General features: G+C 43.3%; 7 protein-coding genes and 2 pseudogenes across 12 annotated transcripts; 7 read left to right on the top strand and 2 right to left on the bottom strand.

Moving 5' to 3' along the window:
* The first annotated feature begins 2,612 nt into the window (after positions 1-2,612).
* LOC112349102 (RING-H2 finger protein ATL16-like) lies at positions 2,613-4,529 on the top strand. The gene has a single exon (XM_024682866.1). The coding sequence runs from the start codon at positions 3,059-3,061 to the stop codon at positions 4,202-4,204; it is 1,146 nt and encodes a 381-aa protein (XP_024538634.1). The 5' UTR covers positions 2,613-3,058; the 3' UTR covers positions 4,205-4,529.
* A 9,930-nt stretch (positions 4,530-14,459) lies between these two features.
* LOC9657521 (copper methylamine oxidase) lies at positions 14,460-18,102 on the top strand. 5 transcript variants are annotated; one of them, XM_024682753.1, is made up of 13 exons: positions 14,460-14,537; positions 14,618-14,836; positions 14,899-15,261; positions 15,335-15,447; positions 15,505-15,816; positions 15,869-15,981; positions 16,034-16,361; positions 16,426-16,641; positions 16,697-16,933; positions 16,983-17,168; positions 17,225-17,365; positions 17,425-17,832; positions 17,905-18,099. In XM_024682753.1, the coding sequence occupies exons 3-13, from the start codon at positions 15,057-15,059 to the stop codon at positions 18,037-18,039; spliced, it is 2,394 nt and encodes a 797-aa protein (XP_024538521.1). In that variant the 5' UTR covers positions 14,460-14,537; positions 14,618-14,836; positions 14,899-15,056; the 3' UTR covers positions 18,040-18,099. The 5 variants fall into 5 exon arrangements, with proteins under 5 accessions (XP_024538521.1, XP_024538520.1, XP_002977869.1 ...); XM_024682752.1 differs by having other exon boundaries at positions 14,618-14,840; XM_024682754.1 differs by having other exon boundaries at positions 14,461-14,537; positions 14,618-15,261; positions 17,425-17,693; positions 17,751-17,832; positions 17,905-18,102.
* Positions 18,037-19,363, bottom strand: LOC112349071 (annotated as a pseudogene).
* Positions 19,364-19,545: 182 nt separating this feature from the next.
* LOC9657520 (probable plastidic glucose transporter 2) lies at positions 19,546-22,056 on the top strand. Of its 2 annotated transcripts, none has more exons than XM_024682581.1 (14): positions 19,546-19,654; positions 19,712-19,839; positions 19,906-20,002; positions 20,069-20,136; positions 20,248-20,380; positions 20,433-20,532; positions 20,585-20,697; positions 20,753-20,846; positions 20,900-21,056; positions 21,113-21,259; positions 21,314-21,387; positions 21,445-21,533; positions 21,595-21,709; positions 21,770-22,056. In XM_024682581.1, the coding sequence occupies exons 1-14, from the start codon at positions 19,641-19,643 to the stop codon at positions 21,950-21,952; spliced, it is 1,512 nt and encodes a 503-aa protein (XP_024538349.1). In that variant the 5' UTR covers positions 19,546-19,640; the 3' UTR covers positions 21,953-22,056. The 2 variants fall into 2 exon arrangements, with proteins under 2 accessions (XP_024538349.1, XP_024538350.1); XM_024682582.1 differs by having other exon boundaries at positions 19,549-19,688; positions 19,756-19,839; positions 21,770-22,054.
* Positions 22,057-22,066: 10 nt separating this feature from the next.
* LOC9657519 (non-specific lipid-transfer protein) lies at positions 22,067-22,756 on the top strand. The gene is made up of 4 exons (XM_002977821.2): positions 22,067-22,258; positions 22,329-22,389; positions 22,461-22,560; positions 22,622-22,756. Exons 1-4 carry the CDS (start codon positions 22,124-22,126, stop codon positions 22,701-22,703), a joined length of 378 nt encoding a protein of 125 aa, XP_002977867.1. The 5' UTR covers positions 22,067-22,123; the 3' UTR covers positions 22,704-22,756.
* A 175-nt stretch (positions 22,757-22,931) lies between these two features.
* LOC9657209 lies at positions 22,932-26,229 on the top strand (annotated as a pseudogene).
* A 124-nt stretch (positions 26,230-26,353) lies between these two features.
* Positions 26,354-28,125, top strand: LOC9656474 (3-ketoacyl-CoA synthase 4). Its single transcript, XM_002977819.2, has one exon. The coding sequence runs from the start codon at positions 26,470-26,472 to the stop codon at positions 28,000-28,002; it is 1,533 nt and encodes a 510-aa protein (XP_002977865.1). The 5' UTR covers positions 26,354-26,469; the 3' UTR covers positions 28,003-28,125.
* A 212-nt stretch (positions 28,126-28,337) lies between these two features.
* Positions 28,338-31,432, bottom strand: LOC9657208 (NAD-dependent malic enzyme 59 kDa isoform, mitochondrial). Its single transcript, XM_002977664.2, has 19 exons — positions 31,210-31,432; positions 31,029-31,125; positions 30,850-30,968; positions 30,612-30,779; positions 30,426-30,554; positions 30,308-30,368; positions 30,153-30,256; positions 30,011-30,094; positions 29,852-29,958; positions 29,685-29,784; positions 29,523-29,630; positions 29,404-29,469; positions 29,283-29,355; positions 29,140-29,226; positions 29,039-29,093; positions 28,911-28,982; positions 28,792-28,854; positions 28,619-28,733; positions 28,338-28,563 (listed from the first exon to the last, which is right to left on the bottom strand). Exons 1-19 carry the CDS (start codon positions 31,381-31,383, stop codon positions 28,489-28,491), a joined length of 1,857 nt encoding a protein of 618 aa, XP_002977710.1. The 5' UTR covers positions 31,384-31,432; the 3' UTR covers positions 28,338-28,488.
* Positions 31,433-31,595: 163 nt separating this feature from the next.
* On the top strand, positions 31,596-33,498 carry LOC9656473 (probable envelope ADP,ATP carrier protein, chloroplastic). The gene is made up of 10 exons (XM_002977818.2): positions 31,596-31,991; positions 32,059-32,115; positions 32,174-32,236; positions 32,299-32,355; positions 32,409-32,492; positions 32,587-32,655; positions 32,707-32,819; positions 32,875-33,044; positions 33,103-33,181; positions 33,236-33,498. Exons 1-10 carry the CDS (start codon positions 31,620-31,622, stop codon positions 33,336-33,338), a joined length of 1,167 nt encoding a protein of 388 aa, XP_002977864.2. The 5' UTR covers positions 31,596-31,619; the 3' UTR covers positions 33,339-33,498.
* The last annotated feature ends 25,977 nt before the right edge of the window (positions 33,499-59,475 follow it).

The raw sequence follows: 59,475 nt of genomic DNA, 5'->3' as shown, positions 1-59,475 counted from the left end.
TTCACGCCTTTGCCTTGTCTGATACGAAGCTCTAAAGTCTTTATATCAAATTTTACAAACAGAAACACCGGTTTTTTTTTTATTTATGTATAAAAGATATGTATATATGACCAAATCTTTTAGCTTGTTATACATCTCTCATTTTAGGATCGCTGCCCGCCACCAGTATCAAAACAACGCTCCACCGAGCCCCTTGCACCTGCCATGCAAATATGTGGAGATTCTATGTGATTATTCTAATGTTTTCCCTGGGCTGCCAATAGTGGACAAAAAACCATTAAAACAGCCACAACAAACCATCATATTCTAGCAATTTTTAGCTATACAAAATAATAAATATTTCTTTAGCCTTTTTTGCGAATTAAGAATTCCAAATGTTGATGCAGCGGCCATCATGGCGTGGCTTGTGCCGCTGGGTTCAGACGCGTGCCTATAATATATAATGTTTTGGGCCCAAAGCTTATCCATCCCATCCATTTCGTTTGTTGCAACCCACGACCATGTGAAAGGGTAATAGACGCTCCATTTGCATTTGCATGCTGGGGATTTGGACAAACTGGGGAAAAGGTGGTAAAGGTGGTGCGCATAAGGGCATTAAGTTTATATAGAACCCGATATGGTGATCCATTGAGGAAGAAAAGCCCTCGCACAAACTCCGTGGAGATACAACTTGAGCAAAGGAGCGACGGTCTCTTTCGGGATTCTCTCAGAGATCAGTCAGCTTCAAAACCTCTGTGCATTTTCCATTAAGGATTTCTGCTAGCGATGAACACGTGTTCTTCAACTCAGGGTTAAACAACTTACAAGAAAAGCCATAATATTTTCACTTGGGTTTTCTATCGACAATCACATACTTAGTTCTGGCTACAGAAACTCGATGTTAAGTGTGCAATGAAGGCGTTTTTTGCTCCAGCTGGAGAGCAAGACCACTGACGTGAAACTTTGAGAGAGGGTCAGCTCGATCGTTCAAGGGCTATTGATCATAGCATTTGTATAGAACAAAAGCATGGTGAACCGTACAGAATTGTCAACGTTTGAGAGTTTCCAAACAATGCCCCTGATGGTTGAGCCAGAGAGAGGACGACTTTCTCCTAGCTATGCTAGGAGAAAGCTCCGCAATAAACAAATGGGCAAAAGTAAAGCTCGATGTCAAGCACAAGAAACTTTGAGAGGAGCGTGGCCTGATCTGAAAATATAATTCTTCTTCTTCTTCGCCTTTCTCTTTTCCTCTCAGCAGCATCAGCAGCAGCATGCAGCAGTGACTTTAGCCTCGCTTTGGCGTGCACTTGGTTTCTCCTTCCTTCACATGAGCAGCAGGAAGGATCTAGAGCCCAAAGCCCAAAGCGATAAAGAAAAGAGAAAAGAGGAAGACAATATTAGAGCGCTGAAGACCATTGCCATAGGAAACACAACTCAAATAATATAAATACTATCTCTCAAATAAGTTCTTCTCGATATGTCTGCGTAGAGCTTCCATGAAAATTTGTACATGGTAAACGCGCATAATTGAAAACTCAACAAAGCCTGCATTCTTGCATCCACAAGTCTCATGCTTCACATTGGCCACCACAAGACTATCAAATAATTCTTGCAGCGCGCAACTGGGACGCATGGGATCAAAGTAGCATATAGATAAACAGATAAATAAGAGAGAATATTATAACTAGCTTACAAGACTAATAGCATCACCGTACCAATATACTATGGAAGTATTTATTTGACAAGTTCCTCCACAGGGAACTTTGTCACTCTCAAAGAAAACATTTGCATCGACCTCTCTTCTTTCTCGCTTTGGAGGGTCCACTTGTTTGTGTTTATACTAGTCTGTCACATGGGACAAGGAGATGGCCTAGAGAGCAAGCACATGGAATCGTTGCCATGGTTTAGTACTCGTCGCTGGAGACTTTGGCCTCAAATGAAGCACATGGAATTGTTTGGGAGCTCTCAGTTCCAGCATACTCCATCCAGATTCAACACCCAAGACAAAACAAATGTAGTGGAATGTCTCGATGATCTTGCGATGAGGTTTAGCATTTGTACTTAGCCAAATAAATATAAAATATAAATTTCTATGTGTTTTTTGTTGAATATACTCGGACTTGGCTCTTAGTTCTCTTTGAAAACAATACAAAAAGGAATTAATTTAAAATTAAAACTAAACTCAAAGTTCACAATTAAATATAATATTTTATAATAATAACAATAACTATTATTATGATTTGCTGCCTTCTTTCTGTACATGCATTCCCAACTTAACATACATGACCGGACTGTAAGCTCTACCTTCCAGAAATACGTAATCTTTTGTAGGAGCACTTTAGCTTTGGACATATCAAAGATTAATAGTTGCTGATAGTGGAGGTGTCAGCTCCGCACCGTATTGGTTGGAGCGGTAGAGAGTGGGTTGTATAAATACGGGCCGTGATACACGTCGAAAGAATCAGCATAAAGTCAAACGCAGGCAAGGCAGCAGCTGGTATATACCCAGGCATCAGTATCAAGTCAATGTTTTTTAATGTTTTGATGTGTGCTTTTGCTCAGGAAAGAGCAGCAGAATCAAAGTGGGTGTAATTGTTGTTGTTTCAGGCCTGGGAATTCTAACAATTATCAGGTTTGATTAGTTTTGAGGGATAATCTTGGAGAGTTAAAATAGAAAGAGAGGAGCTCAAGGCTCAAAAGAGAGTCTTGAGGAGGGTTCTTGTTGTAAGAAACAAGAAGAGAGGAAGAAAGTGTGGGAATCCATGCACCAATTTTCCATTCTTTTCCATGGCCACACTCACATTGACTTGATGCTCCATTCAATCCTCCACACTCCCAATGATGGAGTGATTTCATTCTAGGCCTCACTCCAATCTCCTCATGATTTTGTGTAGCTCCATAGGACCAGGAGAAAGATCTTCAAGAACTTTGGTGGTAGACTCACTGGGTAGCTCCATAGAAGCAGGAGACAGATCTTCAAGAGCCTTGGTAGATTCACTGGGGAGGAAGAAAGAGAGGAGAGCTCTGTGAGGAAGGAAGAACTCTTTGGAGCAAAGAAAAGGAGAGAAGAGAGGAATCGATGAGCACTTGGATGGATACACCCTCTACATCCTCCCCGGAGAACTCTTCCCCTTCTTCTTCTTCTCCTTCTTCTTCCTCTCTCCGGGGATGGGCATCCAATGCCACCGTCGCAGTGGCGATGGCGATGAACCACAGCATCCCCGCGGGATCGTCTGGCAGCCCTGCAGGATCCAGCGTGGAGATGAGCGCGCGCTTCAATCCCTCCATGGCGATCATCATCGTGGTGCTGCTGGGCACATTCTTCTTCATGGGGATCCTCTCCATCTACGTGAAGAAATGCGTCACCACCGAGGCCGACCTGGAGCGCCACCAGATTCCAATCGCGAGCTGGACGATCGATCACAACCCGCGCTGGGTATCGCAGCGATCGTCCTCGGCCGGCGGCCTCTCGTCGCTGCTCCAGATCCAGCAGCAGCAGATCCACATCCAGAGCCAGCTGGGGCTGGACAAGGCGTCGATTCAAGCGCTGCCCATCGTCGTCGCCAAGCCCACCGCCAAGAACCCTAATCACGAGTGCTGTGTGTGCTTGGGGGAATTCCAGGAGCAAGAATTCGTGCGCCTCCTCCCGGGATGCGGCCATTTCTTCCATGTCGAGTGCATCGATCTATGGCTGCTCGCGCACACCACTTGCCCTCTCTGCCGATTCAAGCTCACCCCGGACAACGTCCACGCCGCCGGCGCCGTGGTCCTCGATGTCCCGCAGGAATCGCTGGAAAATCTGCCGCAGCAGCGGCATCGAGCGCCGGAATCCAGCCGCATTCGCTCGATCATCGCTAGGGTTTGGGGTTTCCAGGGGGAGCGCGCGCGCCGGGGGCAAGAATCCGCGAATTCGGCGCAAGACGATCACCAAAATCCACGCCAGGACGATCATCATCATCATCAGCAGCAGCAGCAGCAGCAAGATCACGAGCAGCAGCCGCAAGCCCACCAGGAAATCTCCGTTTCTCCCAGCGATGCATTGGAGCAGGGGAGCGTGGTGGATCAAGCACAGCTCCAAGAATGTGGGGACCAAGAACAGCAAGAACACCACCACAGCTTGGCACCCCTTTTGCTACTCAAGAAGGTATGGAATGTTTTTCGGTGCTGGAAAATGGGGAGATTGGTTGCAAGTGGGGGAATCTTTGGCAGCAGCAGCGGCAGCTAGAGAGGGATCCAATGCGATCCTCGCAAGATTCCTCGCAAGAGCAAGAACTATACATACTCCAAGAACAAAACCAAAAAAAAGAAGAAAAATTCGATCTTCGCCTTTCTTGGGCTCTTTGGCACAAAGGAAAGGAAGTACTCTCTCTCCTCTAGACATCCTTCCTGTGTATACGAGACGACTGTGATGAATTGGGCCGTATAGCAAGGGGGGGAGGAATTCGATCGATTGATCGTAGCTGGCCGTCTTTGCTTGTATAAAAGCCGACCATTTCTATCGTCCTGGCTTTGGTGCTTCTTTGAATTCGCCTGTGCCTTCTCTTTACTTCCACCTACATTTCGCTCTACGTAGCTCTAGAGCGACAAACGTACCGATTGGAACCCAGGATGGATCGAAAATTTCTCGTGCTCCGGTTCTAACACGCGAATTAGTGGTCAATCCAGGGGGTCAACCAGGTCCAAGTTTCTAGTCATCGGCTGCGGGTCTTTTGGATTTTGATTGTTTTTGTGCTCTGGTCGTGTCAGTCTCGCCATCCAGGGGAATTCAAGTGAAGAGCTCCAAAGTCTCTGTGAGAGTTTACAGCCAGCAAACAACAAAGGAAATCAAGGAAGTTTGGTGGCAAGTTGTTGATCCGAAGACAATTGACTCCCAAGTTTCTTGAGAAAGGTTGAAGTGATCTCAAGACCATGGTTATCTTATGATTCTGATTCTGCAGTTGTTTGAACTGAAAACATCAAAACAGCTCACTATAATCCGTCGGTCTCATGCTTTTTGGTGGGCGCTGCGAAACCTTGTAAACAGTTAATGAATGAATGAATGAACTTACATTTTAGATCTTAATGTGGGAGGATCCAAGATGAACACTCGAAGAAAAAGAGAAGAAAAAAAATTGTCCCAGCCATGATGCACCCGCTGTTGTGTACTTTGTCATCATGAAAATGGTACCAAGTACAAGGCAAGGTACAATTATGACATGGTTTGCTAGTTTTTTTTTTTCTCTCTATTTTTTTGTTTTTCTCCCTTGGACATCTTTGAGTTGTTTCTATCCCCTTGCATCTTTCGTTCATTGTCTTGTTTTCCTTGCCTCTCTTCGTTTTGAGGTACTCAAAAGAGAAAAGCATCTCTCCGGTTGAGTTTCCGAGAGAGCTTTGCATCGACAATTCATGTCAAATGAAATACCATTAGGAGTTCTAACATCTCAAGGCTTTGTCCTTTATAGCAAATCCTTGGATGTTTGTGTTGGCATTTCCCCGTTCTAGTACGAGTGAAATCAAGTAAGAACATGGTCTGTTAGGAGCTCATATGCAATGAAAACACGGTCTCAAGCTTTTAAGTTCGACTGGCAGATCATATAAACAGTGTAAAGTTTTGGATGTTATATTCAGAAACTTGTGTTGGCAATTGAAAGCAAGTTGACGGCTTTGCGAGGAGAGGCGCTGGGTGCTGGGCTGGGCATTGGGCCAGGCTAAGCTCTTTTACGAGCTGTTTTCTGTGATGTTGCAGCCACAAGATCGAGACCTCACAAGCTACGAAGATCTTGCAAGGCAAAAGCTTGACAGGGTCCACAGACGTGTCCGGCCCCAAACATCTTCAGCAGCAGCCTTGTGAAGCGTCTCTCGACCGTCCAAGCTCTACATCAACAGCACGTCCTCAAGCTCAGCCGCGATACATCCTCAACCTCAGTCGTGATGCCATAGCTCCAGCCACAATTTCAAATGTGACTGTCACCTCGTCATGCCACTTTAAAGTGCCAAAAAATGCACCACACACTCATCGTTTGACACAGTCCACCGGTCCATTCTCAATAGTCCGAGTGCGAGACCGGCTCAACCTCGCCCCCGGGACCCCAAGACGCCTAGGCCGGTTTCAACAAAACGAGCACCGTCCCCTGGCACGGACCGACACATCCGCGTCGGGCTCGCCCCCCCAGGAATCGAGTCAAACTCATGCTGAAGTCCTGACCTCTTATGCCTGCACCAAATTTGGCTACATAATAACTCGGATGGCACACTGACTGCCTGCTCTCTTGCCACGCTCAGCTACAACCTCGCGCCAAGATCGTCCTGTGTCGCTACTGTGTCTGGTTTGTTCTGCATGCCATTGGGCTCAATAGACATTCCGTCAGACAGTGCACTCACAGACTCCCCCATCCCCAAGACACAAGAGTGTGCCCATACACGCCGTCACACAACCTTTGGCCAACTCCAAGGCCACATGCCTCACGCCCTGGGCTGCACACGACAAGGTGACCCCCTTCCTAAGACAAAAGCGCATCAAAAGCTCTTGGCTCTTCAAAGCGACATCTCCTACCACCACCCCAGGGTGGCAGATCACCCCCGCGGCGACTTCCTCACCATCTTACCGATATCATGACACCAAAACTCGTCACAACACCAACAGGTGAGATCCACAAGAGCTCTTGCCCAATGTGTTCATTGCCAACTCTCACCGATCATGATTCAAGAATGGTGTCCCTGGCTGGTTGCAGAAATTCATTGCTGCGGCCGGCTTCCTCCCGGGCATTGCTGGCCCGTTCATACTTAGTATTTTTCTTCAGCCATCAAGCTCGTGTAATAAAAAATACCTGCAATTTAAAATTAAATTGGTTCAAAATGCATCTTATTTTCTTTTGAGTTCTATGTTCCTCAATTTATTTCCAGGCATGCTGAAACTTCTTCAATGGAACTTGAAAGCCCGAATGAACCAGTTGCCTTGGCGAATGATCCAGCTGACCCAGCTGGTAGTTTTCACAACATACTGCACTCTACATGCCGCTGTTGTGTAAGACACCGAAGGTGCAGAGCTACACCAGAAAGAAATAGAATGTATAGCTTCCATAGTACAAAGCCTGCAAGCAGCCTGATCGTTGCAAGTGAGAGCTCCAAACAAGTCACCATGCTGGGTGGTGATATTGCTTGAGGTGCGGAGCATATCATTCAAGGCTGCTCCAATAGCCCTGGTTGATGGATCCCAGACAGATAATTTTCCACAAGAGCATAATAACGTGTTCGCTAGGTAGCTCTTCCAGCAAAGTCCAAGAGCTGCTGGAGCTGGAGCTGGAGCTACAATTGGAACTGGAGCTGGAGTTGGAGGTTGAACTGGAGAAATTCTGGGAAGAGGATATTTCTTGGCTCCAACAATTGTGATTACGAGGGAGAGCGCTAAGAAAACTTTACCTTGCTCCATTGTCTATGAACTATGAACTGCCTGTTTTGACCTTGGAAACCTGATATATATATATATATATAAAAGTCCTGAAGGAGGCCTCGATATTTCCCCACCGGCTGGCAAATGATTTGAAGTAGACAATTATTTGACCACAATTATATAGGCTGGCAATTGTTATCTAGAAGCATATGAATTAACTATTAAATTAAGAACATCAGACTCATTCATACCTATACTTGTTTGCTTATAATACAAAAGAAACTTTAGAGCAAACTTTAATAATTATGGTCAAATCATTTGTCCACTTCTGATCATTTGTGGAGCCTTTCTCCTGACTTTTATATAAATTACTATCAGGTTTCCAAGCCCAACAATATAATAGACAATGGACCAAGGTAAAGTTTTCTTAGCGCTCTCCTTTATAATCACAATTGCTGGAGCCAAGCGATCTCCTCCTTTTAAAATCTCTCAAGTTCCAACTCCAGTTTCAGCTCCAGCTCCAGCAGCTCCAGTTCGCTGGGAGAGCTACCTGGCCAACACTTTGGTATGCTCTTGCACAAAGTTATCTATCTTGGATCCATCAACAAGTGCTATCGGAGCAGCCTTCACTGATATGCTCCACACCTCGAGCAATATCACCACCCAGCATGGTGACTTGTTTGGAGCTCTCACTTGCAACGATCAGGCTGCTTGCCGTCTTTGTACTTTGGAAGCTGTGCATTATATTCCTCTCTGGTGTGGCTCAGCAGCTTCGGTATATTACACAGCAGCAGCATGCAGATTGCAGTATGTTGTTGTGAGAAGTTCCAGCTGGATGGACTGGATCATTCGCCATGGCAATTGGTTCATTCGGGCTTTCAAGTTCTAAAGGTCCATTCTTAGTTGGCGTTATGGAAACAAATTAAAGAATGTTGAAGTGAAAGGAAAATAAGATTCAAAGTAAATTTTTTTACAGTAAAACATAATTTCTAGTAGAATAAAAATATTTATATTTTTTATTTTAAAATTAAAAGTAAGAAATAATAAGATTTTAACCAAAATAATCTGATATTTATCAACATAACTCATAAAATGTTATCGTCTGGATGTAGATGGTGGCACAAGCTGCAAGGTTGGACAGTATCCCTGGGCATCAATTAGCTACTAATCACAATGTTCCAATGGCATGGATGGAGCACCTGGCCAAGCATTCCACCACCTTCACTCACTATTTGAACATGGTGAACCTCAATATTGGCCCCTTGAAACACCTATTGTATTGTACGGGTCGCGGCTGTCTCTACTCTCTGGTCGGCCAATGGTAATCCCATGGGTTGCCAGGTCTGTTGTGAGGAGGTGAACACACCACACACTGGTGCTATATCTTTCGAACACATTTGCCAACGATTTCATCTTCCACTGGATGGTGTGGGCTTGATGGCCATCCTAATCCCCAAGCCAAAGCTATCCCAATGCCCAACTTGAAACATGAAAAGTTTATTAGCCGCAATCAAACTCCCATGCTATGGCACATAGCTTCCAAATCTTGACTCCATACTTAGGCTAGAATATGTCCATTTTTTTCTTCGTCTCTTTGAGGAGCAGTGAAGCACAGCATCACAACGGGATCGTCTGGCAGCCCCGGAGGATCCAGCATGGATGTGAGCGGGTACCTAGAGTACTCCAAACTCTTTCATGGCAGAAGGAATGTAGCATAGTATCGTAATCCCTCCATAGCGACCATTCTTCACGGATTTCACCGTGAAGAAATGCGTTCGCCAACCACGAGTGCTGTGTGTGCTTGGGGGAATTTCATGAGCAAGAATTCGTGCGCCTCCCTCCCAGAATGTTTCTTCCACGACGACTGCATCGATCTATGGCTGCTCGCGCGCACCACTTGCGCTCTCTGCCGATTCACCCAGACAACGTCCGCCGTGGTTCTCGATGTCCAGCAGGAATCGCTGGAAAATCTCCCGCAACAGATGGGAATCCAGCCGCATTCGGTCGATCATCGTAGGGTTTCCAGGGCCGGGGGCAAGAATCCACGAATTCGGGGCAAGACGATCACCAAAATCCACGCCAGGACGATCAGCAGCAGCAAAATCACGAGCAGGAGCTGCAAGCCCACCAGGAAATCTCTCTACTTCTCCTCCTAGTGCCATTTGTCATTGGAGCAGGGGACCGTGGTCCGGATCAATCGACACCACCACAACTTGGCAGCTCTTTTGCTACTCATGAAGGTATGGAATGTTTTTAGGTGGGTGGCAAGTGGCACTAGCAGCAGCTAGAGAGGGATCCCATGCGATCCTCGCAAGATTCCTCTCAAGAACAAGAACAAGCAAACCATACATACTCCAAGAACAAAAAGAAAAGAAGAAAGCTCCCTCCTCCTTTCTTGGCTCTTTGGTACAAAGGAAAGGAAGTACTCTCTCCTGTATACATCATCGGTTGGTTCTTCCTGTGTATACGAGATGACTTTGATGATTGGTACCGATTGGAACCCAGGATGGATCGAAAATTTCTCATGCTCCGGTTCTAACACGCAGGGGTCAAACAGGTCAAGTTTCTGGTCAGCGAGTGTGGGTCTTTTGAATTTTGATTGTTTTTGTGCTCTGATCGTTTCAGTTTCGCCATCCAGAAAATTTGAAGTGAAATGCTCCAAAGTCTCCACAGCCAGCAAAACAACGAAGGAAATCAAGGAAGTTTTGCTGATATTGACTCCCATGTTTCATGAGAAAAGGTTGAGGTGATCTCGAGACCAAGTCTATGATTTTGCATTGCTGTTTGAACTTACAGCCTATGTTTTCCAGATCTTACTAATGTGGGAGAAGAACACTCGGAAGAGAAAAAGAGAAAGAAAAAAAAAAAAACTGTCCCAGCCATGATGCACAGTACTTTGTCATCATAAACATGGTACCTAAATTTTCACATGGTTTGCTTCATTGGGTGGTTTTATTTCTCTATTTTTTAATTTTTCTGCCTTGGACATCTTTGAGTTTTTTCTATCCCCTTGCATCTTTTGCTCATTGTCTTGTTTTCCTTGCCTCTCTTCCCCAGCTGAGTTTTGAGGACCGAGAGAGCTTCGCCATTTGCGTGGAACTTCATGTACAGGAAAGGAAACACCAAGAGTTTAAACACTTCAAGCTCTGCACGAACATAGTAAATCCTTGGATGTTGTTGATTTCTTGTGTTTTGATTGCATATGAGCCACTAGCAGACCATCTTCTTATTTGATTCACTGTACTAACAGGAAATGCTAACCCCATTTGCCTCATGCTTCTTAGAGGACAACTGGCAGATTATACCAGCTAATGTTGCTCCGCTCTTGTCGCTAAAAGACACGTTAAAAACCTTTAGATAATTTGTCTACTTCTGATCATTTGCCAGCCGGTAGGGAAATATCAAGGCCTTCCTCCTGACTTTATATAAATTTCAACCAGGTTTTCAATCTCAAAACAATTAAAACAGTTCACAGTTTCATAGACAATGGAGCAAGGTAAACTTTTCTTAGCACTCTCCCTTGTAATCACAATTGCTGGAGCCAAGAGATATCCTCCTTCCGAAAATTCTTTAGTTCCAGCTCCAGTTCCAGCTCCAATTGCAGCTCCAGCTCCAGTTCCAACTCCATTTCTAGCTCCATCTCCAGCTCCAACAACTCCATTTTGCTGGGAGAGCTACTTGGCGAACACTTTGATATGCTCTTGCACAAAGTTATTTATCTGGGATCCATCAACAAGTGCTATCGGAGCAGCCTTCACTGATATGCTCCACACCTCAAGCAATATCACCACCCAGCATGGTGACTTGTTTGGAGCTCTCACTTGCAACGATCAGGCTGCTTGCAGGCTTTGTACTTTGGAAGCTCTACGTGCTATTCGTTTTTGGTGTGGCCCTGCAGCTTCGGTATCTTACACAGCAGCGGCATGTAGAGTGCAGTATGGTGTTGTGAAAACTACCAGTTGGGCCAGCTGGATCATTCGCCAAGGCAACTGGTTCATTCGAGTTTTCAAGTTCCATTGAAGAGGTTTTAGCATTCTTACCCCCTTATGATATGCTTCAAAAAATCATTTAGTTTTTGGTAGAAGAAAACATAGGAAGTGTGTTGGAATAAAAAATAAACGTAATGGGTGCTAAATTGATTCCATTTTATTTTAACACAACCACTATATATAAGTAGAAATTTCATACCATTTTGATCTCTGAAATCTATCCATGCCACACGCAAAATAGTGATCTCTCACTTGCTTGTTTGTCCATGACGACCCAATTGGCCTGAGAATCCCATCGACCTATCCCCTCCTCCTTCGCTTTGACTATGAGAAAATAATGATCAACACTTGCTGTGATGCCTGTAAAGGAACACATACACAGTTGAGTTTTTCTAGCCTTTTGTATCTAAACTAATAAATTAACATGGGGCTGGCAGAAAAAAAGGCTAAATTTCTGATGATTAGATTTAATTTATTTGAGCACAGTTGGGTTATATCTGAACATGTATGATATCATAAGGCCCTTAGTTTACTTTTTTGGCCTTGAAGACATATAAAGATTTGGTTCTTGTTGAACTCGAAAGAAAAATGAGATTCATGGATTGTTGTTTTTACCACAACAAAATGCTAATAATCTTTTATTCCTTTCCTTAATTTGAACTTCAATTTTCTTTCATCAAAGATATCTAGAATATGCCTGGGTATTCTGGCATATTCTATCTGGTTTAGTCTTTCTTAAACACCTCCAGATATATTTTAGCTTATTCATGGTTGATTGAAACTAGATTAATATTTTTTTATAAGGAAGTTTTATAATTTAGTAAATTTTTTATAATCTAATCTTAAGATGGTTTTTTAAAAAATCTAGCTTTTTCCCAATCACAACATGGCTTTTTAATCTTGAGTGGTTTTTATGGTAAAAGCTACATAACATGGTATTTTACTGAGTGGTGTATATATCAAGTGGCTTTTGTAATTGAATTGTGGTTTTTTTATAGTGTTATTGTGGCTTTCAATAGTAGATTTATTTTTGCTTGTAGCTTTTGATAATGACAAATTGAATGACTAATGAAAGATGATATGAAAATTAAATGTGGCTTTTTTAATGGTTTTGCTGTCAAATTCTAAAATGGTTGTGTTGTCAAATTATTATGTTTTATAGTATATAAAACTATTTTAAATTGGATTAGAAATTATGAGAAACATATCTAAAGCAAACCAAATAAATTATTGATATTAGAAAAAGGGATTAAAATTAGAATATTTCTTTCTATAAAAAGAATAGAATGCAGAATATTCTTTATAATACTGATAGATTGTGCTATACCATAGAACGTAAACTAAAAATACAGATTTTAGTGAATAATGATTATTAACTTAATATTCATTTCATTAGGTATTTGAATAATTTATTGTGATGTGCATTAACACTTGCTTGCTTTGGATTTTGATTTTTACTATTATTCCATATAAGAAGCTGAAATACTTGTTAGGCATATTTCTACTACTAAATTAACTTTGTATAGATCAAATACCATAAGATATGACTTCTTGATTTCAACTATATAGCTTTTGCTGGATTGTTCAAATTGTGGCATGTCTAGCATAATGGTTAAAAAAGGCAAGGAGATGGAGCTTGTAATCCTATGTGGTCTGTTATGTAGCTTGTAATAGCCATGGTAGTTTTGAAGCTATGATGGGAGTTATTCATAGGGGAGCCTATCACTAATGAAATTGTGGAAGCATGGTGTTAATCTCCTTTGTAAGTATGGTATATCTTTAACACACCTCTATATACTTAGAAGTTTTAAAAGCTGCACTAATAAAAAAATAAATTCTTATTTGACTATAGATTTCTAACATACTTGTTTTCAAATGACATTGTGAAAAGTTTAAAATGTATATAGGTATGAATTTCTTTAGCCAATTGTTAAGAAATTACAAAGTTATCAATACATTTTATTTGAGTATTGACATTGTTAATTCAGATCATCCTAAAGAGTTTTCAATTGAATTCTTAAATTCAATCACTCCATCCAGATTACCACCATACAAATTGATTCTAAAAAACATAATGCCATTTTGATTCTTCTAAGGAACATATCTCTATAAATTGGTTTATGTAATGACACTTGTCTTATTCTTAGACAAACACTATAAAATGTATTAAAATTGTGAAATTATCACAGGACAATAAATGCCATAAAATTTTATCCCATGAAATGTGAAAAAGGCAATTTTTAATTCGTTTGGGGTATTACCTAACTTTTTCTAAAGATCAAGATTAAAAATTTAATTGTGTTGAAATTTAGCTTCTACAATCATGGCCAACTTTATGTTACTCCCTCAAGGTGCTCTTCACCTGAACAACTTTGTATTTAACCCCTTTTCAAGGTAATCTTATATTGCATAATCAACACTTCTATATAATGAACATAATCTACACTGAAATACTTCAATAGACTTGAATTTATAAGTTGCATCGATCCAGCCAAAAAGTACTATCAAGAATCTTATTTCTTAAATGTTAAATTTCTATACCTTCAACAAGGTATGTGATGCCTCTATTATACAGCTCCATCACATCACTTTAGAGTTTGGAATTAACAATACTATAGCATTACTCTGGTGAAGCTATTACAACCTCGCAAGATAAGCTCAAATTGCAATTTGAGCCAGAGGAATTAATCCTAGTGCAGCCTTTCCATAGCAACTTTGGAACGAGTTTAGAGCTTTAAAAAGCATAGAAATGGTGTTAATGGTTGAAAGTTTTGCCAATTGCCTAGCATTTGCTGAGCAATTACTAGTGTGTAAATAAAATGTGATTGTGTGCAATTGAAAACAAAAAACTATATCCACACATATGTAAATAACACATATTTCATGTTTTGTTAACTTAACTATCTTCAGTGTCGAGAAGCATTCTAAAAGGCTTTCAATGTGGCATCGAACAGCATCCATATGGATTATGAAAAGACCTGGCACCTCAGCCAAAGCTAGCACAGGATCAAAGAGAGAGAGCTCCAAACTTTTAGGGACGGATCGAATTAACAAAAGGATGGTACGGACGAGTGTGCCCCCAAAATATCGGTAAAATCTCTCATGCTGTAGGGTTTTTAGCTTATCCATGATATATGGAGCTTGAGGCCCCAAGGCGCTAGCGCGATCGTGGAGTTCAGGCATTTCGATCGATCGATCAGGTAATCCGCTGCATGATCGCGCACCAGATTCTGGAGTGTCGATCCTCATATTTCCTGAATCTCTTGCGCTTCCTGGCTAGGTCGATCAGCGGCGCCTCACATTTCGATCGATTCCCGATCGATTCCTCCATAATCTCTGGGATTTCCACGGGGTTTGGGAAGATTTGGGAGGAAATCGTACATGTCGTGTTAGTCGAGCTGTCGGTTTCTCTAGGAACTGTGTTGGACGCATTAGGCAAGGCATCTTAGTCGCAGGATCGACGACGCGAGAGTTTTCTTTCCTTTTCTTTAGCGCTCGCGTGTGTAAGATGCGTGAATACACTTCAGGCTGGTGCTAACATCTTGGAATTCTTTGGAACAGGGCAGAGATTCTCTGGGAGTGATTGGAGTGTAGAAAATTCGCTCCTGGTGGTTGGAAAAGCTTGGACCGCTCTATTTCTATCGCTGCTCCTCCCCGACGGGGTTAGCTACGGCGCCTTCCTGTATGCAGTTCGAGCTCCTCCGGGTGACTATAGTCGAATGGCGAACGTATCCAAGGCGAATGCTGGATCTACTTGTTGCCAATCAGCAGCCCCCAGGTTGGAGCAGGGATCATCTCTTCGGGGGGAAGTCGTGTCTGGGATTTCTTCCTGGGCTGCTGCCGAGGAAGCCAGCATCGCTTTGAGTGCTCCAGAGAGCTACGCTTCTGTCGAGACTGTCAGTGAGCCTGTGAGCACCATCAAAGGTACCAAGAACACTTCTCGTGAAAGTCATTCTAGATAATTCGAGCTCATAATTGTTGTGCCGTGTTGCTGCAGCTCCTGCGGTGGTGCTTCTCAAGGCACAGCAGAGCCATCCTCTGGATCCGCTCAGCCCGGCTGAAATTAAAGTCGCCACCGAGACTGTGAGAGGTGCTGGAAAATCTGCTGAAGTGAGTGGCTCCTTTGTTTGCTCTGCTAGTAGTAGTGATAAACTTTCTTCCTTGCAGATTCGTGATGCTATGAGATTTGTTGAGGTGGTTTTGAATGAACCCGAAAAAGATGTGGTCGCGCTGGCTGACGCACACTTTTTTCCTCCTTATCACCCGGCTCAAGGCTTGCGTACAACTGCGAAGGGATTGCCCCTGATTCCTTTCCAGCTTCCTCCTAGACAAGCAAAACTTACAGTCTACAATGTCGCCAGCAACGAGACGAGCATCTGGATTGTGGAGCTGACGGAAGTTCATGCTTTGACTCGAGGTGGACATCGCAAAGGGAAAGTTATCTCGTGTGAAACATTGACCGATGTTCAGCCGGCTTTTGTAAGAGTTTGCATTTTTGGAAATTTTTTTATCACTGGCTTTCTTTGCTCAGGATGCCGAAGAGTACGCTCTGTGCGAGGCAGCCATTAAGGCTTACAAGCCGTTTGTGGAAGCCGTGAAAAAGAGAGGTATAGAAAACATGGATCTGGTTATGGTTGACCCATGGTATGTATCTTTATGGAGAGTTTGACAATGTAATAAACGTGATTCATTGTAGGTGTGTCGGGTACTTTGGCGAACGGGATGCTCCAAGCAAAAGGCTTGCAAAGCCACTGATATTTTGCAGAACCGAGAGCGACTGTCCGATAGAGAATGGGTATGCGCGACCGCTCGAAGGCATACACATTCTTGTGGACCTCCAACACATGAGAATTCTCGAGTTTGAGGACCTCGAGTTCGTTCCTTTGCCTCCGCCGGATCCGCTGAGGAACTACACGCCGTCACATATTCGAGGGGGGCTCAGAAGTGACTTGAAGCCGCTAAAGATCATGCAACCAGATGGTCCGAGCTTTCGTGTTGATGGATACCACGTTGAGTGGCAGAAGGTATGTGTGAAACTTATCTTATTCCACTGTGACAGTCTTTGTTTATTGTGCTTTTGGCGTGCAGTGGAACTTTCGCATTGGATTTACTCCGCGAGAAGGACTTGTGATTCATACAGTTGCTTATGATGATGGAAGCAGAGGAAGGAGGTCCGTCGCGTATCGGCTGAGCTTTGTGGAGATGGTTGTTCCGTATGGAGATCCATTAGAGCCGCACTACAGAAAAAACGCATTTGACGCAGGAGAAGACGGACTTGGAAAGAACGCGCACTCACTCAAGCTGGTAAACTTATTATTTGTTTTCTCAGAACCGTATCAAGTTTGATGTTACGTAAAAGGGCTGCGATTGCTTGGGACATATCAAGTACTTCGATGCGTTTTTGACAAACTACCGGGGCAGCGTGGAGAAGATTGAGAATGCGATCTGTATGCACGAAGAAGACTATGGGATTCTTTGGAAGCATCAGGACTGGCGCTCGGGACTCTCTGAAGTTCGACGATCGAGAAGGCTAACTGTGTCTTTCCTTTGCACAGTTGCAAACTACGAATATGGCTTCTACTGGCATTTCTACCAGGTAAGAACTTGTTAATGGAGTGACGGCTTGTTACTCCGTGCTAGTACAGGATGGAAAAATAGAGGCTGAGGTGAAGCTCACGGGGATTCTCAGCCTGGGAGCACTTCGTGCTGGAGAAATCAGGAAATACGGGACTGTTATAGCTCCTGGTTTATATGCTCCAGTTCACCAGCACTTTTTCGTGGCCAGAATGAATATGGCTGTCGACTGCGTCCCTGGAGAACAAGCAAACCAGGTACTTACTTCATTCGATTCATCGCTTGTTGGTTTCTCCCCCGCGATTGTTTTCAGGTTGTGGAAGTTAACGTTCTCTCGGAGAAAGCAGGCTCGGACAATCCTCACAATAACTCGTTCTACCCGACCGAGACTGTGCTAAAGTCTGAGTTACAGGCTCAGCGAGACTGCAACTCTCTCTCCGCTCGCCATTGGATTGTAAGTTCTTCCTGCTGCATCTGGAGAACTAAGTGCTAGTTTGATTCTCATTTTCCAAGGTCCGGAACACCCGAAGTTTCAATAGAATGGGCCAGCTGACGGGCTACAAGCTTGTTCCAGGCTCGAATTGCCTACCCCTCGTAGGCGAGAACGCTATGATGCTCCGACGAGCAAAGTTTCTCCACCACAACCTGTGGGTGACCAGCTACAGCCCCGACGAGCGATATCCCGGCGGAGACTTCCCAAACCAGAATCCTCGAGTTGGAGAGGGGCTGCCTACATGGACGAAGCGCGATAAGAACCTGGAACAGGCCGATATAGTGCTATGGTCAGTGGCTCACTTTGGTTTGATACGATCTTTCATGGTTTTCTCGTGGATTTCCAGGTACACTTTCGGCGTGATCCACGTACCAAGGCTGGAAGACTGGCCTGTGATGCCTGTGGAACATCTTGGATTCTCGCTCGCGGTAAGAAAACCAACTTCTTTGATTAAAACATTCCATTGACAATGTGCTTTGCTTGTTTATTTTTTCATCTAGCCTGTGGGATTCTTCAATTGTAGTCCAGCAATCGATGTTCCTCCAAGTGAGCATCAAGCCAATGCTGCCAAAGAGGATGTTGCTGCTGTTGTGAAACCCGCTGCTGCAACAAGTATGGTAATCTCGAAGCTGTGAATGAAAGTAGCTGTGTTCTATAAGCTTTTAAATCAAAAGATTGCACGAAGGTTAGTTTTACAACAGAGGCAAAAAGAAAATTTCTCACTACACTTGGAGCTCAACCTTTCTGGAAATCTGAAACTTTCTCACTGCTCTAGGAGCTCACCCTTGCTGGAAATCTGGAAACAAACCACAGAGAAAAGTGTTAGAAAACTTCTAAAACAAAATGAGACAACGCACCTGGATCGCCTTGCCAAGATCTCTCACGGCTCAATCTCGCCAAGATAGATTTGCTTGTCACTGCTACACGAGCCGATGATCGGCTGCGTCGGGTGGAACACGGACTCGTTCACAGACCCCGTGTGTCCCGGAAGCTTGTACAAGATCCGGCGGCTGGACGTATCCCAGATGTAGACCATACGGTCCCCGCTCCCGGACGTCACCCTGTTCCCATCCGGCGACCAGCTACACTTGAGCAGATTCTGCTCCACCGTGTGGACGTGCCCAGTGAAAGTCTTCACGCACCGGTTCTGTGGAGCGTAGGGACGAAGATCCCAGATCTTCAGCGTCGAGTCCATCGAGTTCGTGAGCAAGAACGATCCATCCGGGCTGAGCTCCATCCCTGTGATCGTATCAAGGTGTCCCTGGAGATGCATCACCACCTCGTTCTTGCGAAGATCCCAGACTTTCACTTCGTTGTCGATCCCTCCGGAGAAAACCTTGTCCGCCGCCTCGGAGAAGCCCACTGCCGTGACTTGGTACTTGTCTGGGAGCGTCTGGATGCAGCCCCGGCGGCGGAGGTCCCAGAGCTTGGCGGTGCCATCGTCGGAGCCGCTGACGAGCAAAGGCGGGCCTTTCTTCACCGGGCAACACGCATTGACGAAGGAGGAGTGCTCGGCCATCTTCTTGATCTGGCGCCCGGTGTCCGCGTCCCAGGCCCTCACCGTCTTGTCCGGGCTCGCGGACACGATCTGGCCGCCGTCGAGCATCCAATGCACGTCTAGCACGCCGTTCCGGTGGCCCTTGAGCACCATGAAATTCTCGCAGGGGCCGGTGACGCGCCAGAGGAAAATATCCTTGTCGAAGCTCCCCGACGCGATCACGTCGCCGCGCGGGTGGAATTTCATGGTGTAAATCGCCCCGGCGTGGCCGCTGAGCAGCATCGTCGGCGATTCGAGGCTGGAAGTGCGGCGGACGCCATTGAAGTGCCGGATCTGCTTGCCGTCGCTGCCGCTTACCTCCTCTAGCTCTGTTCTAGCGCGCTTGGCGGGGACAATGGCGCCATCTTCCTCCGGGCGCTTCATCGCCGAGCTGCCCAAAATCCCTAGCGCGAAGAGCCCTAAAAAATAACGAAAAACCCTAAAATCTTTACCGGTTTGATAATAGCTTTAAAAACGGTTCCACTTTTTCCCATTTCACTGCGAAGTCTGTACGTGTTGACACGTGGCGACGCCTGGCCGTCGGATGTGGCATCACATCGTATGTCTGACACGTAGACGCATCCAACGGAGGAGATTTGTTCGTTTGATTGGAGCTTCTTAAGCTCCAATGCCATCGGTTTTCTTGTGTGATCGAGGCGGCAATCCCTTGGGGCGCGCGGCATCGATGCGGGTGGAGCGATGGCGGCATCGCGGTGAGGAATTTGGCGCCGCGATCGAGATCTCATGGTATAGGTTTTGTCGGTTCCCAGCTCTAATCTTCTCACGAGCGGAATTCCATGCGTCGGCGATCCAGACAAGATGATGAGATCCTTCTCGCTGTACAAGCGGCCGTCGCGAGAGCTTCCTTCGATGGATGGAATCGTTGCAACGAATGCAGGTCAGAGAATTTGCTTTCCCAAGATTTGCGCGCGCTTGAGAGATTATCGGCATGGTTTTGATCCAGATCAAGAGCAGGCAAACCAGCCAGTTCCATGGCATTTGTCGCTGCCACACATCTGCGTTGCGCTCATCATCTCGGCCTTGTTTGGCTATCACATTGGGTAGGGAAAGCTTTCTTCTTTCTTGACTCTCTTTTCATTTATCTTCTTCGTGGCTTCTCATCCCAGGGTCGTGAACATCCCTCTACCTTACATTTCCAGAGATCTTGGCTTTGGTGAAAACTCTCTCGCTCAAGGTGTGTAGTAGTGGTTCTTTCTTCTTTGTATTGTAGCTAGCTAGAATTTTTTATGTTGGAACGAGTACTTGTGTGCAAAGTTGTCTCAGTTGGAATGCCTGGAGCTCGCAGGCTTTGTTGTGAGTGTATGCTTGATAGGCGCTTTTGCTGGATGTGCAATCAGCGGCACTGTGGCGGATCGTCTCGGGCGCCGGAGAGCTTTTCAACTGTGCGCTATTCCCATGGTGCTCGGTCCAATTCTCAGGTACGTGAAAGAAAGCTCGCGAATTTTTCATATAGCTTTGTGAACTTTACAGTGCAAAGGCATGGAATCTCGCGTCTATGCTTGTTGGTCGGCTGCTCGTTGGATGCGGTCTAGGCATTGGTGCTCCAGTTCTCGCGCTCTATGTCTCGGAGGTAAGCTTGTTTGCCAGGCCAACTATGAGTGACGTTTGCTTGTTTTGCTCAGGTTTCGCCAACTCAAGTCCGAGGGTCTTTTGGAAGCTTTCCTCAGACTGCTACATGTATTGGTCTCCTTGCAGCTCTTATAGTTGGTCTTCCCATAAGCTCCACCCCGGACTGGTAACAAGCTTTAGCCGAATTTATTTTGTTAAACCAGCTCGCTTCTTTCTTTCAGGTGGAGAGCGTGCTTCTGGATCTCTACGCTTCCCGCTGCCTTACTGCTACTAGGAATGGAGTTCTGTGCCGAAAGTCCGAGGTGGCTGTTTAAGGTGAGTTTACTCGATTCTTCCTTGTCTATTCTGTACCAACTAAACCTCTCCAGAATTCTCGCTGGTATGAAGCAGAGCACGAACTTGAACGGCTGTGGGGAGCAGCTCACGCTAAGGCAGCAATGTCGGAGCTTGTCCAGAGCGAACAATCAGATGATTTAGAGATGATTGCTCCGTGGAAAGAGTTGCTGGATAGGCGTTACGTGAGAGGTACATGACTTATTGTTTGCATGACAGTGGTTTACATGACCATGTTTGAACTTCAGCTGTTTTGCTGGGAGGAGGATTGTTTGCTTTGCAGCAGTTCTCTGGTATCAACGCCATTTTCTACTTTTCTTCGACCGTGCTGAAGAGTGCTGGAGTCTCTTCGGATCTGGCTGCCACGGTCTCCGTTGGAGCAGTCAATCTAGTTGGTATGGTTTTCACTTTCTAGTAGCAGAAAACTGACTTTGATATTTCATCTTCAGGGTCCTTTGTAGCAGCAGGTTTGATGGACAGGCTAGGACGCCGCAAACTCATGATGTGGAGCTTCACTGGAATGGTCTGGGCTCACTTTTTTCGTGTCAGTATTGACTAAGGCTTTGTTTTTCTTTCTCAGGCTGTCTCGATGGCAATGCAAGCAGCAGTAGCAGCTTTTGGTTTCTTAAAACCAATTCGTGCTACGACGACTTTGATAGGAACTCTCTTGTAAGCGCACTCATCACTTTGGTTTTTACGTGACACTGACTTGTGAATCGAATCCATGCAGCTATGTTTTCTCCTTCGCTTCTGGAGCGGGTCCAGTTCCAGCGCTGCTACTACCGGAGATCATTCCCATTCGCATAAGAGGCAAAGCAATGGCTTTCGCGATGTGCGTTCACTGGGTAAGCACAAAGCGTGTGTGATCTTCTTTAGCTTACTTCTGTCATGGTTTGTGATTCCAGGTAGCGCATTTTTTCGTGGGATTGCTCTTTCTCCCGCTGATCAACGCTACTGGAGCATCGGTTCTCTACACGTTCTTCTCAGTGGTTTGCTTCTTCGCGGCGATTTTCGTGAAGAGAAACGTCGTGGAGACGAAAGGACGCTCGCTAGAGGACCTCGAGATGCTGCTCGTTGCCGGGCACTAAGACGTGATTAGATTAGTGATAAACAATCCTGTTTAGATGCTAAGCATGGCACCGAACGCTTGCTACTATTTCAAGGAAGCTCCACGAGGCAGTTTTTTGAAAGACACGGGCTAGGGTTTTTTATTTCGCTCAGCGATTGATAGCGCGCGAGCGAGGCGAGAGATTTCTTCCATGGCGGTGTCGGATGGATCGAAGCTCCGGTCGGCCGAGCTCATGGATCAAATGGCGAAGCATTTGGAGACGGGAGCCGGCGAGGAGCTCAAGAAGAAGATTGGATTGGTCTATCAGATCAATGTGTCGCCCAAGGTGAGTGATCGATTGCGATTTTAGTGCTCCATTGACGGTCGTCGCTCTCGATTTCTTGATTCGAGCGTAGAAAATCGGGATCGACGAGGAGAGCTACGTTGTGGATTTGAAAAATGCGAAGGTTAGCAAAGGTATGTATGGATTTTGCCTAGCTCTTTTTTATTTCTTTTTTTCAAGGATAGCTACATGGATTTTATCACAGGTCCGTGTGAGGAGAAACCGGACGCTACGTTTTCGTTTGTGGATGGGGATTTTATGGCCGTGGCTATGGGGAAAATGAATCCTCAAATGGCATTTATCAGGTAAGTTGTCCTCTTAGTTTTTCTTTCGTGTTCGAACTTTTGTTTCTATTTCATCCCGCAGAGGTAAAATGAAGATCAAGGGAAGTATGAGCGCAGCTCAAAAGTTTACTCCAGAGATATTTCCTAAACCTTCGAAGCTATGAACTTTAGAACTTGTTCAATAAAACAGCGCCTTTACTCTCGCTTTCGCGAAGAACTGAGTTTGTGAGGCCTTCTACACGGAACTTTGAAGTAAGTTTTCCTCCCTTTTATCATTCTCTACTTCGCTAACACTTTTCGTTTATGCAGATGGAGTTCCTACACGGATTGTAAACCTGTACGGTCTGGTCTAGCTGGTGGAATGAAATATTTTCTGGACGCAACGGTAGGGTTCTAGGGTTCTTCGCATGGTGAGGTTGTTTCTCTTGCGTTTTTTCCTCGTTGTGTGCGGTTTCTTTGAGTGACCATGGAGAAGTTCGATGAAGTCGAGAAATGTATCCCACTGCCGAGGTTGTGCGGGCAATTGCGACTGTGGGAGCTCCCCGAGCACTTCGTTTTCCGGCCACTCGATGGACGTCCATTGCTGTCAATAAACCGGTTGACGGGAACGCCGTCTTTGATTAGTAAGGGACTTCGGAACTTTCCTTGTTCAAGCTGATCTTGTTTTTTTTTTATTTTAATTTTCAGATGAGATACCTCTTTCGACAAATCAGACATCTGTGCAAACTATGATAGTCTATGGTGTTGCTGGAGCTATCAAACTTTTGGCAGGTTTAAATTTTTTTCTTCTCGTGCGTGCCATGACAACGATTGCAGGGCTCTATATTCTTGTTATAACTGGAAGAGAGTGCGTTGGACAATCTCGAGGCCATCCAGTTTTTAGAGCATCGTCCTTACGATTCCTACACTGTGTCGTCCGTGACGATCTCAGTTTCCAGGAAGTAAGTTTTACCTCCTTGTTTTGAAGACCATAGGAAACTTATAATATTCAGGAGTAGTGAGCCCTGTTAAAAGGTTTTTCGATCTGCTAGCAGAAGAAGGATGAGTATCAGTACTTGCGTCTTCTAAAAATTGCCGAGACCACGCCGGGCCTCTACTTCTCTTATGAAGTCGATCTAACACGGAAGTAAGCTATTTTTCTTTGACGTAGAGAACATAACGTAGTACACAACGCTACGCAGTACTCAGATATCTCATGATCCATCAAAAGTGCAAAGAAGCCAGACGCTCTGGCAGCAGGTGCTTATATGTATTTATGGAAATTGATACTGACATTTTTCTACTCTGTAGGCTGATCCAAAATTCCTGTGGAACCGCGAAATGCTGAAGTTTCTGACGGAGGCCAATGTAAGAGCAATTTCCTCTATTTCCCCGCGATGCTTACTCACAGTTTGTCTTAATGCAGTTAGAATCCTACAGTTTACCATTGATACAAGGAAATATCCTTTGAGACAAGTACATATTGCATGACATTGTTCCTTGACGATAAACCACGCTTTCAGTCTAAACAGATCCTGGTAAACGATAGATTTATTACTCTTTCTCTGATTTCAAGGCGAGCTGTAGATCGCATTGGTGAGCTATTCATTACTTTTGTTCTTTTCCTGATAAATGAGCTTCAGGCACTCGGATGTGGAGACGAGGCGCCGACCTTCAAGGGAATGTTGCAAATTTTGTTGAAACCGAGCAAATGCTAGAACTAGATGGCTATCTAGCATCCTACGTACTGGTATACGATATTTTATTGTTCCTGTGTTTTTTTTTTTCTCACTCGGGATGTTTTTTGCAGGTCAGGGGCTCAATCCCTCTACTCTGGGAACAAATCGTGGATCTTACTTACAAACCTGTACTTAGCACTGTCTATCCATCCCAAACGGTACAGCTAAAACTTTGATAAACTTATTCGCTTTGGTGCCTCAGCCTAAGGTGGTCGAGCGACACTTTCAAGATCTCTGTGAGAAGTATGGATCTGTTTTGGCTGTTGATCTTATTAATCAGGTAACTAGTCGAATTCCTTCGCACGAAGCAACTCCCTGATTTCATTTTCGTCCCTTATTTCGTCCCCTTTCATTTTCGTCTCGTAGCAAGGATTGGAAGGAGTGCTGAGCGTGGCATACAAAAATGCAATGATCAAACTGGAAAACGAGAAATTGAAGTATGTATGTTTGCGCAGGATATATGTTCAGATGATTCAGCTGAAACTTTCAGATATGTGCCGTTTGACTTCCATCGTGTCTGCGGTCAAATCCACTTCGATAAACTGTCTACTCTTCATGATCAAATAGCAGAACAACTGATGCAGCAAGGGTATAAAAACGATTATTGCTCATACCATTTCAAATATAAGAATATTGTCCAGGTTTTATCTAGTTAATAGTGAACGTAAAGTTGTGCAAGCCCAGAATGGAGTTGTGAGGACAAATTGTATCGACTGTTTGGATCGTGTGAACGTAACACAGGCAAGTTCTTAATGTTCCGATGAAGCTCAAGTAGAAAATGTGGTCTTCTATCGTTTCAGAGCTTGATAGCAAGAAGAGCGTTGGAAGCGCAACTGCAAAAGATCGGGTTTTTCAAGCTGCAAGAAAAAATCGATCATCATCCTTGCCTTGAGAAGCACTTCAACCATTGTAATAATCTTTCCTTTCTTTGTTTCCTCCTTGTCTAATCCCTTTCACGTGAAACAGTATGGGCCGATCACGGTGATGCAGTACACGGGAACACCAGCTCTAAAAGGAGACTTTGTCCGGTGAATCGCCACTGTGAAAGATTGTTTTCTTTTACTTTCTCGTGTGCTAGATCGCTAACTTTTGGACGCTGGCTTTTGTAGACACGGAAGGCGGACAATTTCGGGCTTTATACAAGACGGAATCAGCGCTCTGACCCGCTACTACCTCAACAATTTCAAGGACGGTGCTCGACAGGTACAAAGCCTCAATTTTCTTCCAGCTTCCTTGTTGCTTCCTTTTTTCTTCCAGGACGCGATGGACCTTGTCGCTGGACACTATGTTGTTACGCGTGGAAAGCCGTCTCCTTTCCCCTTTGGGCTGCACGAAGCGATCACAGTTAAGGACCACTGTTTTGCTTGTTGGTCTTGTACTGAGAGTTTCGCGTCGCTTTTGCGCTTGCAGTGCATGCCGCTTGCCACAAGTTTGATACTACTGTTTTTCGTGTGCTCGGCTTTATCCCTGAGAAGAGGTAAAAGTGCTTCCACTTGTTTGCCGCCGCCTCAGATTGTGTCGCTTCGATCTGCAGTGGAGAAAGATCCAGGCCAGCTCTTCAACGCTGTTGTGTGGGCGACACTCACCGCTAGCATCGTGTCGGCTGTCAGATTAAATGGTCGCCAGTTTTGCTCGAGACCACGCCTGTGCAAGCTCATCTCCTAGCACGAGCTCTAAGAAAAATGGTTGGAACTTTAGATAGTGCCCCAGAGCTCAAGAAATCAAAGAAGAAATCAAAGAAAAATAAAGGATAACTCTCATCTAAAGATTATCTCGTAGAAAAAAAAATGAATGGCTGGAATTTTAGATAATGCTCCAGAGCACAAGAAATGAAAGAAGAAAAGAAAAAAGAGAACTTTCGCATGTTTTAAATCTTGTGGTGCCCAACTTTCGCAAAAGCTTGTGATGCCCAACTAAGAAGCATCAGGACCTCGAGAAGAGGAGCAATGCTAGATCTAAAAACTAAAAGAAACAGTTTGGAACTTCAGATAGTGCTCCAGAGCTCAAGAATAAATCAAAGAAGAAAATCAAAGAAAGAAATCACTTTCACTTTTGCCACGTCACGTGCCACGCCAGCATCACTATATTTCCGCGAATATGCTCCCCTAGGGCTCTTATTCGCTCGCGAAGAGAGAAGAGAGAGAGAGGGAGAGAGAAAGAGAGAGAAAAAGAAGAAAAGAGGGGGAGAGAAGGGAGGGACGAGCACCATACCATGGCTGTGGAGCTCCAGATCCAAAGCACTAGTAGCAGCGCTCGCCGCCTCCCCGATTTCCTCCAGGGCGTCAATCTCAAGTACGTGAAGCTGGGCTACCACTACCTCATCACTCACCTCCTCACTCTCCTCCTCGTCCCGCTCCTCCTCGCCGTCCTCCTCGAGGCCACTCGCCTCGGCCCCGACCAGATCCTCCACCTCTGCCGCCACCTCCAGCTCAATCTCCTCAGCGTCCTCCTCTGCTCCGCATTGCTCGTCTTCGCCGCCACCGCCTACGCCATCTCCCGCCCCCGCCCCGTCTTCCTCCTCGACTTCTCCTGCTACCTCCCGCCCCCCCACCTCGAGGTCAAGTTCCAGCGCTTCATGGAGCACTCGCGCCTCTCGGGCCACTTCGACGATCGCAGCCTCGACTTCCAGCGCAAGATCCTCTCGCGCGCCGGGCTGGGCGAGGAGACGTACCTCCCGGCGGCGCTGCACGAGCTCCCCTCGCGCGCGTGTATGGCCACTGCCCGCCTCGAGGCCGAGGAGGTGATGTTTGGAGCCGTGGACGAGCTCCTCCAGCGCACCGGGATCCGGCCCAAGGACATCGGCGTGCTCGTCGTCAATTGCAGCCTCTTCAATCCCACGCCTTCCCTGTCAGCCATGATCATCAATCGCTACAAGATGCGAGGGAACATCAAGAGCTACAACCTCGGCGGGATGGGCTGTAGCGCCGGCGTCATCGCTGTGGATCTGGCCAGGGACATCCTCCAGGTGGAGCGGAGAACGTACGCGCTGGTGGTGAGCACCGAGAACATCACCCAGAACTGGTACTCCGGCAACCAGCGCAGCATGCTCATCCCGAACTGCCTCTTCCGGATGGGTGGCGCCGCGCTGCTGCTCACGAATCGCCGCGCCAAGAGGCACCGAGCGAAGTACGAGCTCGTCCACACTGTAAGAACGCACAAGGGAGCCGACGATAAGTGCTATGGATGTGTTTACCAGGAGCAAGATGGCGATGGAAAGATGGGAGTCTCGCTGTCCAAGGAGCTCATGGCCATCGCCGGGGACGCTCTCAAGACCAACATCACGACGCTGGGCCCGCTGGTACTGCCGCTGTCCGAGCAGATCATCTTCTTCGTGGTGCTCGTCCTGCGGAAGCTCACCAAGCGTAAGAACCGGTTCAAGACTTACATACCCGACTTCAAGCTGGCGTTCGAGCACTTTTGCATCCACGCCGGCGGCCGGGCCGTGATCGACGAGCTGGAGAAGAACCTGCAGCTGACGGAGCGTCATGTGGAGGCGTCGAGGATGACGCTGCACAGATTTGGAAACACGTCGTCGTCGTCGATATGGTACGAGCTGGCGTACCTCGAGGCGAAAGGCCGGGTGAAGCGGGGCGACCGGGTGTGGCAGATTGCGTTTGGGAGTGGGTTCAAGTGTAACAGCGCCGTGTGGAGGGCGTTGCGGAGCATCAAGCCGCCGAGCCACGGGCCGTGGGAGGACTGCATTGACAAATACCCGGTACGCATTCCAGACGCTGTCGAAATTTGAGTCCCTGGAACAACAGACACTCACGTATAAGTATACATAAACTTTGATCTCTTCTTACTCTGCTCTTGTACCACCACCAGCTTTTTACGAGCGATTTTTGAATGAAACCAACCATTCGTTTGATCTGTCGTTCTTGACTGCGTCCAGGCATCTCATCTCAGTACGAATCCAGCTGTGCAATTGATAGATATGTTCTATCTGTTTGCCTTAAATTCCAATTCTCTGAAATAAAAGTCAGAAATCTTCTCCTGTATTGTAGAGTACCTCCAAATCGCTACTTGGAGGGGTCCCAAAAGTCTGCTGCTTGTAGGCCCAGATTCTCGGGGAGACTAACACGCTTGAAACTCTGGAACAAATTTCAAAGCGAAACTGTTGGAACAAACATCGGTAGATTATTGTGTACTGGTGTTCAGACTTTTTGCCCATCCTTACTCATCATCTTCATCCATTCGAGATGTAAGACAGGCCGGAAACTTGAAAACTTGTTCACCGCTCCTCATAGATGAGTGGACTATACTGAGGTGACCACATGTATTGGTCAACGTACTCGCGGATTTGATCCTGGTGATACCAAAGTTAGCCGGTTCAGTTGGCACTCAAAAGAGAATGCACTTACCTCAGACATTTGCTGAAGCTCTCTCGCGGACAGATCTCTGTAACCTTCGACAATGTCTTCTTCAACTGCAGCACGAAGCACAGCGACCGCGACTTCCTTGGATATGTCGCGAATGCTATCGATACAAGCAAGTAAAATGAGCACACCTGGAGAAGAATACAAAAGCAGTTAACCTTGAAATTGGTGGATAGATCTTTCCGTTGCTCACGTCCTCCTCACCCATGTAAGACGCTAACCTGATGAACAGAACAACGTCAAAATCGACAAATGTTTGATTACCGATGGAACTCACCTTGCTGCGGCGGAGCTTAACATTCGATCTGTAACTGTTCTTGCTCCACAGAGGAGCGTGCCGAGTCCAATTCTAATAGAAAACAGCGGTTTTAAACGCGTTGAAAACCACATGAAGAATTTACACACCCTGGGAAAAGGTACATATTGTTGCCTTGATTTACATGACCGATTTTCCCATTCTCTGCACGGAGATGGTTATTGAGAAATTCAGTAAAACACAAGATTACCAAGTTTCACGTCATCAAAAGGACTTCCACTTGCAAAGATAATGTGATCTCCCACATGCTTAAATGCTTCTTCTGCTGTGCATTCAGCTGAAAAAATGGAAAGCTTACTTAGCATGCGTGTCGCCGGAGTAATAACAACTTACCGTTCATTGTAGGATTGGACATTGGAAAAATTGCAGGTCTTTTGTAATCTGCATTTTTCATTTCTCGCAAAACCTGTGGAAGAAACACATTTACTTAGAAGTCTTTTGAATGGCGATTTACCTCCGGGGTGAAAATACCTCCAACTCCAGACAAGCCAACAAGCATATCTGGCTTAACCTGTTTTACCTGTATAAGATGTGTAAGCATACAAAGAGCGATGTTCCTGAGCCCCAACGTACCACTTCCAAAAGACTTGCACCTTCTCTCAAGCCTTCATTTGTATTTCGAGCAAATGGTTTTGCATCTGGATCAACGTCAGCATCAGCGCGTTCTTTTGTTACCAAACCCTGCCCCATCACAGAGTACGTAAAACCAGCTCAAACTTTTAAAACCGCACCGACCAGTTTGTCTAAAATGTACAAGTTTCGGGTAGCCTTGGACTTATCCCCAAGGATTTGTCCAATTGCCTTCCTTGTCATGTGAAGAACGCCTAGTCCGGCACTGCAGTCACAAGAAAAGGAAACGTTTTAGAATATGAAATAAATATATACATAGCACAGATTTTAACCTCCCAGCTCCAACGACGACAATTTTTGCATTAGCAAGTTCAGACAGTGGCTTTCCTTGAGCTCTCACAGCTCCAAAGAGTCCAGCGAGAGCAACACCAGCGGTACCCTGGGTGAAACATCAAGTTTAGGAGAAAAAATTTCTAGTTTCTTCAACGTACCTGGACATCATCGTTAAACATCCGGTAATGATTTCGATACCGCTGTAAAAGCTTGAAGGCCCATTTGGACTGGAAATCTTCAAACTGCCACCACATACAGCATGATCGCAATAAAAGGATAGAAATACAAAAATATGATTACCTGCACGATTACATGTGGCCAGCGTGTGAAAACACCTTCCATGAACTCGTCGATTACAGCTAAGTAATCTTCTCCTTCGAGCCTAGGCTGTTGCAACCCCAGATCTGTGACAAAGTATGACTTATGTAAGCACGATCACCGAGTAACTAACTTACACAAAGGATCATCTAACAATTTTTTATTGTTTGTCCCGACATCGATCATTACAGGAAGAACCTATAGCACATTACAGAGTGTGAGGACAAAAACTTTAAAAGAGCTACATTGACTTACTCGTTGCGGGTTGAATCCAGCGGCAGCAACATACAAGTCAAGTTTTCCAATTGGAATCCCTATGCCTTGAACGCCAAGGTCACCGAGCCCCAAAATCCGACTTCCATCGGTCACCACAATTATGTCCACCTTTGAAACAAAAATCCCATGCGTCAGTCACGTCCTTCGAGAATTTTTGTCACTTACGTCTTCCGCGGGCCAGTTATAGATCATTGAAACCATCTCACCCCGATCTGCGGAGCTAAAATACATGCCTCGCGGACGTCTGAAAAGACCACTGTAGTTCTGGCACACGAGACCAACTGTAGGAGTGTAAATAATGGGAGCAAAGTTCTTGATGTTGTCAATGAGAATCTTAAGAAAAAGAAAAGAGAAATCCAAAAAAATGAGCTCCTGGTCTTAATGTTGACGATAGAGTGCTTACTTTGTAATACAGAGTTTCGTTGCGGTCATGAAGCCTGTTAAGAATTCTCCACTTCGCCAATGCGGACATATCTCTGGGGCCATCTCTGGTGGTTCTTTCCAAAGACTTAAAATCGCTCACTGGTAAGATAGGACCGCGTAAGAACTTTTCCAAGCTAGTTTGTTCGAAAGATCACTCACTAAAACGGTCAATCTGCTGTTGAGGGGTCATCACACGCGGTGGAAGAAGTCCGCGGAGTCCCAGCCTGTCCCTTTCTGTTGGCGGCAAAGCAGTCCCCTGTACACGCAATGGCGGCTGGTGTGAGAAATCCTCGATTCGCGCCAGACTCCGAGAGAAATCGGTCAGATCGTCACACATTACCTTGTTATACCACGGATCGTGAAGAATGTCAGCTCCGCGCTTGTGAACGATCGTCGGCCTGCCGCTGCTCCGGAAGAGGTGATGCCCATTCGCAATGCCGCGGTGAGATCCCCAGCTCCAAGCGCTCGCGACTAGATCGACCAAGCGCCTCCGCCGAGCGCAAAATATCGCCATTGCCGGCGATACCCTAGAGCTCCCTGCTGTTGGAGGAGCTATTCAAACAAAAATTCTCTCACCAAATGCCACGTGTCAGCTGCCTTAAAATGATCCATTTTTTTACTTTTTTTAACCGGTATGTTTTAGGCTTGTTTTGCCACGTCACTGTCAAGTTTAGGGTTTTGGATTGCCACATCATCGTCCACGTGGAGATGGGGAGCTAGGGTTTATGGTGGAGGGAAAATATTTGGGCTATGGCACAGGAGAATGGCGCCACAGTGCTCGTCAAGGCGTGGGAGCGGCGCCCACGATGGATGCTCAACAACATCTCGCTCAAGGAGAAGAAACCGGTGAGTGAGGCGCTGGATTCTCGCCACAAATCCGAAGAAGAAGAGGAATCACAGCACCGGTCGAGGATTTTCTTTGGGGCAATGAGTTTCGCGAAGAATGTGGCAAATGTGGCCGCTGTGGAGGGGAATCCCCGGTTTGCGCAGCTTCTCACGCATCCCGTGGCGTTCATGCACTTCGTTCCCAGAGATTTGGCCCTCTTTTTCGCTGGAGCGTTGGCTGGAGCTACAGCAAAGTCAGTCACAGCTCCGCTGGATCGAGTCAAGCTTCTTATGCAAGTAAGTACTTGACAGTCAGTCAAAGAGAATAGCGTTCTAATGTCTATTTCTTTGTTTTGTTGAACAGGTACAGGGTTTAAAGGTAGGGGAAGAAGGTGCAAAGAAGGCCACTGGGTTCATAGAGGTAGAGCGCTTTTTTTTTCCTCTTGTAATGTTCTCTCAACTTTGTGATGTTTTTACAGGCCATTGTGAAGATCGGTCAGGACGAAGGCTTGAAAGGCTATTGGAAAGGAAATCTTCCTCAGGTACAATAACTCTTAAATGCATTCTTTTTCATGCGAGGCTTGCATGTTTTTGTTTGTCACAGGTGATACGCGTGATACCATACAGCGCAATGCAGCTTTTTGCATATGAAACTTACAAGGTAAGCTTTCAAAGAGCAGAGGCTTTTGGGACTCTTACATTTTCTCATTGTAGAAATTGTTTAAAGGCACCGACCATGAGCTCTCTGTTCTAGGACGACTAGCTGCGGGAGGATGTGCAGGCATGACTTCCACTCTGGTTGGTGCTGCATTTTGATGGAAGGTCTCTGTGGTCTTCCTTTGATTTCTATTTTCTTATTCTTCTTCTTCCCCCCTTATCGTTGTTTATACAGGTTACATATCCTTTGGACGTTTTGAGGCTGAGGCTAGCAGTTGATCCAGTGGCGAAGTCCATGACCCAGGTTTTATCTTTATTATGAAGTTTTCATATGCTGATTAAAGCTTTCTTTCAGGTCGCTCTGGAAATGCTCCGTGAAGAGGGTCTGGGATCGTTTTACAAGGGACTTGGCCCGTCGCTCATGAGTATTGCGCCTTACATAGCAGTGAACTTTTGCGTCTTCGACTTGTAAGGATCAAACTTTTCTTTTTTCTTCTATTAAATTCTACCATTTTTCTTGTAGGATGAAGAAAACATTGCCGGAGGACTTCCGTAAGAAGCCACAGTCGTCATTTGTGACGGCGATCGCGTCGGCAACTGTTGCGACTTTGTTGTGCTACCCCCTGGACACAGTTCGCAGGCAAATGCAGATGAAAGGAACGCCGTTTGGCAGCGTTCTGGAAGCGTTTCCAGGTGAGTTAATTTCCATCTCTTTGTTTCGACAAGAGTTCTATCTTCTTTGCTTTCCTAGGAATCATTGAGCGAGATGGAGTGCTTGGTCTGTATCGCGGCTTTGTTCCCAATGCACTGAAGAACCTTCCAAACAGCAGGTAAACCAAAGCTGCGATTTTATGATAAATGTTCTCCCTTTTCTTTGCGAGCAGCATCCGCTTGACAACATTTGATGCCGCGAAGAACTTGATCCAAGCTGGGGAAAGCGAATACCAAAAGCTTGTCCAAGAGAAATGTGACAAGAACATAGACTAAAAGAGTCTCAGTCCATCCATTTTTGTACGAGCATTCATTCATTACAAGTGTTTATTTTAGTTCTTATAGTTGCGTAGCAATTCATAAGTCAAGAGTGCTACATTTTGTTAGTGAAGATTTAACTTTAACACTTTTTTGGGGGCATATGCCTTTAGTGCTATTCGATTATTCTTAAAATATTCCATTGATTCAGGAAAATCGATATGTCCAAAAGAACAGCAAAGTTAGCAAAAGAGTTTGCATGCCGTTAGCTACGCAGCTGTATACATGTGGCTATGAAGACAGTAGAATGTCAACGAGCCAAAAAAACCATGAACAAGTCGTCTCATGCTCTCGCATTTGTTATAATCCAAAAGTTCCTGCGAACTTTTATATTGCATATAACAATGTCAGCTGATTTACAAAATCCATTACGTGTCTGCAGCACTTGCAAGCAACGAAACATTGCGATTTGAGCAACTTCACAGATTATTGCAAACCGTTTAAAGTTTTCTCGTTACCGACATGCGCTGCTGGGTTATCATTCGTCCCTGCTTGTTTAATCAGAATGTATGCCTTTTTTTTTTTACTGAGACTGGAGTTGTCTAAGTTGGGTGCCTAAGTTCCAGGCTTTATAAGAGCTGACTTTCGAAACCAGCACTTTTTCCGACTTGTTAATCATAAACAAAGATTCTCCGTGGTATTTAAGGAGAAGTTCTAGACTTCCTGAAGCACACACACTCAAGCACCAGATTTCGCTCGCTTCTTATTGTTTCCTTTCTTCTTCTTCTTCTTCTTCTTCTTTCAATGGCAGCTACTCGTGCATTCGCTTGCTTCATGTTGGCTCTGGTGCTTGTTGCTGGAGTTGCGAATGGGAGCTCACTGACTACGTTTAGCGGACCTGACGACAAAGTTGGGACTCCAGTAGCATGCGGAGTGTGCGTCAATTTGCTCGGCATCTATGGCTACAAGTTCGACTGCGATGGAGTTCATGGCCTGCTCAAGTACACCAAGCCTCTTTGCCCAGTTTCAGTGAACGCTGTTGTTACTCTGAGCTCTGAGCTGCTGTGCCCTCTGCCTGCTGTATTCGCGTATGTTTCAATTCGTTTTGACTGCTAAAATGTTATGAACTGGATGGATGCTGATCCGTCTGATGAGTAAGCTTCATGAATAAATAAAAGCTTCGAGTTTGGTGTTTAGTTTTGTATTGCTGTTGTTGTGTTATTGAAGACTGCTCAGCAAAGCTCATTATCACATTATGGTCGATCTAAAGTGTACAATTATATATTTTCTCACTGGCTGGCTCTCCTTTCCCTTTCAATTTCACCATATGCTTGAGAAAACCTCACGTCCTTGCGAAGTGCTGCATAATATGTTACCTGAGACGATGCCATGTTCCAAGTCACGCACCGCGCTCCATGCTTTACGTTGACTCTCAACGTAGAACGTAATTAGCATCATTTTCGGCCTCAGAAAGCATAGGATGGCAATCATTTTCACTCAAGGATGGTTGCCTGCCTGATTGTGTAGCGGTTCTTGCTGCGCTAGGGCTAGCTCAGACAGTCCAAGATGTAATTTAAAGTAGAAAGAGACGTGGCAGCCAGGTGGTAACTAAAGTATGAGTAATAATGCTTGAGGGGAATTTGTTGAAATCAAGCAATTAAAAGGAAGGTAGTGATGTAACTGCGCCTTCCAAAGGTGAAAAATGAATTTGATCTGGTGGGTAGTGGATCTGAACGGGTATATTAAATGTGATTGTTTGGCCCTCGTTAAGAATGTAAACAATAAATCTCAATGTAACAAGATTCTTTTATTTGCTATAGAATATACTATAAGTCCTATAAATATGAAATGGCCGTTAGATTCCCTAGGTTGAGACCAGGAAACGTCCTTGTACAATGTTGCACATGGTCAATGATGATTGAAGGAAGCTGCCCTTCTTAAAAAGACCCTTGATTCCAGATTCCATTACAAATAATTTTCTATACAGATATCCTTTTAAAAAACATAATGGCTTCTTTTAAAATTTATTTATTTATATTTCATCAAAGAAAATTTATACATTACATCGAAGTTTCTTATTCCAATAAGTAAAACATTTATTTTTTCCGTGATAGGCATTCAGAAACTGTGAGATTAAAATAAAGAGTAAATCCAAATTTTCCAAAGGACAAGGAAATTACTGGAAAAATACCGACCAAGCTTTTGCTTTTACATTCATTCCCAGCTTGTGGTGAGACGTGACTCTTCCAGGAACAATTTGATAACTGAGAGTCAAGATGGTCGTTTCCAAGGTACTGTTAGAGCCCTTCGGGTCTATAGCGATTCTGCTTTGCAGACAGGTGGTGCAGCCATTTCGCTGGACAGCTTGAGAACTTCAATGAGATCCATGGGCTGGATTGGGTCTGCCTGGAACTCGAACTGTTGAGCCAATCGAGCCGTCCAGAGGACGTCCGAATGGAGCGAGACGTGCTCCAGCATGATCCTTGAACAGATATTGTGCAGAGCATGGAGTCTCCATGGATGGTCACACCATACCTCCAATCTTTTTCACCCTGGAAGGATTCTACTTGATCTTCTCCCTCCATACTCAAGCCCAGAATGCAAGTGATCCATCCTCCCCTCCACCACCTTCCTCAAAGCGTCCTTGCAAGCCATTTATTTGCCCACTCTGGGCAAATGCATTTCAAAAAGACCACAACGTCGCTGTTCGAAAGACCGGGTACATGCCACGATCAGGATGTTCCAGGAGAAGTCGCAGAACAGTTTCTTGTGGAACGGGCCCTGTTTGGATCTACTTGATAAGGATGAACAGGCTCTCTTTCATCACAGAGGCTACAAAGGAAAACACACCCGTAACTGCACTAGAGAGCTCTGGAGAATATGCTATGCCAGCATATTCGTATCACTCCCACTCGAGCACTAAGGTGCTCGCTCAAGGATCTCTCTCACGCCAAGTGCTTGCACGTGTCGCTGGAACAAAGCTGGAGGTAACGCCTTAGCCAAAATATCTACAACCTGCTCTGCGGTTCCACAATGGATGAGCTCCAAAACACGTTGGTTCACTTGATCTCAAATATAATGGAACTGCACCTGGGTATGTTTGGTACGCCTATGGTACCTGGGATTCTTGGAGAGTGCGATAGCACCCTGGTTATTGCAAAAGATATCTGTTGGTGCTAGCTGAGAATAGCCAATGCCGTCCAAAAGCTGTCGTAGCCAGCAACATTCCTTAGCTGCTTCAACATACCCTGCTTCGGTCAACAATAACACTACACCATGTGAGAGTGCCGCTAGTCAGCATCTGTGAAGCCAAACAGTCGCATACCTGCTGGGACTTTGGAGTACGTGAGAGCACAATGTCAAGTCCTCTTCAAGTAGCAAAAGATGCGTTTGACTGCTAACCAATGAGGAAATTCTGGAGTCTTTGGTGAAACATGGACGTATGCAACTAGAAATCTCCTATAGAGGAGCAGAAGTGGCAGTTCACGGCCAAGGCCACATGTTAGTGGCAGGCTTGAAACCATAGCAATGAGCAAAAGTGTGTGCAAGAAAAAATGAGACCAAGAACCAAGTTTTGGGTAGTTGATTGATAAGTTTTTTGTATGTTTTTCTCATCAGCTCTTCATGTTCATCATTTAATGACTCAGGTTTAGATTCAAACTTGGATCAACCCCTTGATTGTGAGTAAAAGTGTTAGAAGCATAGATGCTGTAACATGTAATTATGCCACATCCATTATTATATAATTGATATATAGAGAGTTCTTCCTCCCCTTTGTCATTGGCTTCTTGACCAGAAAGTGCCATACTCAAGATCAAAGAGCCATAAAAGCAACAGAGAAATGAGGAAAAACTCTTTGTATATCAACTTTATATAGATGGGTATATATACATAAAAATTATTACCGCATAATTATGCCATATTAGTCTGAGATGATCAACATGAAAAACTGATGAGAAAAGCATACAAAAACTCATCAATCAACTACCCAAAACTTGGTTCTTGGTCTTTGCCTTACTTGCACACAATCTTGCTCATTTCTATAGCTTCAATCTGATCAGTGGCATGTGGTATTGGTCATAAACTTCCAAACTCCCACTTTTGCTACTACCAGGCATTTGAATCTCCATAAGCATTGGAAATTTCTGGTTTAGAGCAATAAAGAGGGAAATTGGGAACACTTTCTGTTAAGATTTTATCCCTTACACCCTAAACCAATTGGTTAAAGGGATGATCATTTGATTGTGGTGCCTAATATTTTCTCCCACTGAAAAAGATAAATCTGGCAGTGTGCAGACCATTGTGTAGACTAAACTGCCAACCATCTATTGGTATGGTATCTGCTTCATCTTCTCACATTCCTCAACTGTTTGTGGGACTTGATCTTTGCTGAGATGGAGGCTGGCTTCCATAGAAGTTGATGCTTCATTCAGCTCAGCAAGATGGAAACCTCTCCAAGATGTCATCAACATACTTCTGCTAAGATAATTGTATGATGCCAGCCTACCTGTCATGTATAATCTCAATCCCCAAACAATATTTCACTGGTTCAAGATCGATCTTAAATCGTGCCTGTAGCTCATGCTTAAGCTGCTGGAAAGCTATGTGAGTGAGTGCACTATCAATAAATGTCATACTTGACTTGCAAAGATAAACATTAGAATCTACTGAAATACTACAAAACTGACGGAGAGTAGATAGCTGTTCATTTTTGCACACCACTGCTGTGGAGTCCATATAAAGCCTTCTTAAGCTTGCACACCTTGGGTTCTTGGCCTTTGACGACATATCCTTCTGGCTGAAGGACATAAACCTCCTCATCAAGATTGTCATAGAGAAATGCTGTGTATATCTGGAACTGTCTCTCAATCTCAGCTTCGTGACAGTATTTGATAAAATCTTTGGAGATGTATTCTTCGCCACCATCACTTTGAAATTTCCTGAGTTTCTTGCCAGTCTGCAACTCTGCTCGAGTTCTAAAAAGCTGGAACTCATTGATCACCTCAGATTTGCAAGCTAGAAACTTCACTGAGATCATCCTGGAATAATCGTCTACAAAGGTTACAAAATACAGCTTCTTCTCTCGAGAAAGTACTGGCATAGTACATGGATGAGCTCTAAAATCTCAGTAGCTCGTAGCAGCACCAGCCTTGAAAGGAAATCTGTGTTGCTTCGTGAGAACTTACAGCTCACAAAACCTCAGCTTCTGAGAAGTGATGTGAAGACCGTCAACCATGCCTGAACTAATGCATTATTAATATCCTGGTAATTCGTGTGACCAAGACGGCGATGCCATGTCTGGAGGTCAACCGCATGCTGAGGACCTACAAAAAGAAGTTGTTCGCTAGGCTTGACTGGATACTCCACCTCTGCATTCAGCCGGTAAAGGCCAGCATACCCACTGGCTAGCGCACTGTGTCTTGTTAAAGAGAAGTTCGCAATCACGATCTGTGATTTTTCCAATGGAGAAGAGTGTCTTCTTGACACCAGGAACGTAGTAGACTCCTCTGACTGCTACAACCTGTCCTGTGGCAAGTCGAACCTTGATCGTACCCACTCCATACACGCTGTGTGAGTAGTCATTGCTGAGGCAAATTCTCTTCCCATCTGGAACTTCTTCTAAATACGAGAAAAGGCTTTGGAGATGAGTCATATGCTGATTGGCTCCACCGTTAATCCAGATCACCTCTGTTCTTGGAGTGTTGGCTGCAAGGGAATTTGACTCCGCTATGAACAAGCTGCCATCACTGACAGCGTTCGTGCGTAATTGGCGACTTGCTTCCCCTTCCTGATTTCCTTCCGGATCTTGGCCGCTTCATCTGTACAGAGACCGTTATTTTTGCGCTTCTTGTTTCTCTTTCGCTCGTTTTGACCTTCTTGTTTGCGTTCTTATCCTCCTGGCGCGGCCCTAGCCTGTCCCAGATTGAGACCTTGGCCTTAGAACCAGCAAACATAGCCAAATCACATTTCTTCAAGGTTTCCAGCACTAATATCTCGTTAATTCATCAAAGGTTTTGGTGGCCACATGTCCAACGGCAGCAAGTGAAACGCTGTTGGAATACCCGAGAAACACCGTGACAAGGTCACTGTCGTCCACTTTGGTGGGAGATTGGGGTGTCTATCTGCTTCGCTGTATCCTTCGAACGACTTGCATAATCTTGGTTTTCATCTCAATTAGATTGGTCTTGTTGGTTCGGCCAAGAACTGTCTTTAGTGCTTTCCAATTCTCGTTTGGCTGTCAGGGATGTGTCACCGATAGATCTTCCCCACTGCACCTCCAAGGATTCCTGTTTCGTCAACTCTTTCTCGGCTGCAACCTCTGTCGCTGCTGGACATGCCTCTGTCCCAGAGGCTAAGCCCCAAAGGTTCTTCTCCATGAAGAAAAACTGCATCTCAATTCCCATCCATGGAAATCTATCTGCCATCAAAAACTTCCAAAACGTCTTTGTCTGAAGCCATCCCAGAAAAACTAGTGTTCAGATACCATGATAAGGATGAACAGTCTCTGGCTAAAAGGAAAACACACCCCCTTGATGTTCCCTGAGAGCTCTGGAGAATATGCTATGCCACTGAAGAAGCTGTATTTTGTGACCTTTGTAGACGATTATGATCGCAGTGAAGTTTCTAGCTCGTAAATCTGAGGTGACCAACGGGTTCCAGCTGTTTAGAACTCGAGCAGAGTTGCAGACCGGCAAAAAACTCAGGAAAACTCACTCCCTTGATGTCCCCTAACTGCTCTAGAGAGCTCTGGAGAATATGCTATGCCAGCATATTCGTATCACTACTTAGCCCAAGAGCAAGAAGAAAACATAACAAAAAACCCTTCGAATGCTGGTCAAATACGCATAAATCCTTAAAGAGCTCAAGGAGTTCATTCTAAAGGTCAGCATGAAACCTGAACAAACATAATCCTTTTTTAACTCTGCATGGACTAAACGAAAAGGAATACTTTTTTGAGCAGTCCATTACTCTTGGAATGCTGCAGAAGCGTTGGTTCACAAGGAACCAATCACTAAAGCACGTGCTACTAAGCATTCGGCAGTCTATGAGCAAAGAAGTGACAAACAAAAAAGATGATAAAAAGCACACTTATGATCTAGTTGTTTCTGCAGGGTCTGGTTTGGAATTATTTCAATTTTTGCAGCTCTTATACCTTTTCAGGACAAAAGCGGTGTTCCCTCATAAGGTGAGTGAAAGACAAGGCAAGGCCTTAGTTGAGATATTGGGCAACCAGCATTTTGAGCTGAAGAACAGAAAGCAAATAGTGTAATAGCTCACAAGTGATCAACCTTAATGATTTTGCTGAGTGCTATGGCCTCAAGCTTTACAAAGAGTGCACATTGAACTCAGCTCCAATACCTGCCAATCAAAGGAAAAAGAAAATCACAAGCTTACCTCTCAAAGTGAAGTCAGAACATCCCAGAAAATGGAGAACAACTTTATTTATAGGAGCATAGCATTAGGTTCTAATTAATTACTCAAGTGAACTTAATTCAAAATCAAAATTTTGGTTTCCTTTAGCAAACCTGTAAGGGGATTATAAATACATGATTAATCTAAATAAACAATGATGTAGAGAAAGAAGCTAAAGAAATGAGGCATAAATTAACAAGAGTCGAGAATTTTTTATATAATTAATAATGCAACTAGAGTGTGTTCATCAAAAGAGACTTTTTCCACATAATTCCTTGGCCTGAAAAAAAAATGTAAAAAGAGTGAGAGCAGAAAGAAAAACAAAAAGAAGCAAAAAAAGTAAAAAAATGAGTGAATAGTGCAAATGGCTTCTATGATGGGTGATGATGATGGAAGCATCAAAAGGATGTAAATAATCCTATAGAAGGCCTAGAATGCCGCTGAAACTAACTTAATCACCCTCAAGTGCTAGATTGCATCGAAAATGCTTAAAGTGGTGAATAATGTCACTGTAAGAGAATCTAGGATGCTAGAACTATTTGGAAGGATGGGAGCCTTTTGAGGATGGTAAAAAGTGTTCCCAAGGACCTATGGAAGTCATCATGTGTTGTTGATGAAGATTTGGTGGTTGGGTGAAGTGTCAATAGTGTCGGAGAATGCTTTGAGTGTTGTAGCAGGATGAAGTTGGGATCCAGCCATGAACCTAAGTTTGGGAAGAGCTGAGATGAGGTGCCAAGTTGAGAGAAACTTCAAGGAAAAGTCGAGATGCTGCTAGAAAATGCCTACCACCTTTATATCATGGTTGTATCCCAAGTGAGTAGCAAGGCTAGATTGCAGGTCTAAGGTGAAAAGTGCCACCAAGAGTGTAGTCACTAAGCTGGAAAGTCAAAAGTGTAAAGAGAGTGAAAAAATTATGCTCTCCAAAGTGTTGTTGATGCCTTGTGACCCTATTTCATTAACAGCTCCAAAACTACTATATAAATGCTAGAGTTGGAAAAGTGCTTGGAGAATCCACCACTTGGACAGATTCCTCACTATGCTGCAGCGAAGGAATTGATGTGAAATCCCTAGATTTGTTGAAGCCAAGGGATCTTTAGACTTGTGTAGTGATGGCAAAGAAGTCAAGTGTTGATGTAGTCCAGTCCATGTTGAAGAAGTTAATCATATTGCAATCAACAACTTGGATCTCTAGTAGTATGTCATCCTTGATAAGTTTCAAGAAAAAAACCTTGAGAGCCTAGTCAACTTCAATGATGGAATAAGCATCCACTTGAGACAAGCTAGATGGAAGTAGAGAATGACCATAGGCATTGAGAAGAGTTGTTGCATAAATGTTGTTGGTAATCGTTGATTCTCCTTTGGCCTAAGTTATCATATAAGTCCGTCCTAAGATGATGGAGTCCCTCAGTTTCCCAAATCCTAGCTGTTGGAAGTCCATAACAAGGAAATTTAGTATGGAACCCACTCCTTGCACCAAGATCTTGACATTCCAACAAATGCCTATAGAGACGATTTAGTGATTGGCAAACATTTTGAGGATGATAGTTGTGTTTCTCACCACTTCCAAGCCATTAGAAAGTGCCAAATTGAGGGAAATGATGTTGCTCTAGGATCTGAATCAAGTAATGTTTGTGTTGTCAAAGATTTATTGTTGATGTGGACCTCCATAAAGAATGCTTCGGGATCATGAGTGGTCTGAGTGTTGATAATGTGCATGTCATGTTGATGTTCCACGGGGATGCCTGTGGACTTGGCAAAAGCCTCTAGCTAAGGAGTAAAACTGAGTACATATCACAAAAGCTCACCAAGTGTGATTTAGATTGAAGTGTCAGCAATCTAAACAAGAACCTCTTGTGGGACTTGAGAAAGAGTGGAGGGCAGCTAGGAGACCCCACATTGAAAGTTGAATGAATATCCAGTTGTTGGATTTGAAGTTGTGGCCAAGGATGTGGGTGGCGCTGCAAATACCGAAGCATGGGGTAACTTGCATGCCATGAGAGATGGGAAAGTTCTAGAAACTAGAGTTGGATCTTGCTCACTATTAATATTTGGGGCTAAAGGAGAAACTTCCTTGCACCCTTGAGTCATAGCAGCCATTCTATAACCATCCTCTACAACATAAACTATGTTGACATGCATTAATGTCTTTCCATGGCTTGACGAAGGGGTATCTTTGATCACTTTCTACTCCAATTGTTGTTGGTATCTATCTCTAGCCATGGAAGAAATATGTTGTTTGGTATTGAACATGCTGGACAGAAGGTGGTCGAAGTTCTAAATGAAGTTTCCAACATCTCTCTATGCTATATCATAACATCACAATACGAGTAGCATTAAGAACGAAGAGGGCATCTCAGTCTCTCTGCCTACTATAAGCAGCATGCTCCAAGCTCCTCAAGTAGCTTCTTTTGCATTTATTGCTGCTACTAGATAATCTCCTTATATCTTGCATGCTTCAACAATGATTTCTTGATCATTGAGGGAACTCTATCACCACTGTGTGGGGATGGAGAAGAATAAATCATGGTAGCACATAAGCTCTCATCTGAAGGTGGGAGGAAAACCTCCTCTACCCTAGGAATCTTGAGATCTTGGAGAAGATCCCACTCCAAAGTCTCTACTACAGCAAATGCTTCATAACACATCCAAAACTCTCACTTGAGCATTTTGTATTTGAGATTTCCTTTGAGGCCAAAGATGAATGTGGTGATGCCATAACGTTCATTTGTGATGACCTTGCATTGGACACACTCCTTCTAGTAAAACTTGAACCACATACATATTCCAGCATAGATTCACGTGCTTCTTGCCAAAAAGCGAACAAATCCATGAGTAAGCGATTTGCTGGTCACTGTTGATTAAAGTGACCTTAGAAAGATGCTTTGAATGTGGAATAGTCAACCATATCTACCTCCAAGAGTGTTTCTACCCATGTTGTTGCTCGGCCAGTGAACGATTGCAAGAAGTCGTAGAGCTTGTGATCATCCTCGATGATGCCATTCGACATGCAATATTGCTTGAAATGAGTGATATGTGTCTTGACAAAGATGTCGCCATTGCCAGATAAGTATGTCAAGTCAATGCCTTGTTGTAGAAGAGCCATGGATGGTGGACTCCCTGACTTGATATCTGTAATGAATGAATCCTCCTTGTCAAAAAAAGTAGTTTGATAATCGAGCTCTTGTAAAAGGTGTGAAAAATGTCCCCATACCCTAGGCACTGTATGGAAGTTTGCTGGTTGCCATCTCTAATTGGAATGAGTGCAAACTAGCATAAAGTGTCCACTGTGCAACAGATGCTAGGTTGTGGAAAATACAATGCATTAAGAACTCTGACTTGTGTGAGAGCAAAGTATCTAAATGGGATAACTCTAAATAAAAGAGTATCCTCATATAGATTTTCTCAATTAAAATCACTGTCACTCTTGCAAATGCCAATTTCTCACAACAAAAAAAAAAAAAAAATTCTTGCAAAGGAAAGGGGGAAAAAAGAAAAATTAAACTCCAATACTCAAAATGCCTAAAAGGAAAACATTTGCATGGAAATCTCTTGACTTTGCACACAAAAATAGGTGTGGATGGACTTGTTTGAAAGTTTATACTTAAACCAAAAGAATGAACCCAAAACCATGAGTTAAAATGCCTAAAATCTCAAGAAAAATTGACTCAAACATTAAATTCTAAACAAAAAGAAAGAAAACAAAAAGAAATGCACTCCCTAGTACAAGAAACACTCATTTTTGGCATTGGTAAAAAGTAATAACATGGCCATAATAATTTTCATGAGAATGGCACCTCAAAAATTCCCCCCAAGATTAAGCTAGAAACTTGCAAATTTGAGCTATGAAGTGCTGTGAGAGAAAAACTGCTTCATGTCATAGCTTAAAGCGAATTGGCTACTAAGAAAGGACTTTCCAAAAAGCTTGTCTTTAGATCTACATGTCCAGAAAAAGAAATTCTTGAATTAATCCCAAAATTGCGAGCTTAGAGTGTTGAAAATTTGCCATGAAAAATAGAGGAGCGTGATAGACAAAATTTCATTAAATTAACAATTGAATCCTCCACAAAACAAGGTGCTCTTTAGCTTGTTGGAAAGAGGATGCCAAGTCGCATCGACCCAAAGAAAGAAAAACCAAAATCAATACACTAATCACGAGAAATCACTAAAGAACCAAGTGGAAAGAGGTAATGTAGAAAATTAATGCAAGAACGAGAAAATTTTTTTAAACTTACACTTTAAATTCATGGAAGTCGAAACTCTTAATGGTTCTAGGGTCTCTAAAAATATGAATCTAACCCCTAGAACTCAAGATTTCCCTCAATTTCCTAAAAATAAACTCTCCATTCTTTCAAGAAAACTAAACTAGCTTATTCATATTGAGTTCACCAATTTTTAGGTCATCTTTCAGCCCTAACCATGGATCCATCCCTCACATATAAATTCACAAAACCGTAATTCCAAACTTAATTACCAAAGGAAATAGGGAGGACTTTTGATATTTAGCCTTCGTGGAGTTTTACCATTTGAAATATTTCGAGAATCAAAATCTCCTCTCCTTATCTCTCAAAATGCCCATGGCTGCAACCAAAGAGTAGGAGTAGGAGTAAGAGTGGGGGGAGTAGGAGTAAAAGCGGAAGTAAGAGTAGAAGCAGAGGTAGAAGTGAGAGTAGGAGTGGTCTCTTTGGCTATAACATGTGACGTAAAGATAAAGTAACAATGAGTTAGTGTTGCAACACTCGAAACAAAAGATGCATCCAAGTCTTGGGATTTAGAAGGTTTTGTGATCAAGTTTTGTTGTACCTAGGCATGTAAAAAACCTAGAGGCTTGGTGTGTTTAGCTGGTTGTGCTTATAAGGAGTATAGTTGAACCTTAAGTCTAAGCTAACCCGAGGAGGGGGATTAAGAAAAAATTTAGGAATTTGTAGATGGATGGCTAACACTCCATTATTCGTGCAGTGAGTAGCTAAATCCAAGTAGAACCAAGTAGGAGATGGTATAATAAATGGGGACTTTGGCAAAGGAACTTAAGTAATGCAAAGGCAAAGGTGGTCTAATAGAAAAAGTAAGTTGGCAAATTAAAAAATATATTTATGGTTTATATCAAACTCCAAACCCTTTATGCAACAAAATGAAAATTTGGTACACACTTAATATCTCCTACCAACACTAACTCCCTATATTCAACTTTTGCATGTAAAATAGTATCAAACGGTGTTTAGCCCAATTCCGGCATATTGGTGGCTTGTAACAAAAAGGTGGGTACCCCACTGAGTAGAACAACATGGAACTTGAGATTATTCCCAAGCTAGACGCAGAATCATGAGCAATACAACTTAGCAAGAGCCAAATTAATATCTTAAATGGTCAACAATGCTTCCAAATACTATCCTTACTATACATTTAGAACCCCTCACAACCCCTCATCCTTCACCCTAGAAAAATGCATGTTTTTAGGCTTTCACCCCAATCTCAAGAACTAGTTTATAGGATTTGAAAATTTACTAGATATAGAATAGAACTAGATTGTGAATTGGGATGTAGGAACAACACCATGGGGTTCATGACACTCTCTAGATTCCACAGATACACCTTTTAGACAGATTTAACCACTTACTATAAATAGCACAAAAGATTGAATGGAACCAATACATGAAGTATGATAGTGAGGTTGTTTGGTGGACACAATAAGCTATCATAAAGCATTATTGAGGAACTAGACTCAACACATGAGGGTTCTTGTCATTAGCTAGTGCAACGTACAACACATTTAGCTAATAATATATAAAAAAATTCCATTCTTATGCTTGTGTGCTTATCCATGGTATATTCAAATCTCATCCCATCTAGTCATCCACTTATACCACAATCCCACGGTGGATACCTTCGTTCGTGGATACTCCACATAACAGGAAGGACGTATGCATGGATGTCCAATATATAAGATTTCAAATTTAGGGGTAGGAATATATCTTGTTCAAGGGTATATTATATTTTTAAGTAGCCACTAATTAATAAGAATCGAACTCGTGCCATTTGCTTCGATACCAACTGTAGCACACTTTATCTCTCTCCCCTTAATCCAACTGAAAAAGGGGCATTTGCTTGATGAGAAAGCCCTTAGTGGCTATTTTATCCCCTAGGTTTCAAGGATCCATGGTGATAATATATCTAAATCTCATCCCATGATCACATGCGCTACAATATGCCTAATGTATATGATAGAATGATGCTAACTAGGCATAATTATGCTAATTGTGAAATTTTAGAATTTGGTGAATATGAAGTTCTAATTGGACTTTTAATATAAAAAAATACACTAATAATATTAGGAAATCCTCTTGATTGGAACTTTGGACACATCTAGAAATATTGTTGTTGAGAAGAAACAAATTAATATCCTTGCAAGGACTTTATATTGCCAAAGTAACCTAGTGTTCTAGAGATTCTAGCATCTTTGTAAAGCTCTTCTAGTCAAGCTGGCCAGACTCACTAGTCTATTGGTATTTAGAAGTGCCTTTATAATAAAGCTGGTTGAACTCACTAGTCCCTCAGGGGGTTTTTCTAAAATCTAAGAGCACTCGATTCCTCATGGTTGTCAAGAGTCTATAATAGAAGTATGTGATTTTTAACTCTATAACTTTCTTCTAGCCAATTCACTAAATTCACCTAGGTGTTAGGACCAAAGATTACACAATAAATAAAATATTGAACACATACCATCTACAAGATCTCTTCTAATTTTGAGGTTTATAAGCAAAACTTTAAAACTATAGTTGAAATATGAAGAACAAAGAAGCAATTAAAAACACAAAGGCTTTGATTTTCTTACTTTCCCAAATATTTCAATCAGAAATATTAATCTAACTTTTCTTTGATCCCTTGAGCAGTTTTCCACCATAAAGGATCAAAGGACAATAGTAATATTGATGGGAGAGGGAGAGAAAATACAAAAAAAAGCCTTAGGAAAAGTAAAGAATAATTGAGTAAGTGAGTGTTGTGATGGAAAATAATATTGGCATTGCTAATGATGTTGGTGTTAAGGAGGACAAACCTCTACATAGCCATGATAATTAACATCATAGTAAGGAAGTTTGAATCTTTAGGCAGCAGTGCTTCTTTGTACTCACTTATGTTGGTGTTGTTGGAGTTTTTGCTTCACATAAATATCCTATTTAATACCATGATTTATTAAAGAATTAAAAAACTATATCTTTAATCTACTTTTAAATCAATTTTTATTTATATAAAATATAAATTTTTTATTAATTTTATTGTAACAATTACTATAAAGTTTTTAAAATTAATTGGTATATTGAGAATTTTAAAATATCATTGTTTTAATATTTTTTAGATAAAATATATATTATTATCAGCTAATGCAATTGTAAAAAATTTAGTAGTTGTATACCAGTCTGATGTTATACTTTAAGAATACCTTCATATTGTGTGTGTGTGTGTGTAACTAAATACAGATTAATTTATAATATTTTCTCAAAAAACATAAAATAGTGAAACTAATAAAACTTTATTACCAATAAAAATTTTCTTTAAATATTTGATTTCATAGATTTTAAGAACCCATAAAAATATAAACTTGCAACATAATAACTAAATAAAGGAAAATGTCAAAGCCCAAATGTAAAGAGTAAAAAGAATCAATTAATAATCAAATTTCTACTTGGATTACAGTATTTAGTAGGAACTTTTATTTATAATAACCAAACGAAGACAAGTGTTTCTACTTATCAATTTCCTATACAAGAGTATCTAAAAGAGTGCTTGTGTGTGGAGGCTGGTAAAATGTTGCAATGCTGATCTATCTATCAAACTGCAAGAAATTGCAGAGGTGAAGGGAAGTCTCTTGCCAATTGTTACAAATGCGATGGCCTTTAGACTCTCGTTCACGATTTGAAGCTTTCTTTGATGCTCACGTACAGCAATCTTACAAGTTTGATTGGTGGCGACGTGCAGAAATTTAGTTTTTTTTCCCATACAATGGTAACAACTTTGACTGTCTGGAAGGAGGTGGGCAAGCCTTTTCATCCGCTTATGACCTTCTAGACCAAGTCAAATGGCTTTATACCATATGGAACAACTGGAGGTGCGTACATATTAGCTCCTGAGTTCTTGCTCTAACGTGGTGTCGTGGTGTCATGCCTAGAAAGTCGAACACCTTCGCTATCAACATCGTTACCCCACAGTCCAGCAGGAGATTTAAGGCAAAGCGTCCTTTATCAACGTGCACGTCTTCAAAGGCTTTGGAATTCTTCTAGTCTCATGTGATTTTGCTTTTTCCCAGAACCACTGGAGGTTCTTGTTAATAGTATGACTCTCATCATTGTTTTTAATTGTTTCGTTCTTTTTATTTCACAGGTGGAGTTGCTAAACTCCCAGTGGATTGAAGATCGTTCAAATATGGTCGGGTCGGTTCAAATTTACATGCTATGTGATGGTAATGCCTCTGGAGCAAACTATGTAAGATCTTATTTTCCTGAGCTGGATTTGTTTTTCCATTTTCTAATCGAGTTACGGGACAAACTGATCAGGAATCCTTGCAAACGTACAAGAAGATCCACGATGTTAGAGACAAGTCTACAGATTGCAAATACTCGGCCTACATGGTAAAGTTCACGAGTTTTTCAGGGGATGCCTTGCCAAGCGGCCGCGCCGCCAAGCCCTAGCGTGCTCTAGGTGTCATCTTGTTGCTAAGATCAAAGTCGGATCTCGGACCTTTCAAACATTATAAATTTGAACATTAAATCATCGTTTTTACAGCTAAATCAAAGAAAATGATATGAAAAAAACTATCACGAGTCTGAACTATTCTGCTGCTCGATCAAACTTGTCACTGCTCTTTAGCTGCTTCCACTTTTCTTTTTGAAGCTGCTGCCCCTGCTCTGCTGGGCGAACTTAAAACTTCGATTTTTCAACCTGCTGCCCCTGCTTGGTTTAAGAAATTTTTCGTCTTTAAGCTGCTCAATCTTTGCTGCTCGATCTTAGCTGTTTCAGCCTGCTCCCTTTCTCTCCAAGTTTTAAAATCATCTTACAGTTTTCCATTCCCACTTGCTCGATTCTTATGATCTCTGACGCTGGTTTTATCTTTCGCTGCTTCAAGTCCTGCTCCACCCTCATTTACATATTCTTCTGGCAACCTCCTATGATCTGGACCAAGTTGGCAGTCAGACTATTTTCCAAATAGAAAAGAAACATAATCTCTCAAGGTTATTTACTCACAAGTTGGCCAGAATAAGCAGCTCCTTTGAGATGTTTTATTTATTTAGTCTCGAAGAGACGGCCTGCTACGATCTGGACCAAGTTGGAGCTCAGAAGATATTCCACCAGAGGAGAAAATTAAAAAACAAAAAATATACCATAGGATTTGTTGCTGATACTAAAGGAGCTACCATCACAATTTGTGTGTCGGATGAAATGAATGGAAGAGGAAAAAAAGAATGACTCTACGTACCCTCAGTCCACATTTCTCGATTGTAAAGGTGGCCATTGAACCTCTGAATCGCTTTGCACCAGCTTCCACGTTCCATGAAACTCGTCTGATCTTCTGTCTTTATGACTGTTGCTTCGTCTTAGAGTTCACTCCAGCTCTTGTAGTCTCCACATGTCAGAGGCGAACATCAGCCGTTTTTCAGTCTTTGTGAAGCCGAACCTCTGGCTCCGCCGTCACAAGCAGTTTCTTCGAGTTCGAGATCATCTTGCCATCATCATCTTCTATCATCCAAGCACCTGTAAGAGCGATCCTGGACAGCATTGAAGCTCTTGTCCCGTTTCCGTCAACTAGAGAGCTTTGTCTTGATCCGTCTTGGCATCTCATCTTCTCCTTCATCTCGCTGTTCCCCCGCCGACGTTTGATGGACTCTGCTCCACTCGGCTGGCTGACTGCTCCGATCTCGGCCACCATCTCGGCGACCTCCGCTTGAGAAGCCCAGATCTTGACAAAATTATCTGCTATCTCCCGATCGATCAAGATATCTCCGAAACTTTGGAGTCGAGGGAGGATATCTCCTCGACGAGGTTGATATTCTCTTGACTTAGAAGTGTGGAGACTGGTCTCTGGCGCAGGCTTCCCTGTGCTGCTCGAGCTGTCAGTACTTGGCTTGCACCTCTGTTCTGGATTTGACTCTCGAGAGCTGGTTACTTCTTGAACTTCCATTCTCGTTTCTTCGACGTGCTTAGAACCTCTGACAGTTAGGGAATGCTTCCGCCACTTCAGGCCTTGATCGTGCTGAGAAGCTTGAGCGGAAGCATGCAAAAACACAGCTTCCTGCGAAGCCAGATGCTCCTTCTTGTTGCATGTAGCGTCCATCTGATCCGTCAACCCTCTGCGCTTGTCTTCTTCATCCTTCAGAGCTCGTCGCCCAAAGCTTTGCTTTGCATCTGGCACGTCTCTCTCTCCTCCAGCGCCTCGAGTCCCGTGATCCTCTCCATCAGCCGCCAGTTACTTGCTTCTCCAGCCTCGCCTTTGCGCTTCCAAACTCCGCCATCCTCTTCTCGACGTGCTCCTCGCCGAGAGCTCCACCTCGTGCAGCGGATTCAACTCCGTCAGCCATTATCCCCTGGGGCTTCTCCTTCAAGAACTCCTGTCCGAACACTTCCCTCATTCCACCAGATGACAGAGAACGTCTAGCATAGTCTGTCTTATAGTCTCCACAGCCATCCGAAACCCCAGTCACGAGCAGCTTCAGTTATATCGTCTTCTCGCCATCTTGCAGCCATCTGACACTGGTTTACGTTGTTCCTCACTACTATCATGGACAGCCTTACCGCAGCAGGCGCTCCTGAATCATCTCCATCCACTGGAAAGCTGATAAGATAGATCCCTCCTTGCTCCAGACACTGTAGAGTGTAGCCCAACTTGATCCATTGATCTTCTATTGACTTAGAAGAGTGTGGAGGCGGGTCTCTAGCCTGTTTAGATGCCGAAGTTTGATGGACTCTGCTGCACTTCCAGCCAACTGCTCCGCCTGGAGCCTCGTCAACCGCCGCTTTCGACTCTCCATCTCGGCCACCATCTTCCGAAACTTTCAATTCCAGTCGTTGATCTTCCCTCGACTTAGAGTGTGGAGACTGGTCTACTTGACGCTTTAGTGACCTGCTATTGTGGTGCTCGACTTGCTTGGATATTTGGCCACAGCTCCGAGTTTTCCCGCTCCAACTTTTGGATTCGATTTCCCTTGAAGCAATCTGACACTCAGTTCTTTGCTGATACTTTCATCCGAGCAGCTGTACGAGCATTCCTGGACAGCCCTGACCCGTTTTCAAAGTCTCCGTCAACTAGAGAGCTCTACCAGATGACAGAGAAAGTCGAGCGTAGTCTGTCTTATAGTCTCTGCAGCCCTCTCTGTGAATCCGAATACCCCCACTGTCACGAGCAGCTTCAGCTATATCATATTCTCGCCATCACCATCTCGTTGCAGTCGTTCCCTTGCTACTATTCCTTCAAGCTGTGAACATTATACCGCAGCAGTATCTCCTGTCTCATCTCCGTCGACTGGAAAGCTGATAAGATAGATCCCTCCTTGCTCCAGACACTGTAGAGTGCAGTCAAACTTGATCCATTGATCTTCTCTTGACTTAGAAGAGTGTGGAGGCTGGTCGCTGGCCTGTTTAGACGCCTGAAGTGTGATGGACTTCTCCGCCTGGAGCCCCGAGACACGGTCGTCACGCACTGCTTTCACATCTTGGACAGTTGCAAATCTTTGGAGTCGAGTCCTCGAGAAGGTCGATCTTCTCTCGACTTAACTGGTCTATAGCTTTAGTGGCCTCCTCCTGTGCTGCTCAACTTGCTTGGAGATCCAACTTCTGGATTTGACTCTTGAGAGTTGGCTTCTCCGATGCTAGAGTCCGAGCACTGGCCTCCAGTTGACCAATCCTTGCAGCCAACTTCTCGAGCTCGGAGCCAACTTCATTTCTCGTTTCTTCAACGTGCTTAGAACAGTTTGCTCGTGTTCTCTTCTCAGGTAAACCCAGGGTCTAGTCGTCTTAGAGTTCGCTCCAGCCCGGCCGATCATCTTCTCGCTATCATGGTTCCGACAAAACAAGCACTCATTGTTCACTCCAGCTCTCTACAACAAACACGGAAGTTAGCAAACGGCCATCTGGAATCTGAAAGGTATATCAAACTTACCTGTCTCCTCTTGAATTCGGCAACAAAATCTCTCCCTGCACGATCATATAGTTCTTTTGCCTCCTTCACAAAGACCACCTCGCCGGACTGAAGCTTCTTCCACGGTTTCCTCTCACTCGGGATCCTATCCAGCATTTTCTGGAGCCTCATCATCTTCCGTGCTCGCTTGATCCTCTCTCGGTCGCTGGATTTGCCGTTGAGCTCCTCGTAAAGCTGCTCGGTGAGTCTGATCAGAATCCGGAGTGCGCTAACACTCCAAGACTTTTCCTCGTGCTTCTCCTCTTCTGTTTCCTCGCGCTTTTCCTCTTCCAAGCTGCGGATCTTCTTCTCGGTTTTTCCCCTCTGGTTTAGCCACCGGTTTGCCTTGTGGAAAGCTTCGAGATACGCGAACTCAACATAGCCCCCTCGGCCATCGCTAAGATGGGTTTCACTCCACCGTCGGGTGCCGTCGGGAAGAATGTCCTCCGCTGAGGAAGAGAAGCGAACCATCTTCGGCCTGGAACCTGCAAGTCCAGAAGGCCATCGTGAGTCACAGTAGAAGAAGAATGCGAGAAGCAAAAGGAACCATACCTGGACGACGACCCCCGGCTGGCAGTAGAATTGGCTTGGGTCGCTGCTCCTCCTGCTTGGGCTTGTCATTCTCCTGCTGCTTCATCTTCTCTTGATCGTCTTCCCGTTCCAGCGGCTGCTTGATCGGCTTGATCGTCTGCTCCTCCTCTTGTTCCAGCTGCTGCTTCATCGGCTTCATCCGCTGCTCCTCCTCCTGTTCCTGCTCTTGCTTGATCGGCTTGATCGGCTTGATCGGCTGATTCGGCTGATTCTTCTCCTCTCGTTCCAGCTGCTCCTGTTTCACCTCGCGCCTGAGTTCCTTCGTCTCATCGGCTTCTTTCTCCTCCTCGTTCAGCTTCTCTTGCTCCTCCTTGCTCAGCTGCTCAGCTTTCTTCTCTTGCTCCTCCTCCTTCAGCTGCTTCTCGGCTTCGTTTTCCTCCTTTTGTTCCAGCTTCATCGGCTTCATCTGATCGGCTTCTTTCTCCTCCTCGTTCACCTGCTCGGCTTTCTTCTCTTCCTTCAGCTGCTCCGCTTTCTTCTCTTGATTCTCCTCTTCGTCCTCCTTCTCTAGTTCCGGCTTGATCGGCTTGATCGGTTCCTTGTGCCCTCGCTCCTGCCGTATCGCTTCTAAGACGATTTTCACCTCGTGCCTGAGTTCCTTCAACTTCAAGGCGGCGGCTTCCATGGCTTCTCCCGAGACGGCCTCACACACACGATCTTGGACCTTCAGCTTCGAGGCCGCCGCGTCCATGGCTTCCGGGTGGACCTTGTTGTCGCCCTTGTGCGCCTTTTTTGGTCGAAAGAGAGACCACAAACCTGTGACGCATCCACTGCGCTCCTGCTCTGTTCGCGCCATAGCTTGCCCTTTGCAAAATGCCTTTAATGCCCTAACCCTTACTAAATCTATTTCACTTTACATTTCTCGGCAGTGACTTAGGCAGCGCCCTGGCTCTTGAAACTCAGGCACGCTGGAACCAGCTCACAGGCTGCATCCCAGAAGATGTTTACACACTCTCATCTCTCAATATCTAGACTTGAGTCTGGAACGAGTCCCTGGAGCTGGTTTCTAATGCTTCCAGCTTGAGAGTGCTGATCAAACCAGCTACCGGATACCATCTGACCTCAGTAAACTTTCCAGAAGAAAACAAAGAAACGAGACGGTAGCTATAGTAAGTACAGTCTTTATGTGCTTTCTTTGTTGGTGAATGTTTAGATGCTTACCCTAGATGTGCCATTCTTAACATGCAAACTTCCTGACATGACAAAACTTCAAGAGCATTGAATTCACAAGGTAAGTGCTCTCTATCATTCTCCTTAAAGCTTATGCTTTACATCATGCAGGAAAATGCCAAGTCAATTTTTTCATGTTTGCTGTTGAGATGTGTCTTGTTACCAAGCACGCATACTTCTGCCGCCAATTTGCTTTTTGAAACTATTGTATGACATTGAATTTAGCAGAAACAAAACTTTTTATTTGTTCTTTTTTACATACAATGTCTTATGAGTCCATTCTGAGTTCATTGTCAAGCTTAGGTGGTTCAGAGGAAGGAGGAGAAGCTGTTTTTAGTGATGGAGAGCATGTGGAGTTCGAGGACAATATTAGGGATGATGTTGTTGCTTATATGGTGGAAGAATTGTCATCAGATGGAGATCAAGATGCACAGAAACTTATTTTCAGTCTCAAGGAGATATTTGATTTCAGCCATATCCCACTAAAGAAACAATCTTGAATTTTGAATAAAGAAGAACAGTATTTCTATGTATTACAAACAATGCTTTGTGAGGGATGCAAGTTGTCTAGCTTCCTAACTTCAACAACTTCAAATAATACACTGTTATGACCCAGCACTAAATAACAAAGACAAAGATGTTTAACCTTGCCTAAACTATGTTATGCCTTCTCTTGAGGTTCCTTTAATTATTCTACATATAGTTGAGTTATCAAATAGTGATTAAAAGTCTCTTCCTTTAATCAGAATAGTCTTTTTTGTCATCTTCACATTACAAATTTTGCAACTTTTTAATATTCAACTTATTGCTAATAAAAGATTAACTATTCTTTTTTCTTTATTACTTATTCTTCAATTGTGAATAATCAATTTTATAATATCCAAGTTCATCACAATGATGACATAAATTGGTGATGATCATAAATTTGGAATCTAACTTGCCACAACACTTAATACAATCCTTTCTACTAAGCAAAGAGCCCTTTAGGTAAATTATACACTGTAAAATTGGGAAAATAAACAAATACCAATCATCCACTTTTGTAGTGCATGTGGTTTTTACTCTTTATTCTATAGTGATTTACCATAGGATAACACTATGAAGCGGAACCTAAACCCTCCATGTCATATGCCATGTGTCCAAAGGACAGTGGTGTAGAATCTGAAGTTCAAGGCCTTGGGCCACTGAACGAAGGAACAATGCCAAACTCCCAAGCATGGAGCCGAGTGATGGAACCGGACCATGGAGCAACTCCCGAGCATATACCCCAAAGAATGAAGGAACAAGAGTCTAGAGCAACTTGGAACAGTCCTAGAGCAACCAGCATCCTAATGCTAGGACCAACATACAAAACGGAGCCAAATGGAGTTTGGCGCTATTTCGGTATACTAGTGGCCTAACGCAAAGCCATGGGTATTCCACCAGCTAGCATAGTGTGGAACTTGGGCTTAAACCCAAGTTAGATGCAAAACAAAGATAGGCATATAAGCGGGAGCTAGACTATGCTTCAAGTTAGTTAGCCATGCTTAACCTACCCACTATCTGTACTATATGTTTAAAACCCCCAATAACCCTTTCCCCCCCCCCACCCCCTTTTTTGAGGAAGACATGATTTGGGCTTTCACCCCAAGCCTCCCTTAGTACTAGAAGTTAGTCTCTGGAATAAACTTGAAATTTACTAAATATGGAATATCCCTAGATTGCGAATTGGGACATGGGACGAACACCATTATGCTCAGGAGAATCTTTACATTCTGTAGATATGCCAAATGAGCAAATCTAGACACTTTTTATAAATAGCATTTGGGACTAAAATGAGACTAACACAAAGGGTATGATAGTGAGGGTGTTTAATAAACACGATAAGCTATCATCTAGCGATATTGAGGCACCGAGCTCAATATCATGGGGGTTTTTGATACTAGCAAGTGCAAGCCAATGACACAAGTTTCTCAAATTAGGCCGAGTATACTCAACAAGAAACACATAGGGGTTCATACCTTATGTTTATCCAATCTAAGTACATGGTTATTGGGAAGTCTCTCAACTAGGCCAAGTGAGAATTGATAACGGGTCCAGTAATACCAACCTCCTGCCATTGTGGCAGTAAGAAAAGAGTGTCCGTAAGGATTGGCCGACAAGTAACTTTTGATACCTAAAATCACATTTGTGACAACTTTATACTCCACATAACATTGCTATTGTCCCATTTATATGTGGCAGAAGTGTTTAACAAACTTCGCTCCAAGTAGTGCAAGAATGGTCATCAAATATTAATCCTAGGTCCTAATATTATCAACTTATAGCAATTGTAAAAGTAAACTAAACTTTATTGGCAATGTTAGATCATGACTATATATAATACTTTATATGGTAAAACACCATATACCCCTATGATATACACATATTGAAGACATGAAAATTAACAATCTTAATCTCAATATTAAATTTTTTTATATATTGTGATCATCCTTTTGAAGGTCCAATGAGCTATTTCACCAAATTATTCATTTGTGGATGATAAACACTTGTGAAAGTGTGATATATCCTTAGTTAAGATGTCAAAATATAAAATGCCTCATCTATAAATGTACAACTATTGTCTAAGAAAATCAGCTCTAGATGAGAATACTGAAATACCACTCAATTAAGGAGAAAGTATTTAATACCAGTCATAGATGTACTAGCATTAGCACCAATTTCCACCCACCAAGTAAAGTAGTAAAAAACAATAATAACACACTCTGACTATGAAAAAGGCCCCATCAAATAAAATGCCACCAATTCAATATCAAACTACAATTAACTCTAATTATCTTATAACAATAAAGATAGTATTATAAGTTTAGTACCAAACTCAACTATGCACATACCAAATAATATCATATCATATCTTTGACTAATAGAAAGATTTATATAACTTTTCAGTCATATGATAATATCTTGTATGCTTAACTTGAATAGAAGAGTTATTATGGGTGAAGTTTTAGATCCCACTACATTGTAAAACTAACTATAGCACACCTTATCTCTTTCCCCTTAAGCCAACTGGAAAAGAGGCAATTAATTGATAAAAGAGCTTTTGGAAGGACATACGCATGGATGCCCACTAATCAATAGGATTTGAACCCATGCCATTTGCTCTGATACCAGATTATTTTTCTCCCCTTAAACTAACTGAAAAAGGATGAGAGAGCCCTTAATAGTTATTTTATCCCTATTTATCCCCGAAGGTTCCAAGGATCCACAGTAATAGTATATTCAAATCTCATCCCATGATCACATGCGCTACACTAGCAAAGTTCTTCTACTTTAATAATGAAAAGATTGCAACATAATCACCTTTTAACAATGTATAAAAACTATGCAAATACATATAAATCTTTTTGAAACTTTTGTTATCATGGAGTAATTCACCTTCATTGGTTGCAACATATGGCTAATATATATAATAGAATTATATTAACCAAACACAATCATGCTCTCTTGCATCAACACACCTTTGAGATAATATCAAAAACATCTACAAAAGGTTGAGTGTAGTCTAAATACTCAAAAACTAGAAAAGTTGTTAACACATCTTTGAGATTTGCAAATGCTTGTTCACAATCCCAAATTAGATGAAAAATAATATGAACAACTTCATTAATGCTTGCAATGATAAAAAAGATAATAACATGAAAAATATATTGTACCTTGCCAAGAAAGTGTTGCACATTGTTCACGCACTTTGGAGTATAGAACTTCATAATATCCACAAGTTTGTCAAAATCAGATTATAAATCTTCATGAAAAATATAATACTTAAGATATATGCATTTTGATTGTATCAATGTCAAACTAACTTCCTATAGCTAATCCCAATATTTTACAAACATCACAAGTGTGTTCCTCTTATGTCCCCTTAAAGTGGATCAAGACATTATCAATGAAATTAATAGTCACCTTTAACATATTGTAAAGAATATCATTCAAAAAGTCTCCAAAGAATTATTCAATCTAAATGGCATCACCAAAAATTCATATAAATTAAATGGGTTATAAAAAGTAATATTTAGAACATCCTTCTTATGTAAGCAACTAAATCACTTAACCACACCTTTGACCACTTAGAGGAGTCTCACTCACCATCTTTATAAATTTTATTCCCATCTTAAGGACTTGCTAGCCTCATGAATGACTTGTATACCACTTAACTTTTGCATTTGGTTCAAATGTTCCACATGTCCAATCCCAGGATAAACACCTAAAGATACCAATAACATATCATCCCATTACACTAAGGTTATATCCATTCACCTTTATCTAATTCGTACCCCAAAACCACCTATACCACAATATTGTCCCCTAAAGACTGAGCCATCTATCCATGAGTGGTCATTTTATGACCACATTTTAGCATCCTTATGATGCCCAGAGACATAAAGAACACCTTTCCTTAATATCCCTTTTTCAGTTCCAACCTAATCTCTTTCCATCCATAACTGTGCTTGCAAACACTATCATTGGGTTAAGGCCCAAAGGCCTGAAGGCCTGACCACTAAGTCCTATCCACCTCTAAAACTTCCTTGCCACATGATTATATGTTTAATCACTACACAAAAGGACTACTCCTTTTCCTTTCCACAGTCTAAGACTTTAGGGAAACACTATAACCCAATGCAAACCTTGTGGGTACTCTCCCCACCTTTTGCCTCTAGGTGCCCTATTTATGTGGCTAGAGCAAAGTTTTAATGAGCCATGCTAGATATCCAAGTAGGTAGTAACACCTATATTTGTATAAAACACAAATCCTTAAACTCTAGACCACTTAAGCATTTT

This window comes from Selaginella moellendorffii, unplaced genomic scaffold, assembly GCF_000143415.4.
Source record: "Selaginella moellendorffii unplaced genomic scaffold, v1.0 SELMOscaffold_35, whole genome shotgun sequence".
Taxonomy (NCBI): Eukaryota; Viridiplantae; Streptophyta; class Lycopodiopsida; order Selaginellales; family Selaginellaceae; genus Selaginella; species Selaginella moellendorffii.
Note: the sequence above shows the minus strand (reverse complement) of the source record. Positions and strands in the feature narration are given on the sequence as shown.

Bases quoted from the DNA above. Each gene is read 5' to 3' on its own strand.
- LOC112349102 (XM_024682866.1), top strand. From the start codon at position 3,059: ATGAGCACTTGGATGGATACACCCTCTACATCCTCCCCGGAGAACTCT.
- LOC9657521 (XM_002977823.2), top strand. From the start codon at position 15,057: ATGGCGAACGTATCCAAGGCGAATGCTGGATCTACTTGTTGCCAATCA. The intron at 15,448-15,504 runs GTGAGTGGCTCC...TCTTCCTTGCAG, and splicing joins GTGCTGGAAAATCTGCTGAA to ATTCGTGATGCTATGAGATT. The intron at 16,642-16,696 runs GTAAACTTATTA...GTTACGTAAAAG, and splicing joins ACGCGCACTCACTCAAGCTG to GGCTGCGATTGCTTGGGACA.
- LOC9657520 (XM_024682581.1), top strand. The intron at 21,057-21,112 runs GTACATGACTTA...TTTGAACTTCAG, and splicing joins GGATAGGCGTTACGTGAGAG to CTGTTTTGCTGGGAGGAGGA. The intron at 21,534-21,594 runs GTAAGCGCACTC...GAATCCATGCAG, and splicing joins ACTTTGATAGGAACTCTCTT to CTATGTTTTCTCCTTCGCTT.
- LOC9657519 (XM_002977821.2), top strand. From the start codon at position 22,124: ATGGCGGTGTCGGATGGATCGAAGCTCCGGTCGGCCGAGCTCATGGAT. The intron at 22,259-22,328 runs GTGAGTGATCGA...ATTCGAGCGTAG, and splicing joins AGATCAATGTGTCGCCCAAG to AAAATCGGGATCGACGAGGA. The intron at 22,561-22,621 runs GTAAGTTGTCCT...TTCATCCCGCAG, and splicing joins CCTCAAATGGCATTTATCAG to AGGTAAAATGAAGATCAAGG.
- LOC9656474 (XM_002977819.2), top strand. From the start codon at position 26,470: ATGGCTGTGGAGCTCCAGATCCAAAGCACTAGTAGCAGCGCTCGCCGC.
- LOC9657208 (XM_002977664.2), bottom strand. From the start codon at position 31,383: ATGGCGATATTTTGCGCTCGGCGGAGGCGCTTGGTCGATCTAGTCGCG. The intron at 30,780-30,849 runs GTAAGCACTCTA...CTTTTTCTTAAG, and splicing joins ACGAAACTCTGTATTACAAA to ATTCTCATTGACAACATCAA. The intron at 28,734-28,791 runs GTTAACTGCTTT...TTGTATCGATAG, and splicing joins ATCTATCCACCAATTTCAAG to CATTCGCGACATATCCAAGG.
- LOC9656473 (XM_002977818.2), top strand. From the start codon at position 31,620: ATGGCACAGGAGAATGGCGCCACAGTGCTCGTCAAGGCGTGGGAGCGG. The intron at 31,992-32,058 runs GTAAGTACTTGA...TTTGTTGAACAG, and splicing joins GAGTCAAGCTTCTTATGCAA to GTACAGGGTTTAAAGGTAGG. The intron at 33,045-33,102 runs GTGAGTTAATTT...TTGCTTTCCTAG, and splicing joins CGTTCTGGAAGCGTTTCCAG to GAATCATTGAGCGAGATGGA.